The following is a 70,394-nucleotide window of genomic DNA, read 5'->3' as shown; positions in this document are numbered from 1 at the left end:
TTAGCCTTCCTTTTAGGCACTTATCTTGATTGCTCTCTTACTTAACCTGAGAGCTTTCAGTGGCAGAATGGTGCAGTTGTTGTATATCTTCCTTTTTTTTTAAATCACAACATCTATTCAGTTTGCGTCTCTTCCTCTTTCTCCATTGATACACAGGGTATCCGTTTCCGGGGCTACAGCATTCCAGAGTGTCAGAAGTTGCTGCCCAAAGCTCCAGGAGGCGAGGAGCCGCTGCCTGAGGGCCTCTTCTGGCTGCTGGTCACAGGACAGGTGCCCACTGAGGAGCAGGTGAGTGGGAAAGGGGCATTGCTGCTGCAAAGACCATTTTACACTATAATAATAAGAAAGAGGAGGGGCTGTGCAGATTCTGGCAGAAAATCCTCATGTGTCATCATCCCTGTATTTTAGCATTTTCAGCATATTGCTGCAATGAAATGTCAGACGAGGTGACATTCATATACATTTATAAACATGGGAAGGTGGATCACAAGACGTTTGGCAGCCAAATGATTGTATATGACTTGTCTATCTATGACTTCAGACAGCTGTCTTATATGAGCTAGAGATTGTTTTATAACTGGGATAACAAGACGCAATCTGTACCTTTTACATAGGCCTTTTTAGTGCAGCCGGCTATCTCCTTAAAGGGTGATATGAGGATAACCTTACTGATAAGCCTTCTCGTTTTAGCTTACCACAAGTTTTCACTTAAAGAAAAGCTTTCACCTCTTTGTCCTTTTGATAGTGTGATTTTTATAAATGAATCTGCTATTGACTTAAAGGATTTGGCTGGCCATTTTCCATTTTTTTTTCTTATTGTCACAAATTTCATGTGCCAAGCCAAACTATTAATGAACTCATCCTACTTAGAAGTATTGTACATGTATCCAAAGCCTGACATATCTTATTCCTCTAAGCTGTAGACTTCCGTTGTTGTCCAAAAACTATTAAAAACATGTCAATGAGTCACACCATTGCACTGGGTGACATGTTCCTTCATCCCTGAAAACTGCAGCTACTGTAACTTGTTTAGAAACGGTTCCAAATACAATATATCAGACTATCAGACACAATACTTGTTAGTAAATAAATTCATTGATGGTTTGACTCTGCATATGAGATTTGTTGACAGTAAGAAAAATAAAAAGTATAAAAAATCACCAGCCAAATCCTTTAAAGAAGTCAGCTAAGGAGGACAGGTCATATTCGTCTTTTTCCTCCATAACATAAAAGTTTGGTCTCCTTGGCTTTGTGGTTGTACATGGTGAGAAAATAAATGAATGACTTAACCTCCCAACTCGTGTCTGTATCATGCTCTGTAAACAACATGTAAGCTTTATATAGAAAGGGCAGAAAAGCAAGTATTAAGGTCACTTACATTGTGTGCTCCTGTTTCCCAGGTGAACTGGGTGTCCAAAGAATGGGCGAAGAGAGCAGCGCTTCCCTCTCACGTCGTCACCATGTTGGATAATTTCCCCACAAACCTACACCCCATGTCTCAGTTCAGCGCTGCCATCACAGCTCTGAACAGCGAGAGCAGCTTTGCACGGGCCTACTCTGAGGGCGTCCACAAGACCAAGTACTGGGAGGTGAGTTTACAGCTACACACACAGGAAACCTATCTTATCTGAAACCAAGCTGGTGACTTGGCACTAACGGAAATGTGAAATATCTTGACGACCAGTAGATGGATTGTCAAGGAATTCGGTACAGTGTGTAAATCACATTACAGCGTTGCTAGCATGACTGTAGCCTGGTTTTATCTTTTCCTTCCTAAACCTTGACAGTGAATTACATACATAAATTTAATCCAACTTATTGTTTGTGCTTGCTGCTCACACACGATCGTTCCTCTGTTTTCACATTGATTCTCTTAGTTTGTCTATGAAGACTCCATGGACTTGATTGCAAAGCTGCCCTGCATTGCCGCCAAGATCTACCGCAACCTGTATCGTGAAGGCAGCAGCATCGGAGCCATCGACTCCAACCTGGACTGGTCCCACAACTTCACCAACATGCTGGGCTACAGTGAAGCCCAGTTCACTGAGCTGATGAGGCTCTACCTCACCATCCACAGGTGCAACTTGAAACACATCCCACTAGATTATAAACCTTCATTTCTGTTTCTAGTCCCACTTTGATCAAAGTCACTCAGTTTTAAACCACTTCAAACAGAGCAAAACATAAGGTTGATAATGGTATATAATATACACAGTGTCATAATAGGATAAAGAAAAAAGTGAAAACATTTTGTCTAGTAACTGTAACCGAAATAACTGTCCAACGTTAAGCTAATATATAACTAAATACTAAAATAATGAGCATAATGTGGTGACTCAGGATTGCTCCTTTTGTTAAAACTTGTCATCTTAAGAGCCCCAAAGATGAGCCTAAACCTAACCTGTAAAAGTCCTCTAAATTTAGACAACTTGACATGTAATTTGAGATTGTTCACTACATATTAACTCAAGGCACCTTACCTGACTGCATACTGGTTGTGACGGTTTACCGATGCCACATGTAGCTACATGAGGAGGTTTTCAGAAGCCTACTCAGTAATGCAGCGGTTTGTGTGGTACAACTTCTGCTGTTTCTACCCCCGAGCTACACCGACAACAGTCCTATCCTGTATTTCCTGTTACTCACACGAATTTACTAAAAACTGTAGCTTGTTTGGACATCAAACTGGTCCACCAAGCAGAACAGGTGCAATCAAAGTTGACATTATCAGAGTAAAGTGTACATTTGTGTACATTTGTGCACATGCCCATTTCAGATAGCTGCACTGCTGTCACCTAGTATTGACATGGGCAGAACACCAGTGAAATGAGACAAAATTTTAATCTTATGCTGCTGTAGAAATTATGCTTTTTTTTAATTTTTATTATTCTGTGATGTTACAGTGACCATGAAGGAGGCAACGTCAGTGCCCACACCAGCCACTTGGTGGGTAGCGCCCTGTCTGACCCCTACCTGTCCTTCAGCGCTGCCATGAATGGTCTGGCTGGTCCTCTGCACGGCCTGGCCAATCAGGTTTGTACCACGGCTCATTTTTTTTTCACATACAGAAAATGCAATGCTGCTGGCTATTTTCACACATGAAATGACATGAAATGAGTTTTTTTTTTCTTTTTCTCCTCACCACGATGTAGTTTTTTATTATTAGTTAATTAGTGTAATTAATGACTCTGCTGCCCATTTTAAACATCTGACAGCCCCCAAGCCCCTACAGTTTAAACAAGATGTCAGTTTTTGGCTCTCATTTTATTCTCAATTTGGTCACATACTAATGAGTTTTACAGTAAAATGGCTTTGGGCTTCTGTCAAATATGATGCCAACATTTTAAATTGCCAGAACACCTACAGCATGGTACCATATGGTGGGAGGTGTGAAACAGGCTTTACTAGTTTCTGCTATACCCCCCTGCAGTGGTATTTGTACTGAAAAGCAGCATAAGCTTCATATCAAGTAAATGTATAATCATATACTTTGTGTTATTTAGGATGATGTATGATTATTGCACAGAATGACTGTATATACTGATGACTGCAGACACACAAATTCAGTTATAACTCATCCATGTTTATTTTTCTCCTGCATTTCACAGGAGGTGCTGGTCTGGCTGACTGCCCTGCAGAAGGAGATGGGAGGAGAGGTGTCTGATGAGAGGATGAGGGATTACATCTGGAACACACTCAAGTCTGGAAGGGTAAAGACACACCCTGTTCACAACCAGTTCTAGTTGTCAATATGAACTGACATTCAGCAATATCAGGATACGCCTGGTAGTTTGGCAGATAAGGCCCTATCATCTCCTGTCATTGTTTCTGTGGAACTTAAGCCCTGTTTCAACCAGAAGTTCCAGGTACTTTGGAACAAGATGATCTAATCTCAGGAACTAAACTTGGAACTTTAAGTCCCTGTTGTGCAATCCTGTTTGTGTTTCCACCGTATCTGAGGAACCAGGTAGATCATGAGTAGACCCATGTGGGATTTAAAAAATTATGGCGGCGTTGAAATGTAGCTTTCACATATGAGGGAAAAACAGAGATTTGTCCTGTTCTTTGTATTTTCTGTTGTATGAGGTTTATGTAATGAATGAATGAATGAATGAATGAATGAATGAAAAGGAGAAATGCAAACGAGGAAATGAAACAGAAACTAAGAGCGTTTGTCACCACAGTAAATCATCTGTTGAGTGTCTGATGGTTATTTATTTCTGCTTTAGAACGTAACCGCCATGAAACAACCACAAAATAACGTTTTATTTCTCTCATTCACTGGCTTTGTTCTCACTACTGACACTCCCTCTCTTCATTTACTCTCCAGCTCGCTCAACCACCGCAGTGCTCTCTCTCTCTCTCTCTCTTTCTCTTGCTTGCTCATGTTCTGAGCTCACTCATACTCTCTCTTTTAAACGAGTCAGGAAGCCGACAACAAAACCCAACATTACTTTTAACGTTAACAAACACAAAGAGAAATGTCCTCCACTTGTCATAAATTGATACTAGAATACGTCCTTAGTTTGTGAATGAAGCGGTACACAAGGTGAAGCAGCTGCGCTGTGTGTGTTTGACCAATCATCAATGGTCATCCCTGCAAACCCCAACCCCAAAGTTCCTGTTCTTTTGGAAAATACTAACCCCCCCAGCAGGGACTCTTTAAAACTTTTTTTTTTTAATAGATTTGTCTATAACTTGCCTCACTTAGCTTGTTCCTTGTTGTTGCTTAGCTTATCCCATCAATTATTAACTGTTTGAAATAATGCTTTGCATAGATTACAAGCAATAGGAGGAGTGTCAGTATGTTGGCAGAGTTCAAAAGTTGAGGAAAATTTCTCCTCTCTCTTGGCTGTAGGTGGTGCCCGGCTATGGCCATGCTGTCCTGAGGAAGACTGACCCACGTTACACCTGCCAGCGTGAGTTTGCCCTGAAGCACCTGCCCAACGACCCTATGTTCAAGTTGGTCGCCCAGCTTTACAAGATTGTTCCCAACGTGCTCCTGGAGCAGGGTAAGGCCAAGAACCCCTGGCCCAATGTGGATGCCCACAGCGGAGTGCTGCTGCAGGTAAGACACGCGATGGCTTTTAATCATACATGTATGTCGTCTCACGGCAAATATAGATCCTGATGTGTCTTTGTTCACTCTGTGCAGTACTACGGCATGACTGAGATGAATTACTACACTGTGCTGTTCGGTGTGTCCCGAGCCCTCGGCGTGCTGGCTCAGCTGGTGTGGAGTAGAGCCCTCGGCTTCCCCTTGGAGCGCCCCAAGTCCATGAGCACAGAGGGACTGATGACACTGGTGGGAGCAAAGTCAGGCTGAAGAATAACCTGAGAGGAGTTGGGGGTTAGTGTAAAGGGTGGGAGGAGGTGGAGATATCAAAAGGCAGACATAAGTTGACCCCCTGTCATTCCCGACCCCAGGGATTCAATGGGATTCAAAGAGACAGTACGCTTTTAATGTCATTTCACAAAAGAAGGGCCTTTTAAATCGTCACACCATTAGTGTTTGAGTGTGTTTAGTTAACCACTGACAAGTTTTCCCGTCATGTGTCCATATTTGGAGCATGTGAGGTGAAAACTTAAAGACACACATACATGTAACCCATTGTAGGCTCAAATTACGAACCATTATAAGTCTGCTAGCATCGCTAAGATTTTCCCCCTGAGACATTTGTGCAGTGCCTGCCTGTTTGTCATTGGGCGCACTGGGTCTGAACTATGAATAGGCAGTGGCATTCAAAGGGAATTGTGGAAGTGAATTACACTTCCTTTGTATTTGTTTTAAAGATCTAAAGTTAAATACCTGACTGAACCTTTGCTGCTTTCGGCTAATGCTGTGATTCTTTTTGTTTTAGAGGACATCCCCAAGCAAAAGAACTTTTTTTTCCCCAAATTAAGACTTAACTTAGTTTCTTCTATGCAACGTTCCCAGATGTTATCCCACCCAGTCTATCCATGCGTTTCACTCCCATTAATGAACACTCCAGTTTAGAAAATAAAAACGGTCCTCACCAGTTAAATTAGCAAACTTTTCAAGTTATACATTAAAAACAACATGAAAATCGGTTAAAAGATACTGCCCCTTTAAATCTTTGGTCTCCCCTTTTTCTCCAACTTATAGTTCTTTTTTTTTTTTCTTTTTAATGATGACATGTCTTACCTCTATGATCAAAATAACTGTCTTGTCTATATAGAGATTACTTTCTTTACACTTTTTCATTAACATGCTTTACTATTTTTAATGGGGCTCTCTGCTCAAAAGGGTCTTCTGAATGGTAGAGAATCAAGAATAATGTACAGTAACAGAATCACTTTGAGCAAAGGGTGTTGTAATTGGCAGCCTGTCGTAAATCCTTAAGAGCAAGCTTGAATAAAAAAAGTGGGAAAGGGGGGGCTTTGTATTTGTTGAAGTCCTGTCTTATTTGAGTGTTATGTTTGTTAATTTATCCCCACAGGAGAGCGCTTTAAACATCAACTACTCCAAAATGAGCACTTGCTTGATTGGATTTCCTAATTTGTAGCGGTAGAAACCCCCAGATTGATTGTATCCCTTTTTACAGAGGTTTTTGGTGTTGAATATGTATAAAACTATAATCTTTGGGTTCTCATTTTGTGGTTTTATTTATACTTTGTGTACATAGGTATATATATGTATAGCTTGAATGTATGAGCTCAGTGCGACCATTTGCTTGTAATAACCACAATGATTACCATAGTTTACCAACAGCGTAGTAGTGTCCAGTCTCACTGTAGTGTTCAGTCTCACTGGTCACTGTGAAAATTTTAACAACGAACAAAAAGAAAAAACTTGCAGCTATCTTGTATATACACGATTTCTTGCCTAGCTCTGTCTGTTTTTTCAAGTGTTTCACTTGAATGTTTCAAGCTTGCTCTTAAGTCCTGCAGCAACTTTACCCGCTGCCCCTGGCTTTGTCAACACTCCATTTTTGTGTAGTTTAAGTTGCATCTTGGATCTTTTCCCCCAACCCCCCCCCCCCCCAAAAAAAAAACAAATACTCTTGCTGTGTTAGTCAGTAGTTCACTCAGATGTTTGAATCTCTCTGCTCTGCTTACCATCTTCCTTCTGGCTTCATCAGGTGTGTTTTGTGTTTTACTGTAGTGTTCGTTCCATGTGGTGGGTTGTTCAAGATGTGTGGTTATTTTGATCGTAGAGGAGCATAAAGGTTGTACATGATAACTGGGAGGATTCATCAGAGAAACACTTGGGGGGATGGGGCTGGATGGGTCAAACGGGCAAGAAAATCTTGAAGAGCAAATATTGGAAAACCTAAGAAAAACTGAAAAACAATAAAGGTTTTTATTAACACTTGTTTGGTGTCTTTTGTTTCATGATTTGAGTGTAAAATAAAGCAGGTCACAGGCCTTTTTCACAGAAGATATTTTGAAATATCAGTAGAAAAGGCACAGGTGGCCTACAGAGCCATTAATATTTTAGTAACTGCTTTACTCTGCTGTGAAAAAGACACATGTTGTCTCACTTTAGGATACAGGAGTAACTGCATCTATCTGATATTTCTAATGAATAGAGCTGAAAACGGTCACTGAAGACGAAGGTCGCAGTCGTGTCTACCTGATTGATGGACGACCTCGTCCCCTCTGGCTTTTATGAGAATTCCAGTCATATCTGCATGCGGATGACATTCGAAACTGAAAACACACTTGCCTTGTTTAAGAGCAAATTCTTACTCTGCAGACTGTCAAAGAGTTCAAACATCTGTCATCAGACAGTTGAATTTTTGGGGACAAGTATTGTTTTCAATGCAATACCAAAAGTGAAAAGTCAGTATTTCTAGTAATAACATTCACATATCAAGACGACTGGTGCAGAACTTAAATATAAATATATGCTTCAGCTGCTCTGTGTCGTCTGATGTGATAAGAGAAGTGTGGAGAAGCCTGACTTTTACGTGACAAACGCGATCGACATGATCAAGGAAAGGATGGTCTAAATGCCCACCTCTCCCGTGTGCTGTTATTAATAACTGGCCCACATACCAGCACTCCACTCTGGTTTCTGTGGGTCAGCTGCTTTTTTGGAGCGCTGCGTCCGGCCTCCGTTACAGTCACCTATGACGACTCCCTCCTCTCTGCCTGTGTGTCTGTGCCTCTGACTCACTTGAAGCCCACAGACAGAAAGGAATAAAGAGCAAAAAAAAAAAGAGAAACCGCACACACACACACAGATAAATAACACCTGTTTTTTTTATTTAAATAACAGCTCTGAAATGCACCCACAATATTTACAAAGATACATTTTAGCCTGCAACATAAAATAAGGTGATTGGACTGCGAAATGATGGCAATATTTTCTATTGTAGCAACTCTTCAGCCAGTGATAATAATAATAATACGTCTCCGTGTATAAATACCAGACTATCATTATTAAACAGTCAATCCTACACCTGCAACTTGACAATTACTGTGGAAATACACTGTGCAGGTGAAGGAAAAGGTGCTTATATACTTTAAAATATTTATTCTTTTTAGACTGTCCTCTCTTAAAATATTTTCTCGATGTTTCTGCTGTGCATTAGCACCAACAATGATACAGATTGAAACTCGGAAGAAGTGAAGATGCATTCTTACATGATTACTGACAATGTGAACACCATGTCTGACCACTGAATAGTAGATTATATATTTTATTGTTTAAAAATATAACAATCTTCTGATAAGTTATAGGTTATAAGTTGTTGTTTTCTTTAAAATCAGTATGTAACAGTAATTCACAGACCCACTTTGATTTAATACACATTCTTCATGCATTGATGATCAGCTGTCCCTTCATTTCCAATCACCTCACTAACGGATCAAATTAAGCCACATCAACATTGAAGCCAAAATCCTGCTTTAAAAACCACTCAGCCATAGTTCAGTTATATCAGAATATGAGACTTGGAGCATGTGGACACAAAACCGTTAAGTTACCTATTATAAAGGAAGGACAAACACTTCTTTCATTGACCTTTTGGCAACATGAACAGACCAGTCACCTCTAGAAATATGGCAAATACAATCAGTTAACTTTATGAGCCCTTTATCGTGGAATAAAGCAAAGGGCTACTTTTACATCAAATATAAATCCCAACAAAATGTAGTCATGCCCTAACAATGTAACACGGAAACACTACAGGATGCAGTAACTATATTTGCTTCTGTGTTTGTTACATCCATGCATAATGTATTTAAATAAAAGCTAAAACTTCCCAAAATAAGCATGAAACCCATAGACAATGATAAATGATTGATAATGTTTTATTCTACAGCCCACCAGTATATTTAATACTAATAATGTACATGACAGAAGAGTTAACATGCTCCCCCGGTGTTCTTCAGAGGATGAACCACAAAATACAAAACAGCAGAGTTTGGGAAACTTTTTACAACATCTGTTACAATATCGGTTGGTATCACTCTAGTAATTGATTGGTTGATCATAACTGGGACATAATCAGACTACAATTAGTGAGTTTGCCACAGAATGACTATTTAGCAACCGGTTTAGCAGTGAGATAAGTTGATCAACCAAAGATTTATTGTCATGTCGAAAAGCAAAAAAAAAGTTAAAATCCAGTGGTTCCAGCTTCTCAAATGTGAATATTTGATGGTTTCTTTAGTCTTCTGTGATGATAAAAAACAAAACATAGACAAAACAAATGACTAATTGAAAAAGAAAGAAAAAATTGGCAGATTAACTGATCATGAAACTAATCTCTAGTTGCTGAACTGTTTTACTTTCCATCTGTTACAACACTTAAACATGATTTAAAGCAGCACTCAATGTGATCATCTGAAATACCATCAGAAATGCAGTTTTTAACTACTTATTTTCAGCTATAAGTTTGCACAATCAAACAAAATATTTATCAAATATAAAGTTGCAGTTATCATATCACATTTTTCCCTTGCTATCCCTTTAAGAGAATTCCCTCTAAACTGCAGATGGATTCATTCAAGTGACCTTGGTTTTGCAAAGTTACATTCCACCATGTTAATCTTCTGCTAGTTTCTACTGCTGGGCTGTAAAATAAGACATTATTAAAATTGGCAGGCCAAGTCTCAAGTGTCCAAAAACACAATCTTCACAGCACAACAAAAGCCAAATTAAAGCTAAATGTCCCAAACCTCAAAGTCAACTGAGGTCACAAGCTGGCTAATGAAAAAAAAAAAAAAGACCTTTTTCCCCCCTTTGAAAAATGTTGCACTTCAGTGAAATTGTCACAATATACAGTGACAACAATCTGTCAATGTCCCAAACATGGCACATTTAATTTGAAACCCAATATAACATTTAATTTGCATAAACCACTGCTGAATAAATTAAAAACGATCGAATAAACAAAGTTTTGCTCCAAGCTCACTACTACATGTCAAACAATATATTAAAACCTAAATTTGAAATAAAAGTAAAAGGCAAAGAATACACTTGCCCACATACAGTATAATCAGCTGATCCAAGTGCTGAAGTGAAACTGACTTGATAACGTGTCAGCGAGGTCACATTGAACTATAAAGACTTCACCCAGAGCAAAAGTCTGGATCAAAGGGCCTCTGTGCCTTTTGTACAAAAGAAAAAAAGTGTGTTTTGTTCAGTGTCACTGTGCTGTTTGTTTAAAATAATAGTCGACTTTCTATCATTGGTAACATGATATTGCAATCATTTACTGTTTTGTTTACATAAATACAGCTGATAACTGCCATGGAGCGAGAGCAATGGTGGGTTCCTCCTGCTAAATGTGGATCCCTTCGGTGGAGGTAGAAAGTGGACTGACGTAACACGAAAAAAAGGAGGGAGATGAGCAAGAATTTGTTGAGGCTGGAATAAGAATGATCAATACTCCAAGATAATGCTTACAAGGGTTGGATGTCTAACATCTTCAGGAGCCGCTACGATGTCTGTGTAGCGGTGAAGACTGGAAGGGGTGGGCGACTAAGCAGCATCATGCAGGTCGGTAGGGAGAGAGGGAATAAAGGTTGGTGTGGTGCTATGGGTTTAAGGCCAGATGAGGACATACAGCAGTTGAGATCACGTCTGATGCACCTCGTGGAACATCAGCTCTCGGGGGATACGAGTCTCTGGGCCGTAGAGCTTACAGGCTCGACGCTCAAACGCAGCAACGTTCTGCTTTACAACCTCATCGAAGAACATGGTGGCTAACTGGGAGTGCAGCAAAGAGCGGAACTCAAAGGATATCTGGTAAAAAATACAAAAAAATATATGATTTCTTTTCAGTATATGCCAGACAGTAGATGAGTCATAAAATATGGAAATGAAAGAAGGCAGATGCAGGAAGAAAGCTACTGGCTACTTACAGAAAAGTCTACTGTGCAGGTGCGAGGGTAACCAGGAATGCCAGGACTAAAGCGCCATATTGTCTCCAGGTGATTGAACAGCTTTCCATCCGTGCACACTGCCTAAAAATCAACCAAAAGAGAAACTCTGTGGTTACAAATGGGAGTTTTGGGAAAAGAGTACTGGCTGACATTCCAAACACTACTCTTGCTTCAACTAAAATTTGCTAAAAATTTGTTACATTCAACATTTAACATCATCCACACGACTGACAGACTCACTGAAGCTACTGGCACTTACTTTGACTAGATGGGGTCGGACACTAGTGATCATAGATGTGTATCTCTCCACCACTGGAGGGAATCCCACTTCAAGATGAGCTTTGGAGTGGCCTGCTCTTCTCATGATGGTCTGGGACTTCTTACACCAGGGCACAAAATGCTTGTAATCATCGACATTGGCCACCACATCATACATCTCCTGCATAGAATACCTAAGACAGCAAGTATCACAAGTTTAAGGAATAATAATAATAAAAAAAACACTCAGAAATACAGTAATTGCTCATAATGAACTGGAAAATTACCCAAGTATCCTACGCTCCGAGTACTCCTTCCTTTTGTTGGTGAGGCTGATGAAGTTTCTGCTTTGAGGAACAGCCATTGTCATTGTGTCCCAGTCTTGAAGGCAAAGCACTCTGGGAGTTCTTGTCATTAATATGCCACATGATGACAAGTGTCTAAAAGGTAAGAGGAAATGTCCTGTAAGCCACATTCTGGAAAGAGTGCAACCTGCCACAGGCACAGTACACAACAAAACAGGCCCACTACATTCCAGTTTCCAGCTACCAGTGTCAATAAGTACACCTGTATTATGCTGGACCATGACATGTTGTGAGTTTGCTGGTAATTTCTGAGATGGTCCTTTAATATGAATAGAAAAAAGAATAGTAGTGTGACACCCACTCACTCTTGTTGCACCATTTCACAATGTGTTTTCTGGTAGGTGATTACAGGCTGACACATGTGACTAGAAAAATACATGATAACTTACTGAGGATCAGTACATAAATATACTATCTCTATCAGCGGATACAAGGTTAAACAAGCAATACTGTATGGGTCCAACAATTAGGTATTCCTTATAATTAGCTGATTATTTTAATAGTAGTGTGCCAGTATTGCATCTGTCAAATGAGATTAAAACTGTTGTGGTCTTTTTATTTAGGAAAAGCAATAAACTGCCTTGTGATACTACGCTCAAATATAACAATACATTCGCAATATTGACCAATATTGTGTTTGCTACTTCAATCTTAAACAAGCCATACTGTGTGGGTCCAACATTAATTCGTTTTTCTTTATAATTAGCCGATTGTTTTTATTAGAAATATGTCAGTATTACATCTGTTTTCTTTTTACATCTTTTTATTTAGGAAAAGCAATAAACCACTTGTGAAAGTACGTTCAAACATAACAAATACGTTCTCGACCAATACTAGTAAGACAGTACTGAATATTGATCATGGCTTCAATAGCATATTTTGATGCATCCATGAGGTGTTAAGTGTTTGTTACTTAAATCTTGAAGTGTAAACTGTGACATTAGCCACCAGGGTTTAAAAGTCACAGAGCTCTTACCCTGGTGCAGGACTGTCACACTGTTTACATAAGAAAACATAAGTACGACTACCCTGATAACGTTACCTGATGACCTTTTCCTCTCTACACCATTTGATCCACGGGAACACACAGTGTCGGTCACTACGCACTGAAGGACTAGCTGTGTGTCATTATAATAATAGAGCCGGTGTTTCCGTGACAGGCTCACCTGATGTTTTGTCGCATGCATCCTCTTGGCACCGCTGTACGACCCGAGCGAGAGGAGCCCACAGCGGCAATCTGCAGATAGTCACTGAACGTCCGCACACCCATGGGTAACCTCCGGGCACTGGCCGTGGCTGCCATCAACCCAGCCACTCCGTTCAATTGGGTTAGGTCCTGGCTGGGTCTGTGAGGCTGACACCGGGGTTTCAGTCCCTGCTTACGCCCGTAACGTTACGACTTGTCAGAATAACCAGCTTTCACCGGTTGTCAACGTAACTAACGTTAGTTACGGCAGTTAACTGCTAGCTAACGTTAGCTAGCTAGCAGGGTTTCATAACGAGTCCGAACAAACGCGACGTACAGCCGCGTTCCTCTATTTTTTCAGCAATACTCACATCACTCCACCTCTCAGGACCCAAATGTGCTGCAAAGTTATATTATTTGTGTTAGTTTCGGTTTTAAGTTTCGTCAAATACCGCCCAGCTGCCGACGACCTTCTACTGCTAAATAAAACGCCGGTGGGACAAACTGTTCCTTTCTTCTGGCCGTTGGTCTTCGGTTTAGCTAAACGGCTCTGTGGTGAAATGCTGCCCCCTCCTGTGCTGGAGGCTGAATGAAGCTTTTATATCTATTATATTTTAGTTCTATTTTTTATTTCTATTATATTGTTTTATTACATTTTATTTTGAGCAGTAGTGGAAGAAGTATTTATATCCTTTACTTAGGTACAAATACCAATACAGCAATGTAAAAACACTCAATTACAAGTAAAAGTCCTCCATGAAAAATCCTACTTAAGTAAAAGTGCATAAGTATCAGCAGCAAAATGTAGTTAAAGTATTACAGTAAAAGTAGTGGTTTGGTCCCTCTGACTGATATATTACTATTTGTGACATCATTAGATTATTAATACTGAGGCATCCGTGTTAGAACAGCATGTTACTGTTGTAGCTGCTGAAGGTGGAGCTAGTTGAACTACTTTATATACAGTTAGCTAGTTTAGTCCAGTGGTTCCTGATCTAGGGGTCGGGTCCCTCCAAAGGGTCACCAGATAAATCTGAGGTGTCGTGAGATGATTAATGGGAGAGGAAAGAAGAAAAAACAGAGTTCTGATACACAAATCACTTTTTGGACCTTTTCTCTAATCTTTGATTTTTGGTGAAATATTGGATCATTTGAACATTTATTGAAATGAAACCATGTGAGAAGTTTAGAGGGAAAAGTCCCTATTTGGTGGAGTTGTTATCAACTCATAGACATCTGAAATGTGACTCAACTACACACTACTTTTTGTAAGACATCAAAAGCCAAAAAGTTTGGAAACCACTGGTTTCATCTTTAACAATGTGTTGTATTTTAAAAGCTTGTTATATTATCCATTGTGTCAAATCTTCATCTGAAAAGTAACTAAAGCTGTCAAATAAATGTAGTGAAGTAGAAAGTACAATATTTCCCTCTGAAATGTAGTGGAGTGGAAGTATAGGAGCATAAAATGGAAATGCTCAAGCTCAAAGTACAACTACCTCTAAATTGTACTTTAGTACTTTGAGAGTAAATCACGTCCCAACTTCAACAACTGACCATCAGGAGTTGTAGTCTATAATATTGACAACTGAGCCATATCCATGACAACAGAGCAAGTCCATGAAAACCATGAGATGCCGTTGAGAGCACCAGAAAAAGCTATTAAGTAGATATTATGTCAAACCTAAAGAGCCAAGTACGATTAAATTCTGGGAATAAACATATAGGAAAATTTACCTTGGCATTATTTGGTAACCTGTGACCAAAATCATATCAAGTGGATATCTGCCACATTTACATGTCTTTTTAGCATCAAAGTCCCTCTTTGAGTTTCTCGGAGAGTGTTTCCCTGTTGAGCTGCAGTGGAAGTATAATAACAAAAAGAGAGACTTTGGCACAAAAAGACTAACATTGAAAGATATATACTTGAATTGACTCATTTGGATGGCTGAAACTTCATATTAGCTTCAGATAAACTTTTAAATACATTTTGGCACAGAAGGAGCCTTGTGGATTTTGGCCCCCATTGCTTATATTGTAAGTGCATTATGAAGGGATCTTCTAATAGCCAGTATGAACAGGAGGAATGATTATGATTATCACAGGCCTCAAAAGTTTCACCTCAGAGAAAATCGGTGCTATCATAACATCATATGTTTAGTTCTCTCAATCTTTAGCAGTGTATTAGGAGGTGTACGGAGTGGAGTATTAGGGCCACACTGAGAGGAAAGAAATTGTGAGATTTCGAGAAAAAAGTCATAAGTTACGAGAATAAAGTTGTAATTCATGAGAATAAAGTTGTAATATTACAAAAATAAAGTATTAACTTGACAACAAAAAAGTTGTAATTTTATGAGAATAAACAGTCGCCTGCATTAAAATGAGGAATGTGAAGCATCTTGTGAAGTTATACTTTAGGTTTCACAAATAACCAAATGATTTGGCACATCAACACCAGATTATTATGAGTATCAGACTTTTAAATGAGTGTGTGTTTATTCTGAAGAAAGAAGCACACAGACTTGAAATAACTTACCTCTTTTTGTGGAAAAGGAAATGACTGAAAGTGGTCGAATGCAAGACTACCAGTGGTTACATCTGATATTAGCACTTTTTTCTCGTAGAATTATGACTGTATTCTTGTAAAATTATGACTTTTTCTTGCAACTGTATACTTGTAATATTATGACCTTTTTCTTGTAGAATTACAACAGTATTCTTGTACTATTATGACTTTTTTCTTGTACAATTATGACTGTATTCTTGTAATATTATGACTTTTTACTTGTAGAATTATAACATTATTCTTATAATATTATGACCTTTTTCTTGAAGAATTACAACTTTATTCTTGTAATATTGTGACTTTTTACTTGTAGAATTATAACATTATCCTTATAATATTATGACATTTCATCTTGCAGAATTACAACTTTATTCTTGTGATATTATCACTCTTTTCTTGTAGAATTATGACTGTATTCTTATCATATGACTTTTTTCTTGTAGAATTACGACTTTGTTTTCGTAATCTGAAAAAAAATCTATATTTTCTTTCAGTGTGGCTCTAATACTCCGTCTTAGTGGAAGAGAACATTGTAACTTGTTTTCTTTTTTTATGTCAATGAGCAGTGGGACGGCAGCGTGCTCTGCGGGTGTCTGCCGCACGGTGTCGCCTTTTCACCCGAGAAGGCGCGAGCAGCCGCCACGCCTGTAGGCGGAGCGGCACAGTCGTAGCCAGGATCGTCAGACCAGACATAGGATACAGACAACAACAGTGACAGATCAAGACCGCATTTCTGACAGTTTGCAACCAGCTATGGGTGCAGTCTGAAAAGTGGACACAGTAGCGCACCGCAATATACCTCGAAGTTTTATCCTCATGAAGGAGCTCCGTCCTGGCTGAGTTTGGGAGATGGGAGTACTCAACATTGCAGACCAGGTACGCTGAAAAGAAAGCGCTCCGTGTTTGTGCTGTGGCGCAGTCTATTTGCTGGGAGATTCCTGCTCTTGTGCGCAGCATATTACGTCTTATCGGCCGAACGGCTTGTTTTCGTTTTTAGCTTATTGGCGGTGCATGTTTATTTGATTGGATATCGGCATCATAATGATATATCCCCTTACAATTAGCGATCCTCGGCGTTCATTACGTTGCTCTTGCCCAGGCCCAGTTCTGGGTCGCGGCCAGCTCTGGAGCAGAATTAGCTAACGTGAGCTAGAGCCGATGAGCTAGCTGACGTAAGACAACGGCCTGTAGTGCAGGCCTCAGCCAGGGCTCAGTGTATTTACTGGAGGGAAATAAGAATCGCATTCGGTTATTTACAGTAAACGCATTAAATACAACAACTAACATCACTATTAACCATATCACTGAATTGTTAACGACTATAACGAAGATAATGACGTGCTCAGAGGAATCAGACATAGTGGTGATGGTTATATCCGACTCGTCGCTGCGGGATCAGCTTTAACGTTATTTAATGCAGCGTTAACTGACCAGATTTTTCTATATTGCAGCCTCCTCTGGTCCAGGCCATCTTCAATCGTAATGCTGAAGAAGTTCAACTATTATTGCACAAAAAGGAGGATGTCAATGCACTGGTATGTATGTTGTGCAGTAAGTTTCAATGCAAAACGGGTCCAGATCATGAAGGGCCCCAGTATTATCAGTTAAACATGAAAATTAAAGATTGATTGATTGTATTTTTTTAATCCTACAGGACCAAGAGCGCCGTACGCCACTTCATGCTGCTGCCTGTGTGGGTGACGTCCATATAATGGACCTCCTCATTGAATCAGGTGAATGATTAAATGCATGCATTCCTGACACCTGGCTATGTGTTGATAATATAGGCTCTTCTGTGTTAAAGAAATGTGGTGCATACTTAATTCTTTGTCACTATGCCAGCAGATACCCCCCCCCCCCCCCTCTCATTGTCAGTTCACCCTGCAGAAGCATTGCTCTTTCACCTGTAAGATCCTTGTTATTCTTTTGAATAATAGTTGATTTCTTTGTCTTCCAGGTGCCAGTGTAAATGCTAAAGACCATGTATGGTTGACCCCGTTGCACAGGGCGGCTGCTTCCAGGAATGAAGTGAGCAATAAACTCTTCCCCTTTTGCCATTTTGAAGAGTCTAATTATCTCTCAGTCTGATGACTTCATTCTCTAATTCTATTATGTATTCCTCCATGGTGATTATAGATCTCATTTAGATTTATGCACCAAAATATTGCGCTGACTGAGGGAAATGCAGCAAACTGCAGATATGATATATGCTTAAAGCTCTTGCGATTGCTTCCCTCTCCCCAGAGGGCAGTGGGTCTGCTGCTGAGGCGCGGAGCAGAGGCAAATGCACGAGACAAGTTTTGGCAGACACCACTGCATGTGGCTGCTGCCAACCGTGCCACACGCTGCGCAGAGGCCCTGCTAACCCAGCTGAGCAACCTGAACATGGCAGATCGCACCGGTCGAACTGCCCTGCACCACGCTGCTCAGAGTGGGTTCCAGGAGGTAAGACATGGCACAATCTTTTTTTTTTTTTTGTTTGATTTATTGCCTTCCTTTTTTTAGACTCCTTAAAAGAGTTGTTCCTACAGTTTTATTTCATGTCTTACAGATGGTGAAGCTGCTGCTGAACAAAGGGGCCAACCTGAGTGCCATCGATAAGAGGGAGAGACAGCCTATCCATTGTGCTGCTTACTTGGGTAAGCGAGTTTCGCTCTCCAGCCAGTGCTGCACAACACAAATTCCCATTGTCAAATAGCAGTAAAAGCGCCTATTGTTCATGGTGAGTTTTACTTAAACGAGAAGCAATAACATGGAGAAGTCCTTGTGTCACAGTCTGGGGGTGAAAAACGCCACAATAACCGTTAACTTAAACTCTCTATTTGTGGCTTTTATTGCATTGAATCCGTCAAAATAAATAGAATTTATGTTAGAGATAATACTGAAATGTTTTCTCTGGTTTTGTGTTGTATCCTGTAGGGTATGTGGAAGTTGTGAAGTTGCTGGTGTCCCGCAGTGCAGACAAGAGCTGCAAGGATAAGCAGGGCTACACACCTCTCCATGCTGCTGCTGCAAGTGGTCACATCGAAATTGTAAAGTACCTACTGAGGATGGGGGCAGAGGTGAGTGATTCTGTATTCATTTAAAAAAAAAAAAAAAAAAAAAAAAAAAGATTTTGAAACTAACTAAATTAGTCTGCCCCTTTGCTTGTTTTTATTAAATGTCACGGGGTATAACCAGTAGCCTTTCAGTATGAGCAAGCAGCTGAAATCTGATCAAAGGGCTCTTATTTTAAGATTTCAGGCTCAAGGCACAGACTGAACTTGCGTCATGTTTGTCTTTTTTCTCTGTCAGATTGATGAACCCAATGGCTTTGGAAACACTGCACTCCATGTGGCTTGCTACATGGGACAGGAAGCTGTGGCTACCGAGCTGGTGAACCACGGAGCTAATGTTAACCAGCCCAACAAGTGCGGCTACACCCCTCTGCACCTGGCCGCCGTCTCCACCAACGGTGCCCTCTGTCTGGAGTTGCTGGTCAACAATGGGGCAGATGTCAACCAGCAGGTATGTAACGGGCTGAAAGCTCTCAATTCACTGTGCTGTTATTAATAATTAGATAATCTGGTGATAATTAAATCAGTCACTCTGGAGGAAGATTGTGTTCGAGCCACTTTGTTTGTTTCTCATTTACAGAGCCAGTGCTGTGTGTGAACTAGAGCTAGTGGAGCGTGAGGAGATATTAGCTAGATTTGACAATCTGCCACCGCAATCACTGACTCTACCTTCTTAAGTCTTTATTATGTTACACTACAGACATGGCAGCGTAGTACATTTGGTATTTGTTTACTTCAATCTTTGTTAAAGTTGAGGATCATTTAGACACAGTTTGGTTTGTCCAACAAATTTCAAACTAAAGATTTAACTAAAATATTGTTTTAGGATTGGTCCCATAGTCCAAAGTGGTTAAATCAACATATGGGGGTGGATATGGAGAAAGAATAAAGATAATACACATTTTATTCCTGCCTATAGAAACACTTTTTGTAAAGCTGCCTAAAATTCAAACATTGCACACACACACACACTGTCCCCGTACATTTTTAAGGATTCATGTGCTATTGCTTACTCCCTCTGTGCATAGCTTACAAGGCCTTCAAATTATCTTATTGCCCAATTCCAATAACACTGTCACAGAAAAAAATATTGGTTTGTGGTTAAGACAACCATTCAGCCCCAGCCAAAAAAACTTACCACTTCAAGTATAATTTTCTAAATAGATCTTGTGAGCAGTTGAGTAAGAGTGGAAACAGACTATCTGCTGCTACCTACAAACATGTAAAAAAGCAGATGTGCATGATCATTATTTTGGTCTTATTTGTAAACTGGACATGTGGATCTGCTTTTGTTCACTGTGGTCGTAGCAGTTTTCTGAAGCTTGTTCAAAAAAGTGAAATGTGATTTTTTTTTTTTTTTTTTTTTTTTTTTTTTTTTTGTTTTAATGATCTCTGAACTACACTTCAAATAATATCCTGATTTTTTTTATATTATGTTTTTCTTTTACTCTATACAGAGCAAAGAAGGGAAGAGCCCCCTGCACATGGCAGCCATTCACGGACGCTTCACACGCTCTCAGATCCTCATCCAAAACGGTAACCATGACTATCCTGTCTAACTGATCAGTAAGAGTTTGGTGTTGCAGGATTTTTCTCTCTCCTCCATAATGGCTTTTTTTTTTTTTTTTTTTTTTTAATTCACTCCCTCTTCCTTACTTCCCATCAGGTGGGGAAATTGATTGTGTGGATAAGTATGGCAATACTCCTCTCCACGTTGCTGCTAAGTACGGCCATGAACTTCTGATCAGCACTCTGATGACCAACGGAGCAGACACAGCCAGGTCGGAGAAGTCTTTAAGTGGTGTTGCTTAATGCTATGAGATGGTTTGGTTTAAGTGGGCTTGTGTTTTTGATATTGACCGTTCGGCTTCTAACGAACTCTTTGTGCTTTTTCCAGACGTGGGATCCACGGAATGTTCCCTTTGCACTTAGCTGTGCTGTACGGGTTTTCAGACTGTTGTCGCAAGTTACTCTCCTCAGGTTTGTCTTTGTTCCATCAACGTGTGCACTCTGATTCATTTACACTTTGACAAAGCCGTTACCATCAGCTGTTTCTTCGTCTCCCTACAGGTCAGCTGTATAGTATAGTTTCATCCATGAGTAAGGAGCACATACTATCTGCTGGGTTTGACATAAACACCCCTGACAACTTTGGGAGGACCTGTCTACACGCTGCTGCCTCTGGAGGGTAGGATTGCAGAACCTGCTTTGCATTTGCTTAAAATGTTCCGCTATTAAATGGCATCTGTTACTCCAAGTTAATTTCCTCTCTGTGCATCTTTCTTTTACAGAAATGTTGAATGTCTGAACTTGCTCTTAAGTAGCGGTACCGACTTGAATAAGAGGGACATAATGGGAAGGTGAGTTTTGCCCTCGTCTTTGTTAGATGTGCTAATTTTACTGATGCTGCAACGTGTCTGTGCAGCTGACTGAAGCGTCGACTCACTGTATTCTCCCTCCTCGCCTTAGGACACCGTTGCACTATGCGGCTGCTAATGGGAGGTACCAGTGCACTGTGACCCTGGTGAGCGCTGGCGCTGAGGTCAACGAGCCTGACCAGACAGGCTGTACTCCCCTGCACTACTCTGCCGCCTCCCAAGCCTTCAGCAGGTTGGAAAAAAAAAAAAAAAAAAAAATCTCTCTCCTTCTGTGTTCTCTCAGTAACAGGAGAAGCAACACAAAACCACCAAATGTTCGAAGTCCAAGACCGTTCCAAGTCTGGCAGAAAGTCAACCATTGTTCCAGAACACTGATTGACTGGTTAAACTGTCAGATCGGTCGGTGGATTTTGAAATTTGTGTTTCTGTACTGTCTTTCTGTGGTTTTTCCTCAATTCTCATACCCGTTCACTTCAATAAATGTAAAGTTTCATGAAGGCATAAATGCTCTAAATGCTCGGTTTCATAGTCAAGTCACACGCCCAGCGATTTCTCAACTTTTTCAGAGTTGATCGTCATTTTTCTGGGAACCATCAGAATGATGAGGATGAGGCGAAGGAGTCGTACTTGTGAGTTTTTTTTTTTTTTCCCCTGACTAACGTGATTAAGGCGTAAAATTCAATAAACTGAAACAATGTTTGTTTGTGGGAAAACAAATTTATCGCCGCTTTCCTTCCTCTTTCTTTCTCCGCATCCGTCGTCGTCCTCTAATCACAGCTGCTTGGAGCATCTTTTGGACAATGGTGCTGATCCATCGATGGTCAACTCAAAGGGTTACAGCGCTGTTCACTATGCAGCTTACCATGGCAACAAACAGAACCTGGAGCTGGTGCGTTCCTCCGTTTTAATCACCTCACAACGCAACTACACGCACACTTTAAACATCTAGTAAAGGATTTCTTGATTGATATTAATATGTGTGGTTTGTTTTTTCAGCTCCTGGAGATGTCCTTTAATGCACTAGGAGACATAGAGAGCAGTATTCCAGTCAGTCCTCTGCATCTTGCTGTAAGTGTTTCACATTTCGCCAACTTTCTGGTTCGACAGCGATTCAAATCGGCCTCTTAATCTTGACTGAATGCAAAGTTGTGACCGTCTTCCTCTGCTCCCTCAGGCTGATAAGGGTCACTGGCAGGCTCTGCGTGTGCTGACAGAAACTGCAGCCTATGTGGATATGCAGGACGCCGCAGGCCGTTCTGTGCTCTACTTGGCCGCCCAGAAAGGCTACGCCCGCTGTGTGGAGGTGCTCTTGGCTCAGGGGGCCTCCTGTCTCCTCAATGACAACCGCCTCATGTGGACTCCGATTCATGTTGCAGGTACGCTGCACCCCCGCTGGAAGATTTCATAGCAAACCACCCACATAGAGTAAATATTATGTTATAGATAAATGCATATTCAAAAAAAAAAGACAATCTTTGTTTCATATCAGCTGCCAATGGTCACTCTGACTGCCTGCGCATGATGATTGACTACGGGGAGGAGGGGGATCTCACCAACGTCGCAGACAAATTTGGCCAGTGAGTGCTTCTCTTTGTTGTTTACTCTGAAAAGAATGGCTTCACTTTGTATATCCAGCTGTTTTGATCAATGAGCTCACAGTGGGGGTGGGAAGAAAAAAAAAAAACACTTCTTTATTGTTACTTCTGTCCCCCCCTTCAGGACCCCTCTGATGCTGGCTGTTCTGGGAGGTCACACTGACTGTGTCCACTACCTGTTGGAGAAGGGTGCCTTGCCAGATGCTAAGGACAAGAGGGGCAGCACAGCTTTGCACAGAGGGGTGAGTCAAACACACTCGACCACACTGTGTGGCTGTACGTTCATGACAAGGTTACTTAGCAGCAGCACAAAATCCATACAAGACTAATTGGTGGGTAAAGTGTAAGTGGTACATTAATCAGTAGAAATCATACAAGCACTGTTGAATTTTAGTCCTGGTATGAAAACCAAGGACTACTATAACACACAACCTTCGTTCTCACTTCAAAATAAAATAGTTTAGAAAATATGGTGAAAACAGCGACCTGAATGTAAAGCTGCATCATTAAAGGAGTAAAATATGAACAGAGAGGAATGAAATGATGGTTGAAACTCCTTTTTTAAATCCCTTAGCACAATGTTATCGGCACCTAATCGGCATCAGCTGATAAAGGCTTTAAAACGAATGTCGGTCATATCGGCCTGAAATGAACATTTCTGTCCATATGACAGGCTGATCAGATGCTTTAATTATGCGTACGTGTTGCGAACTGTTGACTAAATGCTCGATGAACTGTTTATCTGTTTGTCCGGTAAACTCGCTTCATGCGGGTGGGTGTTATCACCATGTCGGGTATTTAAAAAGCAGTGAAATGAAGGCAACCGAAGGATTTTTTTTTTTTTTTAGTGATGCTGTTCTCTTTAAGTGTGTTAGGGATACATGTTTGGGGATGTAGCTGCGAGGCGAAGAGGAAAAGGGTTTAATGGATGAAGTTAAACTGCGAGATTAATCTATAAGGCTTATATTTCTCCCTGCTGGTCCTGCATAACGTCCTGAGAAGGATGTCTCAGTGCTTGATGTAGTTTAAGTTTTAAAGTAAAAGTAGTGATTTGGTTCCTCTGACTGATACAGTTTTATGCAAAAGTTTGGGCACCTTTTTGACAAATAACATATTTTGGGGATTTTTTTTCACTCTCTCTAGGATTTGGAACATAAAACACAATATTTTCAGCAACATTAATGCAGTTAATGTCATAAAAAATAATAATGAAAACATCATTGTGGCATTGGCAAAAGTTTGGTCCCCCTACATAATCAGTACTTAGTAACAACCCCTCTGGCAGAAATCACAGCTTACAAACACTTTTTTGTTGCCAGATAAAAGTCTTTTAGTTCTTGTATTTGGGATTTTCTCCCAGTCCTCCTTGCAAAACGCTTCTAGCTCTGCAATATTCTTGGGCCGTCTTGTATGCACAGCTCTTTTGAGACCTAACCACAGATTTTCAGTTATGTTCAAGTCAGTGGACTGTGGTAGAAGCCATCCTGTTTTCAGCTTCAGCTTTTTTTTTTTTTTTTTTTTTTTTACAGACGGTGTGATGTTTGTTTCCAGAATTTGCTGGTATTTAGCAGAATCCATTCATCCCCTCCGCCCGTGCAATGTTTCCTGTGCCTCTAGCTGCAACACAGCCCCCAAAGCATGATAGATCCACCTCCATGTTTAACAGTTTGCAAGGTGTTCTTTTCATGAAATGCTGCTCCTTTTTTATCTCCAAACATACCTTTTGCTGATTGTGGCTGAAGATTTCTATTTTAACTTCATCAGTCCACAGCACTTGTTTCCAAAACACATCTTCTGTAGATGTTCTGTCGCATATTTGTGACGTTGGATTTTATGATGAAGATGCAGGTATGATTTTCTTCTACCGACTCTTCCATGAAGCTATGAAGGTCATTTGTGTAAGCATCGCTGCTAGTGTGACCCAAGTGTTTTAAAGCTTCATTTGATGCCGTGGTATTCCAACGGTGAAATCGGTACTTAAGTGTGTGTCTATTTTTTCGTTTTAACCCCCTTTGTCTCGTCTACCCGTAAAACCCGGCGAGAGAATATCACCCGTACACTGACACCTGTCAAGGTATTGGGTAATACCAGCAGACAGACATACTTTGCAACCAATCAGAGAGCTAGAGTAAGTGGCCACGCTGTGACTCACAGTAAGTGACGCAGCAAGGTTGGTTGACAGCGCTCCGTATACTGCTCATACTATGATGCTGTCGAGAAGTAAAACCATTCGTTCTGAGTGCAAATACGCTGCGTCAGCCAGCAGTTTATTTGACAATAAGTTGCCACAATTACATACTGGACAAAATACGTGGGGACATGGAGAAGTGCACTGCGCTACAGTTTGTTGTCGCAGGGTTTCTGCAGACATGGTGAAGCTTACAGCTGTGTGCGGTGAAGGTAAGCGGAGCTGTGTGTGCGCTAGTTAGTGGTGTGTGACCGGCAGCGAGCCCCTGTGCTGGGTGTGTGCTCAAAAAAGATGTTGTTGCGCAAATATAAAGAAGTCACACAGCTGACACCAAAAGAAGCCCGAATGAAGGTACTAACGGTGCACCATCACTCCTATGTCTGCTAAAATCTTCCTGCAGGTTTTTGCAGTCATGTGATGGTTTTGATTTGCCTTTTTGTGCAGCACACGAGCAGTTCTCTCTGAGTTTTCTTGGCCTTTCAGATCTCATCTTGACTTTCACAGTTCCCCTAAACTGCCATCTCTGGCACTGTGGAAACTGCAAGCTGACAACACTTTGCTATCTTCTTCTAGTCCTCTCCTGCACTGTGGACATCAATCACTTTCAATTTCAGAGTCTTACACAGCTGCTTAGAGGAACCCGTGGCTGCTGAGTGTTCGTACAAGGTTTGAACAGTCAGAGTATTTGTAAAGCTTTGAAATTGGCATCAGCTGACGTTTCCTAATGACAGTTGTTGACATGCTCAGGCCTAACAAGTTGATTAAGGTTTCTGAGACTTGGGAACTCTTTGAGTGCCTGAACTTTTGCACATGCCACAGTGATGTTTTTATTTTTGTTCAGTTTATAACATTAAAAGTAATTATGCATTAATAAAAATATTGTTTTTTTATGTTCCATATCGTAGAGATGCTGTATTTACATCTTATTAATTAAAAAAAATCACCAAAATCCAGTGTTATTTGTCAAGAGGTGCCCAAACATTTGCATACAACTGTATATTATTATAAATGACATCATTAGAGTACATCATGTCTATTTATCTTCTTTTAGTTGGCTTTAATTGCAGTACACAGCCAACAGTTTCAGTTGGTTTTGCACTTACTCTCACATGATTCCTGTGGACAGAGATTACATTTACTTACTTGTTTTGCAACTTGTAAATGGGTCAGATTTGCTCTGGTTGTGGTTCTTGTCAGGATATTCTTAGGGAGAGCATCATCCGAGCCTGTTAAAGTAGGATGAATCTTAAAGTTTTGTTTGAAAATGTTACATAAAATGAAATACGGCATGTTTTACACGTAACCTGTGAATGTACACATTTTGAAAAGCATCGTATTTTATGTCTCCATCTTCCAGTGGGCCATCATGATAAGAGTAGAGATAATAATATGTTAATTCCACTACAGGAGAGACTTGTTGTTCTCTGCTATTAGGTGGTTAAAAACATGTGCATATATCTGTATTGGCATCAGCAGTCAGACAAAATGAGTTGGTACAAAATTAACTTTTTTGTCCACCAGCTAAACGACTAGTGAATGTTGAAATTTTACCATCCGCTCAGTAGATTACCATTGGGGTTTTTTTGCCCTGTGAGTGAAGCAGATCTACCAGCCACTTGCATATTTTACCAGCATTTGGCTGTTGGCTGGTGCTAATTTTGTGCTCTGGTTGGAAAATATCAGCAAAAATCCAATATCGCGCCTTCTTAAAATGCCTAATAGCACCATCTGTTCAGGAGTCTTAATGTTCAAATCAACAGAGTCCAGGGATACTAGGTGGACAGTTTCCTTGATGCGTATTTGTCAAGGTCCTAGATTTTAAGAAGTGCCAATTAGCATCTATTGAGTAACATTTTTAATCTAGGAATAGACTCAATCCTTGTCCAGGAAAGTAGTGTAGATGTAATTAACACTGCTGTGATCCAAGAGCAAAATACATAACAGAGAAAAGTGAAGGAAAATGACTAATCGGTAAAGAATTTGTGGTCATATTTTTCACAATCACAAAGTTTTTGTTGTTTATGTCGGTGGAGATTGTCTCATCGCTCCTCGCTGGTGTCTGTTTAGGCGGTGTTGGGCCATGATGACTGTGTTACAGCCCTGCTGGAGCACAAAGCTTCTGCACTGTGTCGGGACATCCAGGGTAGGACACCGCTGCACTACGCAGCATCCAGAGGCCACACGGAGATCCTGGCCAGTCTGGTGCAGGCCGCCATGGCAACAGACCCACAAGATAAACTGCTGGACAACAAACAATACACCCCATTACACTGGGCTGCTTACAAAGGTTTGCTCAGTTTGATTGACTGGAAATGGCTAATCCCCCAAAGCCTAAATGTTGTAATTAATCACTGTAACATCTGTCGTCTCTAACGCTGAGTGTGTTTGTTCTCAGGGCATGAAGACTGTTTGGAGGTTTTACTTGAATTTAAAACATTTATCCATGAAGAGGGAAACCCTTTCACCCCCCTGCACTGTGCTCTGTGAGTATTAACTTCTTGTCTTGTGTGTCACTGTGCCAAAACTAATAACCTTTACTCAAAAAAAAAAAAAAAAAACCCACATTCTGTAGGTTTAGATGAAATCATCATTTCATTAACAAGCTTGTTTTGCTGGTAGGATGAATGGCCACAGCGGTGCTGCAGAGAGGCTGCTTGAATCTGCTGGGGTCCACATGATTAACACCAGAGATGCCAAAGGAAGGTGAGACTGCAGAAAGCTTGTAATGATCTTAAAGAAACAGGCAGTTATTAATGTTTTTCCTCGTAATCTGCATCTGTTCCTTCTTCCGTTTTGTCAACTGTTTGGTCGTAAAAGGCCCCACAGACACTTAAGCTGTAACACTGATCCATATGGTAATTGGTTGGACTGTCCTGGTCTCTGCCTGTAGGACCCCACTGCATGCTGCTGCATTTGCTGAGGATGTTGCAGGACTTCAGCTGGTGCTTCGCCATGGGACAGAGATCAATGCAGTGGACAAAAGCGGACGCTCTGCTCTGATGGTAGCTGCTGATAAGGGACACAGTGGCACCGTGGGTAAGTCCGCTCAGAGAGATCATGTAAATGCATCGATCCAACGTTTTCTCCGGTGACATTTTGAGCTGTTATTCTCATGAGATTCTTACTAAGCTAAGTGTTTTTCCTAAGAACACATAACTGCATGTCACATTAGTCTTAAATAGGTCTGTTGTGCATCTCCTCTGACTATAATTGTCAGATAGGAACATATTTAGTATCAGGAAATAAAAAGTTTGTGTCGATGTCGTTCAGCCATCCTTCTTCACCGGGCCAAGGCTGACCTGACACTGCTGGATGAGAACAGGAACACTGCCCTGCACCTGGCCTGCAGCAAGGTACGCATCACAATCATAAAGCTCCACCGTACTTCAGCAAATACACTTTCTCTTCGTGTAATACGGTAGAAACACTTGCATTTTCTTTATGCTTCTTTTGTGTTTTGTCCTTTTTTTTTTTTAGGCTCATGAGATGTGTGCCCTGCTGATTCTGGGGGAGATCCACAGTCCCACTCTCATAAATGCCACCAACAGTGCTCTGCAAATGTGAGAATCTAGCCAAATTTTTAAGCAAACAAATAAAGGGACAAAGAGTGTAAAGTTTATCTGAGGGGGGTTTTTTGTATAGAATTGTGATGTTAAATTTTTACAAAAGCACTTAAAGGCCAACAGCATTGAAATACTAACGCTGAATCTGAAGGGCGCCATTGTTAATATTATTAGTAACACCCGTGCTTTTCCTACTATGACCAATCAAAATGTCTGTGCTGTGATGAAGGCCTTTTTGGTTTATATCTGGTCACTACTCCTCAGCTGGATCTTACGTTAAGTGTATTTTTCACATAGTATATTAGTTTAAGTGAACAGTTTGCCAGCTGTCTCTCAGACTCTCCCTTGTTCTCCTGCAGGCCCCTCCATCTTGCAGCACGTAATGGCCTGGCTACGGTGGTGCAGGCACTGCTGAGTAGAGGAGCCACTGTGCTGGCTGTGGATGAGGAAGGTGAGGAAGGCTCTGTTCATATGCACTTTTTCTACTCACCGTTCTCCACAACACACCATACTGTAGTGTTTTAGATTTTGGAAAAAAAAATATTTTCCTAGCTTCTAGACAGCTATTTATTGTGAAAATGAACTTATGAAGACCTGAAACTTGTCAGGATAAACGATCACAAATGTAAATCATGACGGCTTTTAAGTCAACACTGTGTGGGAGTAAAGCTGAAAGCACAGATTAATGTTAAGTCATCTGTGTTCATGTGCTTGGTACATTTTTTTTGGAGTTGATTACTGAAGCAACCATATTTGTATCGCCGTCTAATCTTTTAGTTTAGATTTCTGAGCGTGTGAGTGTGGTAGCTGACTCACCTCTTAGATGTTGGAGCTTTATTTGTGGTAAAAAAGATTTAACAAGCAAAAACCTTTTTTAAAAGTTGTAATTCACATGTGATTTACGTGTGCACTAACGTGACTTTGCCCCGTCGACCAGGCCACACTCCAGCTCTGGCCTGTGCTCCCAACAAGGACGTGGCTGACTGCCTGGCTCTGATCCTCTCTACCATGAAGCCTTTCCCCCAGCGGGACCCTTCCTCCTGCTCCTGCTCCTCTCCCACCGTCTCCCCCTCCCCGGGTCTCAACTTGCTGAAGCACTGCGGCATCACCGCCGCCTGCGCCCCCTTGCCCAGCAACGGCCTCCACAACGGCTACGTCAAAGACCGTCACGGTGCACCGGTTGGCCTGGACGGGTGTCTGTCTGAGTGAGAGGTCTTTGTGCCCCCCCCCTCCCCCCCGCCCCCCGCCCCCCTCTCTCCTCCCTTTCCCCCTCCCCCGCTCAGTCAGCTGCTATCACCATCATCACCACCAGGGGGCGACTCCCTTTAACATGGCCCAGAGGACCAGGAGAGCACCCGCCCACATGTCTGTTCTCTGTGTATGTATGTGTTTGTGCGTCTGTGTGTGCGTGAGTGTTTGGTCTTCTCTTGAGGTGCAGTCAAACCTAATATGCAATTAGATCCCATTCCTCCATCTCCTAGTAGTGCTTAATACATAGAGGCTGATTGCTCTACAAGGTCACTCAAGATGAAGTGTGGCATCCAAAACAAACACTAGCAATCTGGCCATCTCGAAAATCATTTAACCCTTTAAAACCATGTCGACATAATTATATAACCGACATTTAAGAGCATGGAAATCTCTGTATCCTCTACTGTCTTTCTCTTCATATCATTCAATATAAACGTCATATCATGTTTAATCAGTCGCCGGTGACCTTGTAGAGGAACAGCCTTCCCAAAAGAATGATCAAAGAGTTTCTTTGTTTGTTGAGATTTTTTTTTTTTTTCTTTTTTCTTTTTTTGTTTTTTTTTTTTTTTGTTTTTAAATGTCCGTTAGCATAGATTTTTATGAAGGAACCACACAAGGGAAAAAAAAAATCTAAATTTTTTGCTTAAGAGTGCAATGCTTGTGTACTACAGTACAATCCGAAAATTTGGAAAAGGGTCACAAAGATGTTAATTCCATAGTGTACTTTAAATGTAACGGCCTAGAATTGTTTGGCATTTTAAGATAATTTGGATAATGCTGCTGAATACATTAGCATGTCTCCTTCTAAAAGGAGGGACCATGCGCGGGTCAGCGTTGTAACATCAATTTGTTCTTAATGCTGACTTAATGTTTTAAAGATGCTAAATAAGTGTTTGTTAAGCTAGAATGTTTCTAAGCATATAAGTTATGACCAAAGTTGATCAACACTACTATGGCTATAAATTATTTATTTGAGATGAACTGTACTGTATAGAGAAAGACAATAGATCTTGATATACCTCGTCAACTCGTTTAGCAGCTGCTTCATCTTCACCCAGGGTCCGTAGGCCTAATGTTCTCTTTTTGTAGGACTAGAGAACTACTGTAGGATAGTGACTGACTGAGGCCTTGTTTATTTCTAGATGAAGGCTTTACTAGTAATATCTGCCAACAACACCTCATCAAAGCATCATATATCTGAGCACATAAATGAACAAGCCATTTCAATTTATTTCCCATCTCTTTAACAGTGGTTTTTTTTTTTCTTCTTCCTCTTCTTCTTTTTTTTTTTTTTTTTTTGGAAAAAGATTTCAGAATTAGGGGTGGCCTAATGATCGAAAAAGGGAGCGATCCCTTTTCGTTCCTTTTTAGGCACGTTTTTTTTGTTCTTTTGTGTTTTTTTTTTGTTTTTTTTTCCTGAAGTTGAACTGGCCATCAGCGTTGTGGTTTTAACGAGCTCTTACTAAAAAAAAGGAGTATCTCTCGTAGCTGGTGAACTAGTCTTAAACATCTAATAGCTATATATATATATCTCAACTTCTCGGTGGTCATCAATTTGAACAGATAAAGAGTATCGTCTGCTATTTTTATTGGGCAGTTTTCAAGCAATATTTTCTTTTTTGGCCTTTTTTTTTTTGTTTAACGTTATTGAATAGACAATCACTGTCACAAGGGCTTTTGTTTCCCTGGAATGTGTTTATTTGTTTTTTTTTGTTTTGTTTTTTTTTTTCTTCTTTTTAATATTTCATGAAAAAAAATTTACCTAAAGACTAAACGAATGGCTCTGTGTGTGCCGGGCATTTTACTGTCAGTGTCAACACAAATGCACTGGATTGCCTTTATGGCATCTCATGAAATGCCTTTTGACCCATGCCTTCCGTAACACATCATTTCAGTTGGATAGCGTTAATGGCAGAGTATGAGGAGCCCTGAGACTGATTTATGTTTCCACCCATTTGAAAGCAACAGCATTGAACCACAGTTGCACCATTAGTATCTAGTGGGGAATAAAAAAAAAAGAAAAAACATTGCCCGGCATATAATACCTTATATGTTTCGGCACTATCGATGACCAGGGAGTTGATATCCCTTACAGAAGTAAATAGGGCTAAGAGGAAAAAGGAGAGGGATCTTTGCTTAGGCCAATACCTGTTGTTTAGATTTCAGGAATAGCAGAAATCCAAATATGTGCTTTTTTGGTGTTCATTTTGTTGTCTCCTCATCCCATTTCTGGTACTAAGCATACTAAAGATGATTGTATCGGACCACTAGAGCTGTTTGTGACTTTTCGATGTTATATCTATGCTATTTTGTCGTTTTTGTTTTTTTTTTTGGTTTTTTTTTGACCATCCGCCGATGGTTAAATTACACTGAGTCAGATTGTTTTCATTGGCGTGATAACTTCATATCCACTGGTAATGAAGTGGCACAATTGCACACATTAGTTGACTGGATGAGAGATGAGGACCTAGACTAGGCTTTGTCGTTAATTACCCCCCTACAAAAAAGTCTTTCATGTTGGTTTTTTTTTTTTTTTTTTTTCTTGGATATACTAAAACCGGCACGAACGCCGTTTCAGAGCAGTGATTTGATGTCGTAGATTCAGAGTTTGCATTTCAATTGACCTCCATAACTGACTGAATTGAAATGGAACTAATTGGTGACCCCCCAGCCTTTGTTCTCTTGATGGATTTTTATGTTTTTCAGGAGAACAGTTATATTATTAATATTAGGGATAGGTACATATTTTTCTTTGTAATCTCAGGATCTGTGCTGAAGCAGCAGGCAGAATTTATTACTCCAATCAGATCTCAGCAGGATAATTATGTCTATTTCTTTTTTTTTTTCTTTTTTTTTTTTTCTTTGGGATGGGATGTTCCATAATTTAATTCCTTTTTAACCCGAATCCCACAGCACTTAATTAGATAGTCAAGCACGCACTTTAGTACATTCAGGTTCTAAGTGTGCAAAATAGAGCAGATGTAATGTATGTACTTATGTTTACATGCATGTGTGTTGCTGCTGAATACAGGAAGGGGAGGGTTGCAAAAGACAAGCAAAGGCTGCAACAAAATTGTACTCAATGCATTAATTTAAACAAACAAACAAACAAAAAAAAAACAAAAAAAAACAAGTGTCTCTAAGCACTTCGGGACAGTGTCCACTGCCCACTGACTTTTTTTGTGCTTTCTATTTCTGGGCGGCCGGCCCAACAAAAGTGACAAGGTTACATTACCCAGCCTACTGTGTTAACAATACAGACTCTGGCCTAAGTCACTTAAAGTCAGTCCAGTGATTCAACAGACACCTCAGGCAGGCTCCTAAAAATACTCTACATACTCACTCTGCCATCTGTAGGTGCTGTCAGACCAGTCTGTTCAGGCAGGGATTTTTTTTTTTTTTTTTTTTCTTCTCTCTCTTGTGATGTCCTTATCTGACCAGTAAATGGAGCCATTGCCCCCCTTTCAACTATACAAGTTGTAACTGAATCCTTTTGTTGTATCACAGTATTCTTATACATGCTTTTTTTTTGTGTGTGCGCGCGCGTGCGTGTATGTATGTATGTGTGTGTGTGTACCAGTGATAACTTGAGTGATTGTGCATGGAGCTACATCACAATTTTGACATAGTAACGATGAAAACAAGTGGAGCATATAAAAAAAATATATATCTGGAGTCAGAAACGGAAAGCAATGAAAGGTCCAATTGTAGCAATAGAGAGTGTGTGTAATCGTGTGCAGCACAAATATTGCACTGCCATCCATTTAGGCCAATTCAGTAAATCATAGCATAAATGCCAATGGAAGATTTTAAAATGCGGGTTAGATGTTATAATCTTTGGTCACAAATAAGGCCTGTTTTTGCCAAAATGTGTGGCAAGAGGAGGGGGAAACCTCTTTAGTAAAGCAGCAATGGATTTATGCATATGTTCAAGCAGTTTACAGTCTGACCATCAAATCTGAGCCATGAATTTTCTGACTGAAATGAATGTAGGGTCAGTTTGGAGCAGGACAAATTTGCTTTCTCCTGACTTAAAACTGTTGCTCTTCATTTGTCTTGCATAGATACGATTATACAGGTAGCATGTAATAACCTAATTCTCTACATATTATACAGTATGTGTAGTAGTCTTCCTGCATTGAGAGACTGGATAGGGTTTTTTGTTTTTTTTTTTGGCATTATTGTTGGAGTATAGGCCTGCTGTTGTATAATATCGCTCTTCTTTCTCTATACATATACATATTTGTGTGGAGTGTAGCCTACAAGGTAAAACAGAGGACAAGAGTTCAGATGAATTTTAACATACACGTTCATCCATTTCATTGAGATTGCCTTACAGCACAGTAAAACAAGAGGGACAAAAAGGTCTACAAGTAGATATGATCACACATACTCGTAAATAGCCTATATTTGACAAAAATGCACCTAAGCTACACCCATTTAGTGCCATAGAAACCTTTATTTGCCTTTAGACATAAATCATATTACTTGGTCAGTAACTTCTTCAGACGTAGGCAGGATTATTACAGTTTTTGTGTTCGGAGCTGCATGTCCGCTCGCCAATTATACTAGTCAAAGAAAAACTATAAATATTTGCATGGAATATTATTACTCAAATGCAAGTATTCTGTTCAAATTTGGTGTTGGTAGAAGTCTATTTTATAATTGGACATTTTTGAATAACATAGTTAGTCCCTTTGGTATTGGCAAAGCAATCCCTAGGTTGTGTGTTTGTTTAACAAGATGGTTTATAGTGTGTGTGTGCGTGTGTGTTACCAGGAAAAAAAAATAATAAGTTTTTGATGTCCAAAAAAAAAAAAAAGAAAAAAAAAGCATGGTATATACAGTATAGAATTGATTTGCCTCAATGGATGTCTTGGTTCTTACTTGAAGTAACGCTGATAAATGGCAAATTTCAATTCAACTCTCTGATCCACTGTTGAGCCTTTTGCCTTAAAAGCTGAAAAAAAGGAAATGATACCTGGCAGTACCTGATAAGTCGCATCACCTGTAGAGTTATGCTACTTGGTTGGATTGCTTAAAAAAAACAAAACAAAAAAAAAAAAATACAATTTTGGCTAATTTTGTTCTTACAGACATCCGTGGGTGTCGAGAAGCACACGAATCATTTGAGGTAGCACATAGCTCAAGGTTGCCATGGTGCAGAGATTGTTCTGAGAGGTTAGGATATCGCCATATTTGCCACTGTGAATGAATGAATTCAGAATTCACTCGTAAACAATCAACTTTGGCTTCTCTGTTATCCAGAGCCAAATGACACTGGGGATTAAAGTGGTGTACCTCAAAAAAAAAAAAAAAAAAATATTCAGACGGAAAGGAAATTCTTATGAAAAACGCTTGTACAGCTATGCTAACAAAGAGTTAAAATCTCGTGATCCATCTTGTCGTGGGGTAGTGTAAATCTGCTTAAACCAGCCTAAATCAGAAGTGTATCTACGCTGAAGTGTTAGATTAGTGTCGGCGGATATCTCATGTTTCCTACCTTACAAAGGGGCAGCCAACTGCACCTTGTACTTTTTATTGGACCTGCAGTTTTACCTCATCAGTGATCTTTTGTGTGACGACGCTGACATTGATCCTCTGTGATTTCTTCTTGTTTTTCCTGATGCCAGTCATGTAGATTTCTCTCGTATTGTGTGTGTGCGTGTGTGAGAGAGAGAGAGAGAGAGTGTGTGTGACTTTTCAATATATGCATGCCGATCCTAAACATGCACAAGTCCCTTTTTTAAGTCCATAAGAGCATAGTTACCTTGTTTGAACATGTTTCTCATTACTACAAGCAACAGACGAGTCTGTTATCTGGTGCAAGTCATATAAGGTACACACCGTACATACATGACTGTACCTTATATATACAGTACGTATAAGGTGCGGTCATAAAGGACACGGTCTAATTCAAGGTGGGAAATGAAGGTAGCTATTAAACTTTACCTCTGCAAGTGAAAACAATACAATTTTACTGTATGACTAATGCTAGTTTGACCGCCTTCCCTGCCTGAACACTTGGTTATTAATTTCCCCCCACCAATAGGACCTGTGTAATATCGAGCACAGTGGTGGCATGGTGCCTTTTATTTGTTACTACCGAAAGGTACGGTCTTCCATTTGTATTTCCCAGAAGCCTTATAATGGGAAAAAAGAAATTACACTGAACGACTACAGTAGATAGGCTCATATTCCCTCTGAGATGATTATTTCAACCCTACGTGATCTGAGTTTTTTTTCTTCTTTTTTTTTTTTTTTCTTTTTTAATTTTTTTCGGAAAAGCCTAAATAACTCCTCCTTCTGTATCTGGATTTCATGATGCATTTCCAGTGACTGAGTGCTCCCTTAGGGTGGCAGAATAAATTGCACATTACTGATGCGATTTTTTTTTAGGGCACATCAAACATTGAATGGATGGGGATCAATGGTATGAAAGCACAAATCCAAAGAAGGCACCGCGGGGCTCAGTTGGCTCTCCCAACACCACCGAGTGAAGGAGCCTATAGACCAAAATTTAGGCGCAGACGTGAGGAGCAAAAAAAAAAAAACCATCAGACTCCTCTGAGTGCAGAAAACATGAGGTTTGATTGTCAGTAACACATTAACTGTAGAAAGACTATTGTCTGGAATTTCAGAGCTGCTTCTGATTGTTCTACTAAACTCTTTTTTGGGTATTCATCGACGATTAGTAACTTCACAATACGAACAGAGTTGTTGTGATAAAAAAACGACGCGGTACCTGCATTCAAGATCAAGTGATTACATTTAGGCAAGCTGTTTGTTGTGACTGTGTTGCAAAAATTGATTGTGGAGATTGTTTTGTGTTATTTAGGGTAGACTGACCACAAGTAGGGTTGCAGTAGTAGCTGTGTGCAGTGTTAATAACGGTGTGATCATACTATAGAAGTGACGTAACATTTGTTGTCTTACTACGACATTAAGGCATGAATCATCTTCTCTCAAGCTGACCTCGTTTGAAATAGACAAAAGATAAAAAGTGCAATAACCTTTTGTTTATCATTGCTTCCTCAGTTGAAAAAAAAAATTATTTAATATGCTCTTTTTTTTTTTTCTTTTCTTTTTTTTTTTTTGTTAACACCAAAAGTCACTCGTCTGTAGCAAATGAAGGATTTCAGTGGTCCTCTTGTTTGCATTCAGAGAGGTGGTGTTTGATAGTGGAGTGTGTGATATTCCATTCTTAAAAACTGTGATCAATATCCGACTTTAAAAAGCTGCCTGCTCAGAGAAAGGACCGTGCACAAGTTGACTGATAGATACGAGTAGGTGCTTTTGTTTCCTTCTTCTTATGGATGGACTTTTGATGGTATTGTAGTTTGGACTTTAGACCTAATTCCTTGAATTCTGGTTTATAGCCGGTAGACATGTTCATTTGCATGTGTAGATGTATATGCATCCTCTTCCTCCTTGAATGAAATGTTTTCTCAAAAATATTTAGACCTGCTGTCAGTGATGTATGCGGATAAAAGGAATTATGAAATGCCTTATATTTGTTTTCAATGTTAAGCATTAAGGGTTCTTACGTGTCCCTCCCGTTTTCAGCGTGTAGCCTAAAGCTTGTACAGTTAAGAAACTCATGAGATTTATATCTACTGTATAGCCTATGTGTTTTCAGAATTTGTTACTTGGAGGTCCTGTGATTGTGGTTTTAGAGAAACATTCCCCTTGAAAGTGCCGTTTGTTTTCACCAGCAGAGGATATGTCTGGGGGGGGGGAAATAATGTAGTATTTACACGAAGGAAAACAAATGAAATGTTTCAAAAAAAAAAAAAAAAACACTTTCCGGTGTTTTTTTTTTTTTTTTTTTTTTTTTTTTTTTGTTGTTGAACTGAATGACACAAAGTATTTGTGCAGGTGAAGCAAGGCAGCAATCTTCTGATGGAGCACCTTATCGACTCGCTCCTTCCTTCTGTGAGCCCACGATGGAAGTAGTCTCACACCAAGCTTCATTACTCTAAAGCAGAGCCATATCAGAGAATTTGCCCATTAGGAGCCCCCTTGAATGTGCTATTTAGGAATAGCCTACTGTAGGAAAGGATGTATACTGCATGTTCTGTGACATTTTAGTAGTGATAGTCCCTTTCATGTTTTTATGTTTAGTCCGCTTCACTGTAGATGTTGCCACCTCATTGCAACTCACAAGCTATTAACAATCCTCTCACAACTGGACTTAAAGCAGGCATTGATCTGCTGCTGAGGCAGCCTTAATTCATCGCAAATTTAAAAAAAAAAGAAAAAGAAAAAAAAAGAAGAGATGATAGATAATGGGTTGCCTGTTTTACTTTGAGTGGCTTATCTGGGGAAATATAAAGGAGCCCTTATCATGAGTGGAAGGACTCTGAATCAGGGCATGTGATGAGTTACAATCAAATAGTTTCACAGCGCACCTTCACAAAAAAATAAGATAAAAACCTTTAAAAAAAAAAAAAACAACAACGTTGGCTCGTCCACCCAACATTCCAAAGTTGATTTCATTTTCCACAGTCCTGTCCCGCTGATTGAGGAAATCTTTTTTTTTTTTTTTTTTTTTTGCTTTGCTAGTGAATGAAGTGGGCATGTGTGTCAATGACAGGGTTCCCTATTTTAGCCTAACGCTGATTACCTCATTTACAAATCTGCAAATATACTATTCTACTGTGTGTAAAGGAGTCAATGCCATCACCAGCAGCGTGGTCTCAAGACCTGTGATGACAACAGGACCAATGAAGTTACTCTGTTGAACTTAGCCAATTTGATATATGACCAGTCTGGGGGATTTAAAGGGTTAAAGACACGATTCAAATTTTGTAAGGCCGAATGGGCCGCTAAGATTTCTTCAGTTAGTAAATCACCACAGCTGCTATCCCGGTTAGTGTCAGGAGCTATCAGAAAAAAGCAATGACACCATTTTTTTTTTTTTTGGAGATTTTTGTCTTAATTTGACTCAAAGTGGTCAAATCAATATTCCGTTTGACAAAATCAAGGTGAAAATCTTAAACGTTACAGTTGTCAACACGCCGCTCCTTGAAACGCCGGCTGGAGTAGCAACTGTGGGGTACTAGCATGGTTCAAGAAGTCGAGCCGAAGCCTGGTGTATCTCACAATTATTTAAGCAAACGATCATGTTAGCATCACTTACTGTTTTCAGTAGCATTTCTCCTACCTCCTTGTTTTGCAGCCTTGAGTATTGTTTGTCTCTCCACCTGTTCTGACAAAGAAAAAAAAAAACAGATTTATCATAAGCAATGGTAGTTATACATTAAAAAAAAAGTGTGCTTGGTTGTGCTGTATGTGTATATGTCTATTTGACGTTGAAAAAAAAAAATATTTATGAGAAGCATTTATACGACAAAATACCACTGGAATGTGAAGCCAGACAATGTTATGATGCAGATTATGATGATAGTCTATCCCCTTTAACATTCAGTGGCGAATGGTCAGAGGAGTGTCATCTTTTAGAAAATGAATAACCACGCATTGACTTTTTTTTTTTTTTTTTTGTTTAAATATATATACCATCTATCACTTCGGTTTCCTCGTGTGCATATACTTCCCTGTCTAGCCCTATAGTGTACAGTATTTCAACGTTTACAGCTTCATTCTGGGTCAGCCATTGATTGCCCTGCAGTTGGACTCGATACCACAGGTTGTCACAAGAAAGATGTAAGGTGGATTTGTTAATTCAGTACGAGGGCGAGTTTGAGCCCCTCGAGCCGTATGCCTTTTGAATCCATCTGTCCACTCTGAACCAAAATCTGCTACATAGGCGTCTGTTTCCACACTGCCCCGACATTTTACTTTCAGTTTGACTACAAGGGGTACAGGACAAGGTGAAAGGTTTGAGGTTTTCTGACCAGGGCCCTCTTCTCTCCCCCCCCCCCCCTCCCTCCCCCCCCACATACCCTCCACCTCCTGCCCCACCCATGCCTACTCCAGGACAGGACCAGCCCACTCCCCAATCCCCGCTCCACCCCCCCCACACCCCCACACCCCACCCCACCCCACCCCACCCACCCGCCGTCTCACCTAAACCTCAAGCCATTCATTTTTCTGTTTTGTTTCTTCGACAATGCAATCCTGAAAGCACTTTGCCTTGTTATTCCTTTGTGTGAACATGTGAATGATAATTTGTTACAAAAATGTTAAATATGTAAAAGATCATTCACTGTTTTGGAAAAACCTGCATCTGTCTTTCTGACGTTAAAAGAAAAAAAAAAAACAATTTAGTGACATTAAACCTGAATCTATTTTATAAAATGTTTGCTGCAGCCAATTGGTCTTGTCATTCAGTATTGTGGCTTAGGGTTGTTTGTGTTCAATAAAGTGCTATTGCTAAATATTTACTGTGTCTGGAGTTATTTCTTGCTAATTGATCAACGTTTTTGGTCACATAGGTGTTGTTTTACAGTGATGGAAAGCAGTCAAGTACTGTACTTAAATAAAATTTGAGGTACTTGTACTTTACTTGAGTATTTCCATCTGATGCTACTTTATACTTCCACTCCACTACATTTCAGAGGGAAATATTGTACTTTCTACTCCACCATTTACTTTTACAAAAAGCAGTGTGTAGTCGAGTCACATTTCAGATGTCTGAGTTGTGAACAGCTCCACCAAATAGTGATTTTTCCCTCTAAACTTCTCACATGGTTTTATTTTAATAAATGTTCAAATGATCCAATATTTCAACAAAAAACAAAGATTATAGAAAAAGTCCAAAAACTTAAAACAGATTTGTGTATCAGAACTCACTGTACTTAACTACAGTTTTGAGGTACTTGTACTTTACTTGAGTATTTCCATTTGATGCTACTTTATACTTCCACTCCACTACATTTCAGAGGGAAATATTGTACATTTATTTGACAGCTTTAGTTGCTTTTCAGATGAATATTTGACACAACAGATAATATAACAAGCTTTTCAAATACAACACCTTGCTAAAGATGAAACCAGTGGTTTCTAACCTTTGTGGCTTTTGATATCTTACAACAAGCAGTTTTAGTCAGGGTCACATTTTCAGAAGTCTTGAGTTGTTAAGAGCTTCCCTCTAAACTTCCTGGTTTCATTACAGGAAATGTTCAAATAATCCAATATTCCACCAACAATCAAATATAAGAGAAAAAGTCCAAAAACTGAAAACAGATTTGTGTATCAGAACTTTGTTTTTTCTTCTTTCCTCTCCCATTAATCATCTCACGACCCCTCAGATTTATCTGGTGACCTTTTGGAGCCCTTGGTTGGGAACCACTGGACTCAACTAGCTAACTGTATATAAAGTAGTTGAAACTAGCTCCACCTCCAGCAGCTACAACAGCAACATGCTGCTCGAACACTAATGCTTCAGTATTAATAATGTAATGATGTCATATATAATAATATATCAGTCAGAGGAACCAAACCACTACTTTTACTATAATACTTTAACTACATTTTCTGCTAAAACTTATATACTTTTACTCCAGTATGATTTTTCATGCAGGACTTTTACTCACTGTATTGGTACTTTTACTTGAGTAAAGGATCTGAAAACCTCTCCCACCACTGTGATTTCATTACTTCCAACACATCAGGTTTGGTTCACCAAAACACATGATACATACTGTGTGTATATATATACATGTACATATAAAATGCATTTCTCAGCCACGGACTGCAGCAGTGCTCTGTGGGTGATAAGAGGCTAAACAGGAAGGAGAGGAACAGCAGCCAGCATGCAGAGTCTGTGGGATACGGTTTAACAGAGGGACACATTGAAAACATGAGTCATCACTCACTACCACTGTGATTACATGTTCCAACACCGCCAAAAACCAATGTCATCACATTGCATGAGTACTCTTAACAAATAATGTGGTTTTGTTAGTTTTAAAATATATTCTGCACACTCTGTACTGTAAGGACTTTTTTGTAAGCTCATCTGGGCTTGGTACCCTTTTGGTGTTTGACATTTGAAGAAAAATACTGATTCATTCATTGTACTCCATCATTATTTTCAGGTCTATTTGAGTATGGTTCAGTCTTTTTTATTCTTGTCTTTGTGGACTGTTTCATTTTGCAGGAATGGATGAGATATATTAAGGTACACTGAGAACAAAGGTGTGGGCTTCAAGTTCAAACTGTTTTGGATATACATGTATGAATAAATACTCTGCTGACGTGTGTAAATCCAAGTGTAAAATGGGAAAAACGATAGATGGATAGACAGATAGATACTGATGACTGACCAATCAAAAGCGCTTAATTTACGTCATGACGTTTCCACCCGCTTGCGTACTGACGACGCAGGGAAGCGTAGGATGTAGCACAGGACGTGGCTAGCGAGCTAGTAGTCAGAGTAGGACGACCGAAAATACATTTAAAATCGTGACTAGGATCTGTTTTGCTACATGTTCAAGTAAGTCAATCACTCGGTTATGATGTTTTATTCCAACGTGGCTGATTGTAAACAGACATTAGTCGGTGTAGTTTGCCCAGACTGAGCTCTGTCTGGTTAGCTCGATGGCTAATATCCAGAGGAAACCAACGGTGCCGTAGAGCTAGCTAGTTAGCAAGGCTTTTCCATATTTATTACATGACGAGCAAAGTACACTGAAATCTGAACTTGATTATTTTTATTCAGTCAATATGGCACCAGGTTGGGCTCGCTTATGACATTGTGTTTTTTAGTGTAACGTTAACAACGACAGAGGAATCTGTCACATACACACACACATACACGTAGCTGACGTTAGCATGAAAGGTTCGCTTGTTTGCAAGGCATGCTGAGTGCGATGGGAGGAAAGGGATCTGAAAATCGCCTCCAGACCGGTGTGTGCTGCCTCCAACTGAAATTAGGTCAGCCACCAGTCAACGGGGACAACAGGATCCTCTGCTCGGATGTGGGAGCTCCACATGTCGAGGATAACGATAGAAAACGTTACGGATCAAGGACGTCGCTTCGAGGATTTATTGAGTCATTCTGTCTTAATTAATTTAGCAATATGTGACAAAAATGTGTAGATTAGATATCAACATTCTACTATTTCTTACCTTTTATAGGGATATCCTAGTATATACATTTGTCAGTTCATGATAAGGCAGGTTGGAAATCACTAATGCCTCAGCTATTTAAATATGTCTGCATTGATGTTGTGTTTATGATGTTGGTTAGGATGACAAAGCATAACTTAGCTTGATATAACCATCAGCCAAGCATCAATCTTTTAAAAACTAAATAGTCAGTGTGGATTTTTTTCTTCAATGTATTTTTATTTTTTGCAGGGAGTCTTTGTGTCTCTTCAGCCAGACAGATGACCTGTGCCAGATGTGACCTGTCAGCAACACATCCAGAGCTGAATGGAAGCATTTGAGGCCTTTTGTGAGTGAGGTAGGCTCTAAATATTTTCTCCCTCTATAAATGAGTTTGTGTGAAATATCTGCAGTCATGTCTTGTCGCAGTTAAGTCGCCTGGAAACCTAATTTGCTTGGTTGTGTGTTGCTCAGGAGGTTGCGGCTCCCAGTAATGTACCATGGGGTACGACGTTACGAGGTTCCAAGGGGAGGTGGATGAAGACCTGCTGTGTCCTATATGTAGTGGAGTGCTAGAAGAACCTGTGCAGGTGAGTCATCTTCTGATGAATCATGAGCTGTTAACTGTATCAGCGCTTTGTCAGATTTTTAAATTTTTTTGGTCTCATTATAATTTTCAGGCCCCGCACTGCGAGCATGCCTTCTGCAATGCCTGTATAACACAGTGGTTCGCCCAGCAGCAGATTTGTCCTGTTGACCGCACAGTAGTGACACTAGCTCACCTCCGGCCTGTGCCACGCATCATGCGCAACATGCTGTCTAAACTACAGATCAGCTGTGACAATGCGAGCTTTGGCTGTGTAGCCACACTACGGCTGGACCAGCTGCAGTCACACCTCAAGGACTGTGAGCACAATCCCAAAAGGCCTGTTAACTGTGAGGACGGGTGTGGGTGAGTGACTTCCGTTTGTCAGGAGATAGTTAGAGTTGAGTGCACTGATTATTAATTTGTCTGTTCAACCTTCAGAACATAAGTTTCTAAGGTGTGGGAGATCATAACTCAACAGCTGCTCAACAAAAAATATAATAATCATTAAATATTGTATATAATTTGAAAAAATGTTGTATTCAGTTTTCTTTTTTCTCTCTTGTTTATTGTTTCTTCCTCTCTCGGGCAGCCTTGAGATGCCCAAAGATGAGCTCCCCAACCATAACTGTATCAAACACTTGCGAAGTGTCGTCCAGCAGCAACAGACTAAAATTTCAGATTTGGAGAAAACTGTGGCAGAACATAAACACCAGTTGGGGGAGCAAGTAAGAACATTTTTCCTGCTTATTGATATATTAACCACAAAATACTTAATCTGCCTACTCCTGAAAAATATTGTTGACAAATGTGTGTGGATCATATTTAGAAACAGCCATATACAGAAACAGCATATTTCTTTTCCATAACAACCACTTTATAATGACTGATTAAATTTTATACTAAAATAAGCTATACTGCACTCTGTCTCAGTTACTCTAATGCTTTTTGGGTTTGAAACATTTGGCTACATATGATAATTTGTAGGATGGGATCTATCAAAGTATTTGAGTGTGATATGTCTGTGTGGTGTAGCTATCGACAGAGGTCTGTGTGTATGATGTTTGTGTTTGGTACTGCATTGTTCTCTTTTTTCTAAAAGTGGTATTAACAAGTGGTGGAGAAAAATATGACTATTATATTGTGACTGTGGTGATTTTTTTTTTTTTTTGGTACTGTTATATTACATACTGTATATTCCAAATAGATAATTTTTAATCTGCCCTCACTGAAAGAGTTGAGGGTTAGTATTTGTCCAGAAAAACTGATTTAAATGCAGAATACTGGATCCAAAGAAATAAAAATATTTTACATCCTGGTATGTGCAACTTTTCAAGGTGACTAGACCAGACTAGTTATTACCAGTTATAAATTCCTTTCAAAGCTTTTAGAAATTTTGTGAGATTTTTCACTGACTCTGGCGCTCTTACACTCCAGAAACGGGACATTCAGCTGCTAAAAGCCTATATGAGAGCAATCCGCAGTGCTAACCCTAACCTGCAAAACCTCGAGGAGAGCATCGAGTACAATGAGATCTTGGAGTAAGTGAACTTTTGTCTTCTCTTCCACTTGCCACTTGTGGTATTCAACTTCAGTCAACTTTGTCAAGCTGCTGCAGCTCACTCCCTAATTTTTAAATGTTTGTTTTTTTTAAATCTTAATCTACAGGTGGGTCAACTCCATGCAGCCTGCCAGAGTGACACGCTGGGGCGGCATGATCTCCACTCCCGATGCCGTGCTCCAGGCAGTCATCAAACGCTCCCTCATCGACAGCGGCTGTCCTCTCTCAATTGTGAACGACCTGATCGAGAACGCCCATGAGCGTAACTGGCCGCAGGGACTGGCCACTCTGGAGACGCGGCAGATGAACAGGCGTTACTATGAGAACTACGTTGCCAAGCGTATCCCTGGCAAGCAAGCAGTAGTGGTGATGGCCTGTGAGAATCAGCATATGGGGGAGGATATGATCTTGGAGCCCGGGCTGGTCATGATCTTCGCGCACGGCGTGGAGGAGATCTTATAACTGTACTGCTAGCTGAGCTGATCCAGAGACAAGTGGGGACGTTTTGCTTGGGGGTTTGCTGTGACGAGTAGGTTTTTCCTCGCTGGAGTGAAACCTTCCGAACAAATCTGGCTTATTTAAAATAAAATCTTATCAGAGGCTCACTCCTAAGCTTGATACCTATGCCTTAAAGTAAGGACAAATACATTATGAACCTGGCAAATAGAAACTTAATCTGACTGATATCAAAGATAAAAGGTGAGATATGATGTTTACAAGGTTTATATTTAGTGCATTATATGATCTGATTGTTCTGCTCTGTGTCCTAAATATAGTGATAAGCTTGAACCCCCATTTAATGTCCTCAGTTGTATAAATGCTTGTAAATACAAATACTATATTGAATTATAAATGTCATTCTCTTATTCCTCTCACTGTAATTAGGTTGTGATTTTTTTGTTTATCTCGGTTCTGTTTAGTCGGCTTGTGTTAATGTTTGCAGGGATGTCAACTCGGAAGTTTTTTGGGGTTTCTTTTGCGTGCTTGCTTTAGTATTTAGTTTCCTGTGAATATTTCACAAGACATTGTGCTTCTCAGTTTAGATTGTCCAAACCTTCTGTGCCATTCGTTTTATTTATTGTGTTGCCTTTTACACAAACATGCTTGAAGATGTTACCATTTGATGTATGGAAATCTGCCTTTTTCGGTGCATTTGAAGTACGTTGCAGGAAGAAAAAAATGATTTTGTGTTTTCTCTGTTGCCTCAGTTGTATATAGTCTGTATGTTGGGTCCAGTTGAATCGTTAAATTTGAAGTTTAACATCTGGGATTTAACTATGTATAATTAATTTTATTTGACAAATCATAATGGTTCACGTTATATGTTAGGTGATCCTTATGTCATGTTTTGATGATTGAAATATAGACATTGATCTTATTCTTCACGGTTAGCAAACATCTGTTCACTTACATGTCACTACAAAAACCACAGCTTGGAGATTGTAAAAAAATATTCGTAAAGTCACTCTTATGGCTTTTGAGAGGTAAAATGTTTCACCATTAGTCACTTATAACAAGATATCAGATATTCGGTATAAAAACCCAAAAAGAGCAGTAAACATAATTTCGGATTGTGCCCTTTATTCTTTTCCCTGTTAATGTTTTTATTTGTTTTGTGTCTGTTATGTACTGTGTTGTACAGGCAAGAAAGTAATAAAATGTCAAACGTCATCCCAAAAGAATGTATTTTCTCATTGGGATAACAAGATTTTAAATTTAGCATCTTAAGTAGAGGAAAAAATGCAGTTCCTTCCTTTGCCACACCATGTCATCAGAGACCTGTAAGGAGCCACGTTTCTTAAGGGCACATCAATTGAAGCACATTATATAAAGTCTTGTCTAGAGGAAGTTATTGCTGCTTTTTACAGCAGCGAAGAGTTGATGTGGGATCTGAAATGGTGCTGATCCAGGTTAAGATAATGAGGAAACGTTTAACCACAAAACTCGGAGAGAGAGAGAGAGAGAGAGAGAGAGAGAGGGAGGGAGGTCTGACCGCTCTGACCTGACTCATCTCCTTTTCTGTCTAACCAGACACCCACATGTTTTCCATGTCTGTTATTCTCTCTTGCCAGCCTTGTCCTCATTGTGGAGCATAATCCCTCACCATTGTGGTCACTGGAATGTGAAATCATGTGCTTTACCAAATACTGTGGCTCTGTTATAGTCCTACACACATCATTATGTGATGTGATTGGTCTCTAAAATGCATACAGCGGTCCCCCATACTGAACATGTTACATGAATATGTTTCAACATATAAATTACATAAAAATGTGTCTACATGCAGCTTATTTATTGAAAATGTACACATACTTAGGGTTACTATGCAGTGTTGAAGGAAGTACACAGATCCTTTACTTAAGTAAAAGTTGCAACACACTAAAAATATTCATCATAAGTGAAAGTCTGTCTGCAAATGTTATGTAAGTAAATATATGTGAGTATTAGTGATTAGCTAACTGAACTTTAAGTAAAAAGTACTGTAGAATAATGGCCTCTGTGATTGTATATTATATTGTCAAATCATTAATGCTGCATTAATTGGCATTGTTTACATTGTTTAGGTGGAACTTATTTGAACTATTTTATATGTTGCATAGTTAAATCTATAACAAAGCATCATATTTTACAAGCCCATCATATGTTTTATTGTAAACTCTTCATTTGTAAAGTAGCAATAGTTGTGAAATGTAGTGAGGTAAAAGTTACAATATTTTCCTCTGAAATAGTAGTATTGCAAGTTTTAAGCGATATTAAATGGAAATAATGAAAGTACAAGTACCTAAAATTTGTACTTAAATGCAGTACCTCATTATGAATGCAAATAGTTACACTGCTGTGCTGTAAGACAGCGTCATTAAAAATAGTCGTTTCTGATTGGCTGCTGGTGACCATTAACCTACTCAACAGTTTAATCATTGCGCAATACACGTTAAACGGCAGGTAACCGTTTCCACAGCAACAATATTCGTTGAATATGTGAAAATAGCTAAACCATTGTTTAAGTGAACAACTTTATTCTATTGTCAGTGTTTATTTATTTTTTGTTAGTAATCATGGTAGCTAACGTTAGCTATAGCCTAAACACTAAGGTATAACAATATGGGAAAATAATGGACGGTGTTTTTATTCATATTTTAGGAGGTTGTGGCAGTTATGGCAGCTAGCTTGATACCCAAACACGTAAGTTATACATAATATATAAAATACCACAAAGAAAGTGAATTTACTTAGCTAAAACATCTTGTGTACAGGACTAGTGGTAAATTAAAGCTCTATGGCATCTGTGAGGGTTTTATAGATCATAGATGGACCAATCAGTCTTTAATCTTAAAAACAAATCTCCTTATTTTATATCAATGTTTGGGATATAACAGAGTAAAACTGACTTATGGTGAAGTCGAGTTGACAAGTTTGACTTGTAGATGAAAAATGTGCATTTTGTGTTTGCTAATAGGCTCGGTGAAACTGAGGTCAACAACTCTTTAACAGCATAAGCAAACAATCATGTTAATACCTATATTCAAATATCTGTCAATCATTTACAGCAGGTTTCAATGTTGTGCTTTGAATTTTATTAGTGGGGCTGTAGTTTACATTTGGATAAAGTTAACAGATTAAAAATATTCCAGTCATTCCTCCAGATACAGCTGTACGCTCCTTATCAGGGAAAAATGAGACATCCTGGTATGTGTTATTTTTATAACACATTCTTATCATTCATGGATCGTTCGTATCAGAAATTCTTATCAAATTTGTTCATGTCTTTCCATCACCTTTGCTAGTTGCTTACTTTCTGGTCTTTTGTCTGTCTGACATATTGTTATTTTGCTCCCCTTCATGAATGTTAATGGAGTGAGCAAAATATTGGGAACTTTTCAATATTCTCAATATAATGCACTCCAGTAAACCACCACCACCCACTACGACCTCAATAATAAACAAGAAGTAGAATTTCTGGCAGAGCTGTTGTATTGGATTTCATTAGATTGCACAAGTGTTCCTAATAAAGTGCAGGAGTGTTCATTTATTACCTGCAACAAAAACACTTTATGGCCCTTAGTTTATTAAAAGCACAGTGATAGAATGTACATTTACTCAAGCACTGTACTTAACCACAGTTTTGAGGTACTTGTACTTTACTTGAGTATGCTAAAGTAAAGTGCTAAAGATGAAACCAATGGTTTCTAACCTTTGTGGTTTTTGATATCTTACAACAAGCAGTTTTAGTCAGGGTCGCATTTTCAGAAGTCTCGAGTTGTTAAGAGCTTCTCTCTAAACTTCCTGGTTTCATTACAGGAAATGTTCAAATAATCCAATATTCCACCAACAATCAAATATAAGAGAAAAAGTCCAAAAATTGAAAACAGATTTGTGTATCAGAACTTTGTTTTTTCTTCTTTCCTCTCCCATAATCATCTCACGACCCCTCAGATTTATCTGGTGACCTTTTGGAGGGGCCAGACCCCTAGGTTAGGAACCACTGGACTAAACTAGCAAACTGTATATAAAGTAGTTCAAACTAGCTCCACATCCAGCAGCTACAAAAGTAACATGCTGCTCTAACACTGATGCTTCAGTATTAATAATCTAATGATGTCATATATATAATAATATATCAGTCAGAGGAACCAAACCACTACTTTTACTGCAATACTTTACATTTTGCTACTGATACTTGTACTACTTGATACTTATACCGTACTTTTACTTAAGTAGGATTTTTCATGCAGGAATTTCACTTATATTGGAGTATATTTACATTACTGTATTAGTACTTTCACTTAAATAAATAATCTGAATACTTCTTCCATCACTGTAAAAGCTCTAGCAACATATAGTGCACGTTACATTGATTTTCTCTAAGTGGGCAGAATGATAATAGCTCAGCTAGCACAGCTGCATAAACCTAACGAGCATTATCTCACAACTTTGCAGATGTGTGCACGCTGGTGTAACGTGTGTGTATTGGTTAGCAAAGAGGGTGCAGAGCAGCTGAGGCGGTGCTTGACAGGAGGGATCTGCTCAGTCAGTCTCAGCACTGCACTACTTCACTGCTTCCAGTCCGTCGACCTGCTGCCGCCGCTGCTGCTGCTGCTGCTGCCGCCTCCATTTAAAGTTAACGGCCACTTTCCTTCGCATCGGAAAGCAGGATTTTTGACCGGCTGTTGAGCTGCACCGAGACGGTTTCCATTAAGACTTAACGACGGAGCGGCGATAGGAAGGTAAATAAACCTACAAAAACAAACAGTAAGAGGCGTATTGATTGAAGTTTGCAGTGCAGCTCTGGACGGCTTTTTGCAGCCAGAGAACGGACAGTGAAATACGGAGAAGGGGAGGGGGGGTGGATAATTTTAGCCTCATATCTTTTGTGCCCTTGTCAAGAAATGTAAAAATCCGAGGAGATGCATGAGGTAACTGACGGCTTTCAATCTTTGCATGGGTTGTTTTGTTTTTTTGAAAGTGAGTGCTGCGGATAGTCGTGTGTTGATAACAGAGTCATACACTCAACCGGGTAATAACCAGCAGGGTTATTGCATTTAAATGCACACTTCTCTGCCTCCTCTTTAATCCTTATAAACATCCTTTCAGCTCCCTTTTTGCAGTTGTGTCATAACATTATAATGTCAGGCTACTTAAGTTACCTGCGAGGGAACCCTTCACTTAGTCTGGGCTATTTAGAGAATTGAGCAATTCATCTGTCAGAATAGAGACGCCGGAGTAGTAAGAGGCATTTAAACTATTTGGGGTGTCATATCTGAGGATACTGTGGTGTAAAGCACTAAACCACTATTTGTTTAATTTGTATAAACCCCAGGAAGAGTAGCTGCTACCTTTGTAGTGGCTAATGGGGATCCAAATAAACAGTTAATCAATGTTTAAACTTGTCAAGACAGCTTTGTACATTGAGCAGCAGTAGTGTTATCATTTTTATCAGAGTGACTCCCATCTGAGATTGTTGCAGGACACGGTGGAGACAGTGAAAGCTCAATCAGAATAGGTGTAGATAACACATCAGAGAGGGGGTTTCCCTGTGTTTTGTCAGTTCTGGGATAGTAAAATCCTCCATGGTGCGAAGGAGATGAGGGTGGGCGTTGGTGGGCACTGTCACTGCTGTGTGTGTGTGTGTGTGTGTGTGTGTGTGTGTGTGTGATCATTGTTTACTACAACACTTCCCTTTCACTGTCATCTCACTGCAAATGGTGACTTTCCGCTCTCATGCTACTGGCAAAACAAAACATACAGGAAAGTCTTGATACTTAGTCAAATCTGCATTTCCTCCCCTTTTTCTTTTTTCTCTTTTTTGCCTGAAGTCTCAGTTTCAGAGGAGCTTATTTCCCATATATGTGTAGTCATTATGAGCTGGTTGTTTAAAAGCTGATCTCGTCTGGTCTCATTAGTATTTGTTTGTTTTGTAGCTGCGAGAGAGTTTTCAGTCACAGGCAATCAATACTGTAGTCAGGTCAGTTGGCTCATTGTTAATGTTTAGATCAGAAGCTAGAGGCTGTAAATGAACTAGAATTCAACCCATTTTGTGATATCAGATTAGTTTGTGTTATGTTAGCTGTTGCGTTATGGAGTGCTCAGAGAAATGGTATGACCGTTTGTTTATGAACTGTTTCACTTCTCTAAATACAGCAGTGCTATCTTCTATTTAGCCATCACTTCCTTTATTATATTATTGCCGTGAGTCTGTTTAAATCCTGTATGAATGACTATCATCTGCTAAACTTCCATAGCTGATTCAATACGTTATTATCACGTCATGGAAGTGATTGGACTTTTCCACAGGGCAGCTTGAATCACAAATCCTGGAATTTATAATCTCACTTGTTCTCCTTCTGTTAGTCTCATTCTTATTCTCGTAATTACTCACATTAGCCAATCTAATTATTTATATTTTTCGGTCTTTCTGAAGAGCCCCAGATCCCTGGAGATTAGTGGCATAATAGCTGAGATTACTACGTGATTGCATTTTTAGATCGCATCATCGAAAACACTGAAAAATGTGACATTTAATCTTTCATTTTCACTTGCGGATCAATCTGTGGCCAAACCAGTCGAGACTCCCCGATACATGCAAACATTTACGCCATAAAAGCAATGTGGTTGTTGTATGGCAGCAGGCACCCTCACAAGTCTGGGCAGGTTTGAGGTTTTGTTGTGTTTTTTTTTTTATTTTGGAGAGCAGCATGGTGTTCTACAAGGCTGCCTCCACAGGAAAAAAAAAAAAAAGCTATTATATAAGTCGCATTCAAGTCTGAACTCAGAGTGATGGGCAGTCCTCACTTTGAAGCCGCAGAGTGAAGAAAAAAAAAAAAAAAGCCTCGCCTACATTTTCCAAGAAATCTGTGATTCATACCGTGGTGAATGTCTTTTGGTTTTTTTTTTTATTTAAGTGCTTTTGTCTCATTTACAATCCATGTTTATTGTGTTCAATATCTCCAGTCTTCCTACACACTGGTGTAGTTTACATAGCATTCAATTCTTCCAGTATTACAATTAAACATTACATGAGACCTTCCTTTTTTACATTATTACGCAACAGTCTTATTCAACCGATAAATCTTACGCTATCCAGATCATCTATCCAAAGAAAAAAACCCTTTCATGGACTATATTACTGTATGCATAACCTCATTCTACTTGGCAGCACCACACTGATACTATACTGAACTAAAGCGAAAAGGTGAAACAACCAGGGGAAGTAGTGGTTACAGACTGTAGCTCTAGGGATACATAAAAGTTAAAAAGTGCCCTTTTCCTTTTTTTCTCTTTGATAGTTCCACTAAGTCAGTAAAATATAACTTGCGGCTTGTAACTTCTGGCTCAGCCTGTAAAGTGACCCGTTGAGCAAACTGTGTATTTATAGTAAGGGAGTATTCCCCTGTTCAGGCAATGAGTCACAGTAGCATCTGCATGTAGAATGCAATTTAGAGCGTGGCCTCTGGCTCAGAAGGCCAAACGAGGCTCATGGCGTGGGTGGAGGTGGAGCTGGAGGGGAAAGACTCAACAGTTACAGACTGGGCTCCCCCCTTCCCTGTGCTGGCTGCCTCCCTCTCTGTGCCTCCTCCTACCTGTTAGTCACCCGTGGCAGCGCTCTGACGGGGGAGCAGCTGATGGAGGGAAACACTTTCCATAGCAACCGAGCATGTCCGTCCTCCCCCCTCTGTTAACCTAATGCAATCTGTACACACTTCAGTAAGAGAATTGTCATAGTTTCTGGAGAAAAACAAATGCTCAAGATTAGATGCAGACTTCACTCTCTGTTCAGAGAACCTACGCAGTGTTTTCCAACCACAGAATGACGGAGTCAATGGCTTGCACCCTGCAAATGTTGCAAAACAGCAGATTTCCTTGACACAAGGCGTGGGCGTTATGACAGCTTGCACAAACATTAGCCTGCATGGAAAAAGGTCATCCCCAAGTATACCTTGAAATGCTTCTTTTAAAGAGATTGTTTTATGAGTTGTTGACAGTTTTATATCAAGAAATTAAAGGTACATAATAAAACACACAGCATGTGTGAATGAAAATGCCAACTGAGCTGTCCACTCTAATTCTCCGGTTATTTCACCGTGTAATTTTTTTTTTTCTAAAGCAGTTGTTGGTGCAGTTTTTGTTTGGTGTTTTTCATTTGAGTGGTCAGAAGCAAAAGCAGAGGTTCTTTTCAGAGGTTTATGGGGGAGTAGATGTTGCTTTCATAAGCTGTTGCTGCTTGAAGAACCACTTTTAACATTTAAATTGCTCTTTTCTCTTATTTGAAGAACCACTGGTGGCCCCACTTAGAGCCAGAAGGCTGTAGCTCTTGTGCGTTTCTGCTCATAACACGTGCTGCACTATAAATTCTGCACTGAATATACGGAGCGACATTTTGTTCAAACAGAATTCTATCTCTTCTATCTTTCAGTGGAGCGAACCAAAGTAAATTACTCTGAATGATGGCTACGTGACTCCTGTTAGCTCACGTTTAAATCCCTCTCATGTCGACTCAACACGTCTCTACCGCATAAATGTTTCTCTAAAGCGACATAAACAGTTCCCTCATAAACCATCTACCTTTTAACTTCAGCGCAGCAATGTGACCTTATCGAGAATCAGGCCAGAAGCAGTCGGTCACATGGTTTGTATTAAGACTTAGAAGCCTCAGACATTCCTGAAACCTCCTGAAATATTCATACCTGCCTCAGTAAGCTCATTTAGATGGTGCCGTTGCTTTTTCAAAACTCCATCCAGTGTTTGAGAGTGGAGTCACGGGATATATTACTCTACTCCTATCTTTTCCTCTTAAGTGTAGGGAATGCCTCTTCCTGTGCTATGTGCTCTGACTGGTTCTGATTCCCACTCTGCGTCGTGCATGCAAATCATTATCTAATCAGGAAGCGAGGAATCAGATTACTCAGATTGGCTCGAGATCATGTTGGACCAGACAATAATGATGATGATACTCAGCTGGTGAGGAGACAAAATAGAAATGATGATGCTCAGGACATCACGCTCCTGTGGAAAGCAGAAAAAAAACAACACCCAGGAGTTATCTAAAATAATAGATGTGTTTTATGTGACACCTCTGAAGCCTATTTATAGGTGTTTGAAGAGGGAGTCATGAGATTTTTTTTTTTTTAGAATAAAGTGCTCTGGCTCCAATCAGGCGATCAGTAGCTTTTCTCTTTTCATGATTCCTTCATGTGTCACTTTGCTGTCGTGGCCCACCTGATCGGCTGCATAAACAAAACTGCTAGGCAACGCTGCTGACCTTTTGAGAGAATTAAGTGAGGACAGTGTGAACCTTTCACAGTCCATCGAAAGCAAGTAGGTGTTATTTCAGATGATTTAATTTCCTTTTCTCAGTTTGTTCTTTGTTCTTCTATGATTTTCTGTTCAGTGCAGGCAGCCGTCACAGATACCTACACTGGCTGCACTCAAATGTGTGATCACACCTATGGACAACGGTGTGACACTATTACGGTAATGTCGTATTCATCATCCGGGACTGAAAACCACCACACAGTCTTTTATTTGCTGTAGTTTTGTGTTTCTATAGCTGATGAGAGAATAGTCCTCCACATGGAAGATTGGATTTACAGTGTTTAACTCTTTAAAACTATTAAACCAGGTTCAATATGTTTATTTATTATATTTTAAACTCTTTCTTCTCACAGTTTCCTCATTAACAATCATATTTTTAAGTGGGAAACTACCAGAATCACAACACGATACTTGGTTTTAAGCCAAAAGTCTGCTATTGTAGGCCCTGAAACATCTCATTTTACTTGTTACTATGAGCGATGTGGTCCTACATAAATATAAAATATATTGTCAAAGTTGGAACAGTTTTCTTTATTTCAAATGAGAGAGTTCCTTACTTGTTGTTAGCCAATGCTAGCAGCTTAGCTCCAGGTCTGGCAGTTTCAGTCCACCAACGTCCCTGGAGGAAATATTCTAACGGTGGCGGCGATGCTCTGATGTTGCCTCTAATGCCACCAGCAGGTCAAGGATTTCACTTATACTGCAACTTGCACAAAATTTGGTGCAGATATTCATGGTTCCCAGACAATATATTCTAACAACCTTGGTGATCCTCTGACTTTTACTCTAGCACCACCATGAGGTGACTATTTTGGTACTTTATTGAAATAAGATGCCTATTAGATTGCTGTGAAATTTGGTTCACACATTCATGGTCCTCAGAGAATGAATTGTAATAACTTTGATCTCATGACTTTCCATCCAGTCAACCATGGTCGAAATTTCATTTTGTCTAATACTTTCGGTTATAACCAAATACCTGCAAAACTCATGATAATCCCTCCAGCCTCAGCTGTACTTTTGCAAATGTACATAAATATTAAGACAATAAATCAACATGGTGAACATGATAAACATTGAACTTGCTAAACGTGTTTGTATTATTGCTGTGAGCATGTCAGCACGATGATATATAGCCTCACAGAGCCGCTAGCACGGCTGTGGACTCTTTGTTTTTCTTGTTTTCTTCTCGCTTGTTTGAAGTGGGTGGGGCTTCGCTGGAAATCGGTGATGTCACATATTTCTGTGCACCAATCAGCAACATTTGAATTAAAACTTTGATGTGAAGTTGTTTGTTTAAGTTGACAGCGCTGTCAATATAAATAGTAAAATATTGTGTACATAGTGTAATAGAGTCTTTAATATAAGTTTGCTTAAGTTTGCTTAACATGAGGCACCATAACTTACTGGTCATACCAGACCAAGTAAGACATTAGCAAAAAAAAAAAAAACCCTTGAGAATATGAAATAGATTATGGGTGGATTTCCTTTTTTATTAACTTAAATGTTTATTTGTAAGTGGGATAACTTATTTTATCTTCAAAATTACATGGTCTCTTTAACACAATTTTTACGCCTCCACACCGGCAACAGATGTGGCTGGAGCGATATCACAGGAACGCCTTGAGGGAATTTCCTCAAAGTTGACAGAAACGTCCGCTTGGACTCAATAATCACTCACTAATTAGAATTTGGTGGTCAAAGGTCAAACATAGCAAAACATGGCCATAACTCAAGAATTCATACGCTAATTATGACAAAGTTTCACACACATGTCTAATAAGGACAAAATGATGAAATGATGACATTTTATATCCAAAAGGTCAAATGTCAACTTCACTGTGACATCATAATGTTCTGCAAAAACATGTTTATGGCCTTTATTCAACACCATTACTCAGGAACAGAAATGGAGATTGTGACCATATTTCACATTTAGTCAGATACTGAATCTTTGACACTAATCTTATGTCTCCACCCTGAAACTGCAGTGATTGTTCAGATCTGTGCTGGCGGGTTGAAGATATGTGTGAAGCATCACACGTTTTTTAGAATTTGTAGCCTCTTTGCAGAAGCGTCCATATCTGAGGCTTCATCTACTGTCATTGCTTCAACACTTATCTGGAAAGATCACATTTCTTAGCTAGCATAATTGCAAAACATATTGATTATCAACTGCATTAGGCATTCTTCAAATTCTGTATTGATCTATTGTTATACTTCCTATTGCACCATTTCATCGGCACGCATCTACCAAAGCAACATCACACAGGATGTCAGTATGGCAACGTTCTCCTCTCCATTAGGTAGTTCCTCCCCTTCCTTCAATGATTAATTAACCATACATTTGTCTGTTTGTTTTCCCGTCATTAAGGAATATCCTTCCATTATGTGATAACAGCATGTTTGTTTCTGATAAAAGTATTCCACCAAATGTTCGTCCAGACGCCATCCTTCTCTGTGTCAGGTTTAAATTTCATGCTCACTTTCAGCCGTGTATGACATTTAAGTCTCTTCCTTTTGTTTGGAGGGGAGGTCCCTTGACAGTCCAGTTTCTTTTTTTCGGCCTCCCCGAAAGTTCTTATTGTTTATCTCTGTAATTTAACACTTCATCGCGCCCTTTTGTTCAAAACTAAACTCTCTGTATCTTATTTTTTATTAATCAGATATGGGCCAGTGAGTATATGGAAAAAGATTTTGGGTGCAGAGAATCCCTTGAGTGGAAGTATCATGGGTACCTTTAGCCTGACATCATTTCTACCAGAGTTTTGGCCCAGTTTTGAATGTTAATGATGGTGAGAGATGTGAAACATAGATACAGTATACAAAAATGTTTGAGCATCTTGTCTTCAACAACTTTATCACTTTTAGACACGTTGAGTAAACATTGTGAGTTTATGAACACGAGTCACTGTGTTATGATATATGATGGTTAGCCACAAACATCTTTAATTTCACATGTCCTGCAGATGTCCTGAATGTTCTTACTTGCGTCTGAGTCACTCAAAGTTTAGATGTTGAGATGATGAGTATGTATGCTCTCTGTCTACAATCATGGATTTTTTCGAGATGAAAGATGCTATCTTTCGCTCGCAGCCTTGCTTTTTATTCTTTTACTCAGAAGCAGGCTAATGTGCACCCACCTTCTCTTTTCTTTCCGTCTACATCTCACTGTTCCTCCTGTCTGTGCACAGGCAGTTCGTGCAGAAGCAGGCACCATGTCCACCCCCACAAACCCAGAGGTGAAGGAACTGAACCCTGTCGACTTTATCCAGCTACAGCAGTACATTGAATGTGAGTACAGACAAGGCGGGCAGGCGGGCAGGCAGCTTTCTCAGCGCTTAACGCCCCCCCCCCCCTCTCTCCACTTCCACTTCCACCCACACATACACATTCATTTACACTTGCTCATATTTCTCATATCTAGAAGAGGTGACAGTCTACCACATTCTGTTTTTTTGCAAATAAAGCACACACATATTCTGTCGTTCTTCAGATAAATCTATATTCATCATGTTTCAGAAATGTCGGTATGGATTTATGTAAAAAAAAAAATTAATGTTTGTGAATGACCCTCAAGTACATGTGTATCCCTGTGTGACCTGTGTGTCTTTGCTTCCAGACTGCAGCTTGAAGGTGAAAGACGTGCTGAGGGAATTTGATGCAGATGGCAGTCTGGCCCGGCACAGACACGGAGAGGTGAGGGGACGGTGTGTCCTGCTTTTTTCCACCATCAGGTCTGCTGCTCCAAAACTCACTCACAGTGATGTCAGCTACAAGGCACATAACTAAGCTGAATTATAGGTCTCACTGGAGCAGTTTAGTGAGAAATGAGCATGTGATTTATGCGTATTACGCAGTTATTAATTGTCCTACGCTGATTAATTAGATTCAAACCCATCGATCATGTTGACTAAGCCGTCCGCAAGAAATATCTTCAACGGCATCCAACCGAGGTTGCAAATGTAAATTATCTCCTTATTTTTGCCCACGCAGCAAGGCCTTGCTGAACAGTGTGCTGGCTGCTTCATGCAGTGTAAGCTCAAATGTGATTGAAAAAAGATCTTTACAATACTGTACATCAGTGACTAACTGCCAACTAATGGGTACAGGAAGCAATTGTAGTTATTTCTGATGGATTACTATGGCTATATACATTTTTGATTTGATAACTGGGGGGAAATGTTGGTTTTTATGATAAATACAAACACTGTCATAAAGAAACAGTTAATAGCTTGTAAAATACACAGGACATCGACAATATTTGCTGTAAATGCAGAATAATGATGCCGTTCCCTCACGCTCACTCTTGTTTGCCTCTTTTTTTTTTCTTTTCTTTTGGTGGTCCGGCTGCCATGCAGTGACATTATTTATTACTAGGGCAGCTCTGCAGGGTATCAAACAGAGAATGGAGTTATGTCAACAAGAAATGGGTTTGTGGTTCACCATTATCAAGGGAGTACTGCTTGTTAGCCCTACAGCATACAGTCATGTGAGAAGCACGGATACCAGGTCAGACAGATGGACTGAAATCTTGAACCAAGTGCTTGTTTTTTGTTGCATGTCATCGTCACAAGAAACGTTAGAACTGCTCCAATTTTGGAGACAGATTTACAGTTGTTTATTCACTCGTAAATGATAGATTAAACGTCTCTTCACAGCCTGAGAAAAGTCTTTGGCCTTTGAAGTGTGTTTTTCTAAGTTAATGAGAAACACTCGTCAGATCCAAAATTTTCACACGGTTGCGACAACGTGATCTCCAATGCGTCATCTTCCTTTATTTTCACAGTAGGTGAATCTAAAAAATGCAGAAGTGCCTGTGTGCAATTGTTATGTATGCACCACACACTCAGACTCTGCAGATATTTAATTACACATTTCACAAAACCACTGCAAACCAAATACGTCTCTCCCATTCATTTCCTTTTCCAGTGCATCAATGAAGAAGGCTTTCGTCTGTTCCTGAAGACTTATTTAGACGTGGAGGACTTCCCTGTGGATCTCTGCCAGCGACTCTTCTGCTCCTTCCAAAACTCTGAACCCACCCAGGAAGACTGCGCCAGTGAGATTATACACCACGTATTAACACAACTCACTGCCTCCACGCTACTTTGCAGCAGACCTTTATCAATTTACACCATGGCCTATTTGGCATACATTCATTTATCACCACATGCCTGCGCAGTAGTGTTTGTGCAGATATAGTAACCATAGTATTCACAGCCCCCCCCCCCCTCCTCTCTCTCTCCTCCTTCTCTCCTGTAGAGGAGGTCTTTCTGAAGGATGTTTCATGTTACTTCTCTCTGCTGGAGGATGGCCAGCCCAGGGATAAACTGGAGTGTGAGTCCGTTGTTTCATTTCTGCTCAAAATAATTTGAGTAATGACTTGGTCCAGCACTTCCACTTTCATTTCCCCTCTCTTTAGTTGCTTTCAAGCTCTATGACAGAGATGGCAACGGAGTCCTCGACAGCTCTGTAAGTTGTAAAGAACATGTGATTGTAGAGTACAGTACGTATCATTGTCAAGCACAATACTGAAGTGTTTTGTTACTTTTTACTAACAGGAAGTGGATAGGATTATTGCTCAGATGATGCACGCTGCAGAATACCTCGGATGGGATGTGTCAGAGCTCAGGCCGGTAAGTCCCAGAATGCTCTGCTCTGAAATATAAACTTCCTTGAAACACGTGAAAACCTGCCCTCAAACTGCACTTTAAATCATCAAGATATAGTAATCGTACATACAAAACGACAAATTTGTTTGCACAAGATATGTTTTACGACGTTATGGACATTGTATGGCAGCGCTTGTAACTCATTTGCCAGGGTTAGTAAAATGATAAGCATCTCTGCACCAGCAAAAGCCACAAATTCCCACGCATGAACAGCTTCAGAAAACATATGGCCTATATAGGTGAGAGAAATGTGCGCGCTGATTGGATAATAACAACCAAATGTCATTTCATCAGGTCCTGAAGGACATGATGACAGCAATTGATGCTGACAGCAGCGGCACGGTGTCTCTGGAGGAATGGGTGGAGGGAGGCATGAACAACGTTCCCTTGCTGGTCTTGCTGGGTCTGAAGGTACATTAAAGCAGCATTTATTTCACAGTTTCATCAAGTGTTGGCCCCGAAAGCCTCGCTCAGATTATAGATATTTCATTTTTACAGCAGGTGTCTAACAAAGTGGTAAAACCTACTTTTACTGCTCTTGTGAAACTCTGGCCTTGCGTGCCTCTCCTGTCCTTTGCCTCCTCCTCATATATGCGGCCGTTTTGCCGACTCAGGATTACAGGGTGTGGTAATGTCATCTCCCCTCATGCAAGCTCCGCAGTGCTTTAGTGTTTTCCATTTACTCTGCACTATCTGTGCCCACATTTAACGAAGTGCTGGCACAAAATAGAAATCTTTGAGCTAATACACTATATTTATAGTGTAGAATATATTTATATACTAAAGAAATTAATAATATAAATATTGGTTGTACACATACCTGATCTGTTCTTGCCTGCATCAAGGACAGATCAGTTTTGTGTTATGGGCGTTTGTAATGTGTTGCCAGGAACGTAAAAGTCATTTATTGTCAGTAAGTCGCAATCTAAAACCACGAACTAAACTCTGTCACTGGGTTTGGCCTCTACAACAATGCTAGGGACTTCCCCTCAGGCTATTTACAGCCACCAATGGACATTTGAAGCCTGGGGTGCATGAATTCAGCCCCCTCACAGTTGCTGTGTGCTGCTGCTAGGGCTGCCCGCTATGTCTCGAGCAGTAAGCGACAGGATGATGCATCATGTTTGAAAGAAAGCTTTTCAGTCCGTAATCTGGACAAGAGTACTGATCGCCCCATTAAAGGATTGAAAGCAATCCTTAATAATCTTGAGTTGAGAATTTGAGATTATAGTCAGTGTTGATTTGAATATCCACGGTGCTGCACAGCATGTCATGATATGTAGAGCCACTACATACTGCATAATCAGCAATCTCATTAAGGCAAGGCTAGTCATGAGTGGGTGTTAAAAACAACTGTGAAATACTCGCCTTTGCCACAGTACGTTTTACAGGAAGGTCTGTGTTGTTTGATCCAAATTTAAATAAAAAAAACAAACAGATATAAGTCTACTAAACTACAAACATTTAGCATAGGAAGGCCTTCCTGTATGCTTAACAACTCTCTGTTTTTCCAAATGCAAACATAGTTGCGCAATCACAAAGATCTTAGACCGTGATATACTTCTCTTTCTTGCATTGCCTCCCTGCACCGACCAGATGACCCAGAAGGACGGACAGCACCTTTGGAGGATGAAACATTTCAACAAGCCTGTTTACTGCAACGTTTGCCAGAGCATGCTGCTGGGTCTGAGGAAGCAGGGACTCTGCTGCACCTGTGAGTACCTGAACTCACCAGGAGAGGGAGATATTGCTGCGCAATTTAATCACTGAAATTATAAACTGCATTATACTGTAATTACTGTCATAACTGAGAATTAGAGGATCCTTTTTAGATAAATACTCATCTGTCAGCTTTTATTTTGAGAGGGAGATTTATATTAATGTATGGCAATGACATCATATGACAGCTGTGTTATGTGTTCCCATTGTTAAAGGTTGCAAATACACAGTCCACGGACGCTGCGCCAACAGGAACCCTGCACCTTGCACCAAGACTTATGTGAAGTCAAAGAAAGAAACAGGGGTATGCCAGCGTCTACACGACAACATTAACCTTCATCCTGCGTGTACGTTGGTGTAAGACTGTTTTATCCCACATTTCAGGTTCCGACACACGACTGGGTGAGCGGGAACTGCGACTCTAGGAAGTGTGATAAATGCCAGAAGAAGATCAAGAGCCTCCAAGGTTTAACGGGCAAACACTGTGTGTGGTGCCATAGTATGGTGAGGAAACATCATAGTTTGTGACTGACTTTAAGGAATATACAGTTATACTTTCAATTATATTTCTACTCATATGTATTCCAGTCAAACTGCATCTACTGCTATCTAGTATGCCACTTTGATCTGGATTTAAGATAATTGCACTATTGATTTTGCACAAATGTTTATGCTCCACTGGTCAGGGTAATGTACTGCATATAGCACTCTAACTTTGATCTGTTTTTGGTTATGTGTATAGTATATTTATATTATTATTATTACTTTTTCTCTCTTTATTTGTATCATGTTCATATCCACCTTTCTGGTTTCTTGGGATCAATATTATTTTATCTCATTTAGTTTCTAAGTATTGAGGGAAAATGTGCATTTTGGCTATAAGGCATTGTGGCCCAAGTAGAAACCATGTACTCATGATGCTTTTGTTCTGGTTCTGGTTGGGGGATGTTTGATGTTCGACACCCTCCTCTCTCCTACTTGTCCTGTTTCTTTCCACTGTGAGCACTTAATGAAGCAGAAATATGAAAAAAAAAAAAAAAAAAACTTTCAGAAAGATACATTTGGATCCTGTCAGTTGTCATCTCTGTTGTGCCGGACGTTTACGTAACGTGTCACTGTTGGTGTTTCACAGCGTCATGATGAATGCGCAGAACAAGAACCAACAGAGTGCTCATGTGGGCTGCTCAGAGACCATATCCTGCCTCCATGGGCAATATATCCTGTTATAAAGGTACAGAGTTATCCCCGGGCACATCTCAAGCACATGTACAGTACAAACACTGCCTGTCACGCCAACGCAAAACACAACATCAGCTCAGGGCTGTTTCTTGTTGTTGGTAAACCCTTCTCACCTGTGTGACATATTGACAGGTACAGTGTGTGGATATTTTTTCTCTGTCCTCAAAAGGCAAGAAAACCTATTAGATTTTCTCAGGTTTACTCAATCTCTGCCTTTGTTTTATTCCCTAAAGGAGAGACCAAACAATGTGAAGAACGGCTGCTCAGGCTCAACAGACGAGAGCGAGCTCAATACTACTCCTGATGGACAAGTGCTGCAGGTACTTTCCTGCACAATGAAGGCTTTTTTTTTATCTCTGCTGAATATTTATAGCTTGAAATCTGAGTAGGCAGATTCCTTTGTTCAGAAAAATGTACAGTAAACTCAGTATAAATACTTGTTTTCTGTTATACAACTGTTTTATATATATTTTTGTTTATCTTTGAACAGATCAGCCCTGTGCCAAGCACCCATCCTCTTCTAGTGTTTGTCAATCCTAAAAGCGGTGGCAAGCAGGGAGAAAGGTGAGTCCAAACACAGTTACACTCATGGAGAAATATATGTCTTACACATGCACATTTTTAGCCTGGTTTTATGTATTTCAGAGTCCTGCGTAAATTTCAGTATTTACTGAATCCACGGCAGGTATACAACCTTTCAAATGGCGGACCTGGACCTGGGTGAGTGATTGGTATAAAATACACGGATCTAAGATTATTTCAGACTAATTTGTCCTAAATATTTAGTTAGGCTCTGTATCATGCCCTGCTGTAATAGTTCATCCATCATCTTTGTTTTTTCCAGACTGAGTTTTTTCAGAAATCTGCAGGACTACAGGATCTTGGTGTGCGGGGGAGACGGCACAGTTGGCTGGATTCTAGATGCGATAGGTGAGACTGTTGGATCAAGTACCGTAAAAGACGCATTGGAGCGTCTACACGGTGTGATTCTGGTGAAAATCACTGACGCATTTCCTTTTTCCTCCCCTTTTTCCTCTTTGTGTGATTAGACAAAGCCAATCTGTTGGTACGGCCACCTGTTGCTGTGCTTCCTCTGGGCACAGGAAATGACCTCGCAAGATGTCTGCGATGGGGAGGAGGTGAGAAATGAAGATAGGTGGATTGTTTCCCTATTTTGAGACAATACTGAAACAGTTTTTTGCATATCCTCTGATGCTGTTTCTGTATGTTTGTTGCATTCATGCAGATGAAAATCATGTTTTATTTTTACATTTTGCCAGGATATGACGGCGTGGATCTGAGTCGTATTCTTAAAGACATTGAGGGGAGCTCCCAGGTGTTGATGGACCGCTGGAGTGTGCAGGTCATCACAGACGAGAATGAGGAGAAGGGTGACCCAGTGCCATATGAAATCATCAACAACTACTTCTCTATTGGAGTTGTGAGTTTCCCTAGAAATACATGATATCCTACCAGAGGAAATGTTTATTCTTCAGCTTTTGTGTCACTTTGACCTTTTGGATCATTGCTCTGTTTTTGTTATGTTGACAGGATGCCTCCATTGCCCACCGGTTTCACACAATGAGGGAGAAACATCCCCAGAAATTCAACAGCAGGTACACATGTAAAACACATATAACAGCTAAGAATATCCCACTCTTAGTTATAACATACAGTATAGTTTCATTATCATAACTCTGACAGATTCACTCCAACGACAAAGTAGAAGCTGAGAAACATTATTTCCTTTTTTTGTCTTCTTTTTTACTTCAGTTGATGAATTTTTTTTTCATAGCTGAAAAAAACTGGATGCAGGTGGCGACAACAGATGTCTGTGGCAGCGAGTGTTGCGACTCTACTCCTCCTCCTTCTGATGAACTGTGTGTGCTAAAAAGAGAAAATGTCCTGTGAAAATGAAACATCACGTAAACCTTATAGACGTACTTTTTTTTTTTATGACTGCAGAATGAAGAACAAACTGTGGTATTTTGAATTCGCCACTTCAGAAACCATCTCTGCTTCCTGCAAGAAACTGAACGAAAGTCTAACGATTGAGGTGAGAAAAATCGTTACCAACATTGCATGTGTGCATTTTGTGTTTGAACAGTTTATGTATTGTGATGAAAGACTTTTTCACACATACAGCACTGATGCTACCTTTGTGTGTCTCTCTCTCTTCTGTCCTCAGTGCTGCGGTACTCCACTTGATCTCAGTGGCCTGTCTCTAGAGGGGGTTGCGGTCCTAAACATTCCCAGCATGCACGGCGGCTCAAACCTTTGGGGTGAGACCAAAAAAGGGGACACTAAGGGGCTGACGAGTCAGGAGGAGCCTGAGGTGATTGTCGACCCAGAAATCCTGAAAGTGACCTCCCAAGGTATATTGTCTTTAACCTTCAGACCGGTGTGTATGTGAGATTATCAGAAGTCTGATTTAAAGCTGCACTAATCAATATTTTTTTATATTAACAGTTGAACAAGTGACTATGTGTGATGTGAAAGGGGTCGCTTGTAATTATGGAGTTCCCCTAAGCACTACAGAGCCATTTAGCTTCCTTTATCTCACTTTTTTTGTCTAGTCATCCCTGTTAAAAGCTCTGTTAAACCGACTTTACACTACCTGCCCAGCACCAAATGACTCACCGATAAAGTTAACAGTTAACTGGTGAACATAGTGTACTAGACTGTAACCCCATTAAACACATGGAAATAGACAAAATACAATAAAATGAAGAGAATCATCTTCATAACACACATGCAGCATGACCAAAAACTAGAAAACACAACCAAATACAGAAATGTACACTAGGAAGTCCATTTCATTGTACTTCTGTATTCGGTTGTGTTGTCTGTACTTGCAAAGCATTTCATTTTACTGCATATGAGACGTCAAATTGGTGAATGTGTTTTCAACTTGAAGCTGCAATTTCAGTTTCCTTTGTTTTGTTTTGTTCTATGTGCATGTTTCCTTAAATCTTTAAAGACTGATATTTTTTTGGCCACTTGAGGGCAGCGGAAACAAGTTATGAACACAACATTGAGAAAGAGTCACATCCAGCAGCTACAGATTAACATTATCATTTATTTGGAATCGTGTTTCTGTCAACCTGGTGAATTTAAGTCCAATATTCACTCTCCTTTAGCTCTGTTTTTGATTTCTATCAACTCCTGAGGGAAATATCTTTGTTCTTTAGCTGCTAAATGTTCCACTATGTTCACCAGCTAGTCACTAACTGTGTCTGTTTGCCATTTGGCACTGATTTGGTGGTGTACAGTGTGTTTTTAGAGCTTTTCCTCTGAAAAACAGCTAACCACTGCAGCCAAAAACAACACTATCAGAGCCCTGAGAGTGAACCAAAACAGTAAAGTTGCAGCTGGACACCAAAACAATGAGCAGAAACTCTGTATAAAGCTCTGTAAAGCCAAGGGAAGCTGCAGAGAGAAGTCTCTGCAGGTTGATAGGTGACTGATGTTTGTGTTTTGTTCTGATCAATGTTCCCTCTCTGTGCGCTGGATGTTTATCTGTTCTTTTCAGATCTCTGCGACCGCCGATTAGAGGTGGTCGGCCTTGAAGGAGCCATGGAGATGGGACAGATTTACACGGGCCTCAAGAGTGCAGTGAGGCTAGCGAAAACATCACAGATCACCATCAGGTGAGAAAAAACCACCACACGGACAAGTTCAGACTTGTCGAGCCTTTGGGCTCTCAATTCCGACAACGGCTTGAAATTGACTCTGATCACCAGCTAAAGATGATGCTTAGCTGGCTCTTTACATGACAGTAATTACATTCATTGGCTTTCCTTTTGGTATTTTAATTACACGAGGGTCATTGATGTTGTTACCTGATGCGTGTTGTTGATCCTGCACTACTTTCCCCTCAGGACGAAGAAAGCATTACCGATGCAGATAGATGGAGAGCCGTGGATGCAGCCTCCCTGCACGGTAATTACCGCACAGACACTGAAACGAGACACCATGGCTGCCTCGGTGCAGACCAGTAATTAAATATTAAAGCTTCCTAAATGGCTCCCTAAAATGTGTGAAAAATGTTTTAATTTTACTATGTGGTATATTTTCTTTTCAGATTCACATCACACACAAGAACCAGGCCAGTATGTTGATGGCTCCTCAGGCCAAATCTTCTGGCTTCTTCAACTACAAATGAAAACAACTGCTCAGAAGCATCTACGTGCACTTGTTTATTGTATAGACTGACACTTTTTTTTATATATTAAATCAGTTTGAATGTGTGTGTTGTAGAAATAACCGCATTGTAACAGTCAAAGTAAGGATAACTGCTTCAAGGCATCCCTATAACACATAACCGACGCATGGCAGTGTATGAAAACAAACTGTGTGGTAAGATATGTTTGTATCATGGCAAAAATGATTTTGACCAAATTTATTCAGTGTTTTTATCAAATACTCAACACTCGTTGTGTCAATGCTTCTGTAGGAACTTAAAATTAGGTTAAAGTAAAGTGAATATCACGCTAAAAGACAAACTGTAATCTTCGTGTGCCTTTACGATCTGTTCTTCATGGTTATGGCTTTGGTAGAAGACATACAGAGCGCTGTGTTAGGCGTGCACTTTGGACATAGACCATGTAGTATTGCTGTTTTGTTGTGGCTGTAAAGTTTTAGAGATGCTGCGATATACTATATGTGTTCTCGTCAGTTTGGGGGCGAAGGATGGATGAGATTAAATCTCAGATTGTGGCTGAAGTAATCTTACTTTTTTTTTTCTTACATTTCAGAGGATACTTGAAAGTGTTTTTGGGGAACAGTAACAGGAAAATCATTGCCAAAAAAGTGCTGCATGTTGATCAGGCTGCAGCAGTCTGTCTATTCTGCTGTTCCTGTGTGTGTGTATGTGTGCGTGCATGTGTGTGTGTGTGTGTGTGTATGTGTGTGAGGGCAGAAAGCCTCTGCTGTACCTTTTGTTTGGCATAGAAAGCTGAGGTGTTCACTTCTAACTTATAAATTAGTGATGAGTTGGATTTGAAATTATCGGTTCAGATGTGTTAAAATATATGTAATCCTTATTTAAATGTCATATCATGTCAGTATATCAGGAGGATGTTACGGTAAAATATGCCTGAGATAACACAATGTGTAAAGATTCTAATAAATCATCTGGACCTCAGTGTCTTGTATACTTTATTTCAACGTTCAGTCATGTTTCATATATTATGTGGTAGATTATTTTTCCATCACAAGGGGGCGTCATTCTCTTTTTAGTCTGTCGCCACAGACGGTTGCAACATGATCTGCTCCACTGACTCCAGACAAGTCTTCTCTGCCTCTTTAAGACTTTACCTTACATTGAAATTAATAATTACTTTATAACTGAACTCTTCTAGTGATCAAAGTGTTTTTTTTTAAATCAGAGTTCCTTTTAACACGCACCACTTATTAGATTAGTTGGAGTATTTCTGACTAATTATAATAAAAGGTTAATGAAGTGCAACAAATGCTGCTTTCAAATGCCGTGGGACTATTCTCGAGTACTGACGTGATCACATTTTCGTCACCTTTTGAAACTTTGCATCAGCTTTTTGCACATGAAGTAAGATCCCTTTTTTTTTTTAAAAAAAATGTTGTCATATTTGTCAAATTTTGTGCAACAGTGCAGCTCAGTTCCTGTGAATTTTCACCATCCATTCTAGTTTTCGTAGTTTTACTTATTGTTGCTTCACTTTGGTCTTCACTGTGTAGAATCGTGCATGTGCAGAGTTTGACGCAAAAAGGCTGTTTTCGCGTTCATCCGCTTAAGGGAGAAGGTTTCTCTGTGGTCACCTTAAATCTGAGTTTATGATGCATGAGTTGTGACATAACAACTACTCTGGAAGCCAAACCTGGTCGAATATTCAACTTACACAAGTGTGATGTGGAAACTTGGACGCCTCCAGTGCACATACAGTGAGAATGGACTTTACAGTGAAGTAGGAGATGTATATTCACAGACTCTTTTCAAAGAGGGAAAAGGAGTAGATGTAACATTTTTTGTGGAAAAACCATGTCAGACACACTGTATTATTCAAAGCATAGTATTTTTATATATCTTAAAATATGTCTGGGGGCTTAAACCTGTCATTTCACTGAGAGAAAAGGTTTTCTTTAACAAGGATGAAAGTGGAATTAAGTTGAATTGTCATGAAAAATTATTATTATTACACTATATTATTACTTAGGATAAATTAGAGATGGAAATCCCATTTGGTTGTGGGAACTCAACAAAGTCTTTTATGTCTGTGGAGGGATTTCTGTTCACTGAACTCAACACAATCACATTTATACTTATAATATAAACTCTGATGATTACATGCCTTGTGAGAATAATTTTGTAGCGGTCACCTATTTGTGGGATTTGCTGTCATTTCCCTGATCCAAATTCGTACAGCTGAATGTTGAGATCCCTCTGGGTTGATTGGAAGATTATTCAGACCCTCTTGAACCCAATAACAGTAACTAAGTACATTAACTCACATATAATTTTGAGGTACTTGTACTTGAGTATTTCCATTTGATGCTACTTTATACTACCACTCCACTACATTTCAGAGGGAAGTATTGTACTTTCTACTCCACTACATTTATCTGACAGCTTTAGTTACTTTTCAGATGAAGATTTGACACAATGGATAATATAACAAGCTTTTAAAATACAACACATTGTTAAAGATGAAACCTCCAACCTTTTTGGCTTTTGACGTCTTACAAAAAGTAGTGTGTAGTCGAGTCACATTTCAGATGTCTATGAGTTGTTAACAGCTCCACCAAATAGTGATTTTTCCCTCAAAACTTCTCACATGGTTTCATTTCAATAAATGTTCAAATGATCCAATATTTCACCAAAAATCAAAGATTAGAGAAAAAGTCCAAAAGCTGAAAACATATTTATGTCTCAGAACTTTGTTTTTTCTTCTTTCTTCTCCCATTAATCCACTCACGACCCCTCAGATTTATCTGGTGACCCTTTGGAGGGGCCCGACCCCTACGTTGGGAACCACTGGACTAAAC

At 39.8% G+C, this 70,394-nt stretch overlaps 5 protein-coding genes across 5 annotated transcripts in view; 4 read left to right on the top strand and 1 right to left on the bottom strand.

Moving 5' to 3' along the window:
- cs (citrate synthase) overlaps positions 1–7,336 on the top strand; it is a 12,413-nt gene extending 5,077 nt beyond the window's left edge. The window contains exons 5-11 of the mRNA XM_044351216.1: positions 157–288; positions 1,401–1,589; positions 1,878–2,077; positions 2,904–3,033; positions 3,609–3,710; positions 4,859–5,068; positions 5,156–7,336. Coding sequence (XP_044207151.1) covers positions 157–288; positions 1,401–1,589; positions 1,878–2,077; positions 2,904–3,033; positions 3,609–3,710; positions 4,859–5,068; positions 5,156–5,326 — 1,134 coding nt within the window. The 3' untranslated portion in view covers positions 5,327–7,336. The remainder of the gene's footprint in view (positions 1–156; positions 289–1,400; positions 1,590–1,877; positions 2,078–2,903; positions 3,034–3,608; positions 3,711–4,858; positions 5,069–5,155) is intronic.
- An 875-nt stretch (positions 7,337–8,211) lies between these two features.
- On the bottom strand, positions 8,212–13,698 carry coq10a (coenzyme Q10A). Its single transcript, XM_044351824.1, has 5 exons — positions 13,151–13,698; positions 11,907–12,059; positions 11,621–11,813; positions 11,341–11,442; positions 8,212–11,221 (listed from the first exon to the last, which is right to left on the bottom strand). The coding sequence occupies exons 1-5, from the start codon at positions 13,285–13,287 to the stop codon at positions 11,054–11,056; spliced, it is 753 nt and encodes a 250-aa protein (XP_044207759.1). The 5' UTR covers positions 13,288–13,698; the 3' UTR covers positions 8,212–11,053.
- Positions 13,699–16,421: 2,723 nt separating this feature from the next.
- ankrd52a (ankyrin repeat domain 52a) lies at positions 16,422–29,735 on the top strand. Its single transcript, XM_044352630.1, has 28 exons — positions 16,422–16,612; positions 17,188–17,271; positions 17,391–17,469; positions 17,694–17,764; positions 17,981–18,181; positions 18,288–18,375; positions 18,656–18,798; positions 19,031–19,243; positions 20,250–20,328; positions 20,459–20,573; positions 20,690–20,772; positions 20,863–20,980; positions 21,084–21,152; positions 21,262–21,402; positions 21,737–21,799; positions 21,948–22,059; positions 22,167–22,238; positions 22,345–22,546; positions 22,660–22,747; positions 22,890–23,007; positions 27,021–27,240; positions 27,349–27,436; positions 27,573–27,656; positions 27,844–27,989; positions 28,224–28,306; positions 28,431–28,513; positions 28,876–28,967; positions 29,454–29,735. Exons 1-28 carry the CDS (start codon positions 16,586–16,588, stop codon positions 29,723–29,725), a joined length of 3,234 nt encoding a protein of 1,077 aa, XP_044208565.1. The 5' UTR covers positions 16,422–16,585; the 3' UTR covers positions 29,726–29,735.
- A 12,303-nt stretch (positions 29,736–42,038) lies between these two features.
- rnf41 (ring finger protein 41) lies at positions 42,039–46,599 on the top strand. Its single transcript, XM_044352628.1, has 7 exons — positions 42,039–42,167; positions 43,034–43,139; positions 43,256–43,371; positions 43,462–43,733; positions 43,960–44,095; positions 44,805–44,908; positions 45,036–46,599. Exons 3-7 carry the CDS (start codon positions 43,282–43,284, stop codon positions 45,388–45,390), a joined length of 957 nt encoding a protein of 318 aa, XP_044208563.1. The 5' UTR covers positions 42,039–42,167; positions 43,034–43,139; positions 43,256–43,281; the 3' UTR covers positions 45,391–46,599.
- Positions 46,600–47,948: 1,349 nt separating this feature from the next.
- Positions 47,949–68,517, top strand: dgkaa (diacylglycerol kinase, alpha a). Its single transcript, XM_044352627.1, has 25 exons — positions 47,949–48,111; positions 49,867–50,153; positions 57,933–58,032; positions 58,361–58,437; positions 59,671–59,800; positions 60,004–60,078; positions 60,164–60,213; positions 60,303–60,377; positions 60,708–60,824; positions 62,010–62,127; positions 62,348–62,436; positions 62,517–62,636; positions 63,265–63,363; positions 63,605–63,691; positions 63,862–63,935; positions 64,017–64,091; positions 64,216–64,301; positions 64,421–64,510; positions 64,652–64,812; positions 64,923–64,987; positions 65,337–65,427; positions 65,560–65,746; positions 66,904–67,021; positions 67,253–67,313; positions 67,456–68,517. The coding sequence occupies exons 3-25, from the start codon at positions 57,957–57,959 to the stop codon at positions 67,534–67,536; spliced, it is 2,202 nt and encodes a 733-aa protein (XP_044208562.1). The 5' UTR covers positions 47,949–48,111; positions 49,867–50,153; positions 57,933–57,956; the 3' UTR covers positions 67,537–68,517.
- The last annotated feature ends 1,877 nt before the right edge of the window (positions 68,518–70,394 follow it).

Source organism: Thunnus albacares, chromosome 5 (genome assembly GCF_914725855.1).
Source record: "Thunnus albacares chromosome 5, fThuAlb1.1, whole genome shotgun sequence".
Lineage (NCBI taxonomy): Eukaryota > Metazoa > Chordata > Actinopteri > Scombriformes > Scombridae > Thunnus > Thunnus albacares.
This window is presented reverse-complemented; position numbering and strand designations above follow the sequence as displayed.

Bases quoted from the DNA above. Each gene is read 5' to 3' on its own strand.
- coq10a (XM_044351824.1), bottom strand. From the start codon at position 13,287: ATGGCAGCCACGGCCAGTGCCCGGAGGTTACCCATGGGTGTGCGGACG. The intron at 11,814-11,906 runs GTAATTTTCCAG...TTGCTGTCTTAG, and splicing joins TCGGAGCGTAGGATACTTGG to GTATTCTATGCAGGAGATGT. The intron at 11,443-11,620 runs GTAAGTGCCAGT...GTTGATTTTTAG, and splicing joins TCCGACCCCATCTAGTCAAA to GCAGTGTGCACGGATGGAAA.
- rnf41 (XM_044352628.1), top strand. From the start codon at position 43,282: ATGGGGTACGACGTTACGAGGTTCCAAGGGGAGGTGGATGAAGACCTG. The intron at 43,734-43,959 runs GTGAGTGACTTC...TCTCTCGGGCAG, and splicing joins AACTGTGAGGACGGGTGTGG to CCTTGAGATGCCCAAAGATG. The intron at 44,096-44,804 runs GTAAGAACATTT...CTTACACTCCAG, and splicing joins AACACCAGTTGGGGGAGCAA to AAACGGGACATTCAGCTGCT.
- ankrd52a (XM_044352630.1), top strand. From the start codon at position 16,586: ATGGGAGTACTCAACATTGCAGACCAG. The intron at 17,765-17,980 runs GTGAGCAATAAA...CCCTCTCCCCAG, and splicing joins CGGCTGCTTCCAGGAATGAA to AGGGCAGTGGGTCTGCTGCT. The intron at 21,153-21,261 runs GTGAGTTTTGCC...TCCTCGCCTTAG, and splicing joins AAGAGGGACATAATGGGAAG to GACACCGTTGCACTATGCGG.
- dgkaa (XM_044352627.1), top strand. From the start codon at position 57,957: ATGTCCACCCCCACAAACCCAGAGGTGAAGGAACTGAACCCTGTCGAC. The intron at 62,437-62,516 runs GTATGCCAGCGT...CCCACATTTCAG, and splicing joins AGTCAAAGAAAGAAACAGGG to GTTCCGACACACGACTGGGT. The intron at 67,022-67,252 runs GTGAGAAAAAAC...CTTTCCCCTCAG, and splicing joins ACATCACAGATCACCATCAG to GACGAAGAAAGCATTACCGA.